At 42.1% G+C, this 71,977-nt stretch overlaps 1 protein-coding gene across 1 annotated transcript; it reads left to right on the top strand.

Annotated features, from left to right (window-relative positions):
• The first annotated feature begins 11,293 nt into the window (after window positions 1-11,293).
• Window positions 11,294-58,134, top strand: LOC115381571 (lysine-specific demethylase 4B-like). Its single transcript, XM_030083049.1, is given in 26 exon segments — window positions 11,294-11,367; window positions 18,331-18,771; window positions 20,527-20,702; window positions 21,089-21,203; window positions 21,338-21,373; window positions 21,375-21,443; window positions 21,445-21,487; window positions 21,490-21,525; window positions 26,984-26,990; window positions 30,820-30,869; window positions 35,784-35,887; window positions 38,197-38,334; window positions 43,545-43,741; window positions 43,970-44,217; window positions 44,459-44,688; window positions 45,196-45,316; window positions 46,144-46,304; window positions 46,790-46,994; window positions 48,552-48,628; window positions 48,859-48,914; window positions 49,139-49,247; window positions 52,112-52,300; window positions 52,552-52,728; window positions 54,920-55,039; window positions 56,410-56,502; window positions 56,635-58,134. Coding segments are annotated over 26 exon segments (3,738 nt in total). The 5' UTR covers window positions 11,294-11,349; the 3' UTR covers window positions 57,157-58,134.
• Window positions 58,135-71,977: the final 13,843 nt, after the last annotated feature.

The raw sequence follows: 71,977 nt of genomic DNA, 5'->3' as shown, positions 1-71,977 counted from the left end.
GGAATTGTAAAATGCCTGGTCCATATTAGTTTGATATGTATTTCTAGAATTGCTTGCACACATTTAGTGCAAAAAATGTGTTAATACGTTTTCTGTCATTCAATAAACAATATGAACTCAACTTTTGTTTTCCTTCTGCAACAAGAGGTACAGTATTCTTATTTCTTCAACTTGAGGTAAATGCTTCCGAAATTTAATTTGGACATTAATTTCAGTACGATGAAGAACAGATTGTACCCTTTGAAGTTGTGGCTAGAATGGCCAATCGACCAGTAAACCTGCGCCGATGCATCTGTGCAGAGATTCCTTTGATGCGTTTCCCTGCAAAGAGTAAATGTTTTCTGTTTCTACAGACGATAAAACACAGCAGCCTTTTCGCAAACCCGGTAGTGTGTACGTGCGTGCCGTGCACGTCGATAAACTGTCTCAGGTCGATGCTTGCAGTGAGCTCTCCGTGTCATTAGATCATTTCGATGTCAATCATCCAGCGAACCAATCATATCGCCGGACTTTTGCACCGACGTCGTGGCCATGACGTCATTAGACCAATCGCAGCGCGAGCTTCGCGAGAGATCTCCAGCAGAAGAAAATCGTTCCAGGGAATTTTTGCGAAACGAAAGCCGATCGACTCAGTAGAATAGAGAGAAGACGGTACCTTTCTGCAGGAGGTAAAATGTCTTCGTTGTTTTTGCTGGATTTATTTGCCATGGGCGCTTTCCCGTTGAACGGATCAGTGTGTCGATCTGTCGTCTCGGTGTTTGTTGTTTTTTTTTCTGAATGCAGATATGGAAGTAGCTAACGAGGCTAACCAAGGTTAGCTGGCAATACATTAACACCGAGGTGTAGATTTTGGTAACTGTACATCGTGGTTTGCGTGCATGGACAACTTTAGGAGGTCGCGGTCATTCGCATGAGTTTGGGATTATACTCGCGCCGAGAGGCTTCAGCCGCGGTGTTTTGTTCGTTGCCATCTGGGACACAATGCGTTAGTTAGCGTTAGTTGTGCGGAGCTGTCGTCGCCTTTGGCTGCCGCAAGTAGTAACAGCCTCTGTCCGAGAAGCGTGCTTCTTACTCACAAAGATGTGAGCCAAGTAGCAGGCTTCGGGTGATTTAAAGACCCAAAAGATGATTTGCATGTTGCGAGGACGGCTGCCTGCCATCGTGTTTGACTGTTTCGGGTTGAGTTAAAAGATCTGTGTAGGCCAGTTTTTGTTGTGGTTGGACAGCTGGGGGGTCATATGGCCCTCCAGCCACTGATCAAATACGGCCCTCTAAATGTTGCAGTACGAAGCCAATAAGCATGTTCTTTTTCGTGGTAGTGAGTTTTTTTCCCAATCATAAAATGATATCAAAGTCCATCTAATTTCTTCGTTTGTATCTGTTTGCTGCATGTCATGAAAGCTTCCACAGTGGCTTATCAGGATGGGATACGGTCAATAGCGTCGTTGGTTGATGTAATCAGATCTTCACCGTGGGTTCCTGAATGGTATCTTTTAGTACTTGATTAAATTACTTTGTACATTGTATTCACGGTGTGCCCTAACATTGTTGCCACCAATGCATACATTATGGTGCAGACCATATAATGCAGAGGTGTATTTGAACTACAAGCTACTTTTAGTTTCTTTCAGCATATTACGGTAGTAATATTTGTTCATATCCAAATTATGGTTAGCCATTGCCAATGTAGATGGGTTTACAGGCAAGTTTTTGCAGTGTAGACTGTTCCCTTTAAATGTGGGTCTCTTGTGCCCGGTGTGTTGATATGTTAAACACAGTATTTAGCATGTTTTCTCAGTTGGAAGAAAGTCAATGAGAAGTTTTTTGTTTTGGTGTTATCTATGAGAGTACACCCAACTGTCATCTGTGCGCAAGTTAGTGAAATTATTTTTGTAAAACACATTTCTTAATGTAACTTGTTTGAATGGAGTTCAGAGTAAAGTCAATCTAGAAGTTAATAAATACTTGAACCTCAGTTGATGTCCAAACCAACTATGGCAGTTGGAAAGACATGTGACTTAAGTGACTTCAGAAGTATCTTCGGAATCAGTAATTGTTGCTTGAGTATACTGGAAACTGCTACTCTACTGGGATTTTAATGTATAACCAGAGTCAGTGAGTGGCTGTTTTCCAGATGAACGTGCCTTGTTGAAGTTAAAGAATGGCCAGACTGGATCAAAATGGCAGAAGCGACTTGATTAGTCATTTATTTAAACAACACAGTGTGGAGAACATAATTTTTGAGAACACGACATGTCAAACCTTAAGGCCTATAATATACAACAACAGATCACCACACTGGCTGCCACTCCTGTCAACTCAGAAAAGGAGTCAGAGACCCTATTAATGCAGGAATGTTTTAAGTAAGAAAGACAAATTTTCATTTTGATTTGGATGTTTGTTTGCATGACAGTGATGTTCTGATTCAGCGACAATTAAGCTTTTTGGAGAAACACTTTAGTGTGTCTCTCCATAAGAGGCAGCTGTGGCTTGGTTGGTGGATTGAGTAGTCTCTCAGTCTGGAGGTTGTGGGTTTGAAACCCTCTTTGTCCACATGTCTAAGTGTCCTTGAGCAAGACACTCAAACCCCAAACTCCTCCAAATGGATGGACCGAGTGCCTTGCATGGCAGCTGCCTCCAATTTGAGTTTTTCTCATTTGGGTGAATGTGATTGACAGTATAAGGTGTTCTGGGGACTGCTCAAACTGTGGAAAAGCACTTTGTAAGTGAAATCTGTTTAGCATGAGCAATGAAACCACAACTTTCCTGAAATGCTGGGTTCTGCACAGTATATCCACTATAACAATGGAGGAATTCAGTGTGCAACTTGTGCTGTTTTCTCTTTTGAATTGAACAGTGCTTCTTTAATAAAATATAAATTTATGACACCATCCAGTTCACATGCAGAAACCCATTTTTTTTTAAAACATATCAGATACAGAATGGGACTATACAATGTGGATATAGTGCTAAATGCTGCTTGAATGTTTATATTGTAATTTTCTGTGTGTGGTGTGGGGGGGGCTAATTGCATTAAAAGAAATGGAGAACAACCAGTTGATATGCAAAATTATAGCATTTTCTCCATTTGCGTATGCCAATCATATAAAACATTAATGCCTCAAAGAAAAACTTCTCTGGAATGAAAATGCAAAAGCCATTTTCTGCTAAAAATGTGAAAATTGTTGCTTGTTGCTGTTTGTGTGTTTTTACACCTTGGTCTCCTTAGTATCCATTGACCATTGTTTATACACACAGCCTACCTGAATACTGTTGTGAACAAGTACATCCATTTATAGATACACTGTATCAATCTTGTGATGACTACTTGCAGCAGGAGAGTGTACCGTGTCACAAAAACTCAAATAATCTCAAACTTGTTTCTTGAAGAAGACCTTGAATTCACTGTGCTCCATTTGTTTCCACAGTCATCAGATCTGAAACCAGTGAAACTTTTAGAATGGCATTGTTTTTGAGATTTCATTTCTGAAAAGTTTTGCATTCAGGCAAGCAGTGTTTTGAAAGCATCTGCCGTACACATAGAAGTGGGAGACATGTTACTCTATGCACAAAAGATCCAGATGATTGTCTACTAAGTGTACACTTTATCTGACAAGTGCTGGTAAATTTAAAAGAATACTCCGAAGATTTTGGACCCACGCCCTATCCCTATCATTTACAAAGTGAGATAAGCTCCTAAATACCTTTTTGTGTCTGCGTCCTGTGGCTGTCTCCCAGCTGTTAGCATCGTAGTTAGCTTAGCTCAACTGCGGGAGGTGAAGAGGAGACAGAGCCGGACTGACGAAAGTGGACAAAATACTCCTTCCAGTAGTCCAAGGGATGGCGTATTAGCACGTGAAGTAAATCCCAATGGTTATAAAACATTTGAAAAGACGTGGCGGTGTTATGGATTAACTGGTTCCCGTGTTAACGAATGATGGCAGAGGTTTGTGTAAACACATGCTGATAACCGCAGTTGTTAAGGTAAGACTCACAAAAGACTTTAAACGTATACACTCAATGTAATTGTCGATAACCGTTTGCCTGAACGGCAACAAGTTTCAGTCATCTATTGGTCACAAGTTAACACGGGCACCAGTTAATTCGAAACATCGGCATGCAGAGCAGAGCACACACCGAGACGTGCTGCTCGTTGCGGCGGTGCTCCGGCCAGGGGAGCAGCCGCTCCTTCAGCAGCGTATCATGGAGATGTTGGGACATTATTTGAGCAGATGTCAGCAGATAGAAACTCTCTGCTCGGCGCTGAGGACTGCTGCTGCAGAGCTAAGACCGGAAAGTTCCTCGTGAGACTTTGTGCGCATGTCACAGGATGCTGTATAATCCGCTTCACACAGGGTCCTTGTAAACAGGGATTCATCGTGGATCGCTTTGTATGCCGTACAAATACACTCGCGTTTAATACGATTTTTGCAATCGGATTGAAAAAACACCATGTAAACTGGGCCATTGTTTCAGAAAAGCTGTTTTCTTGATTACATAAAGAGTGGACCTTTTGAAGACATTGCACTCAAGAAGCAGTTTTTTGTTTTGACTTGAATTTGGTGCGTTGTGAATTTAAGAGAGACGACAATACAATGGAAAGGTTCAAACTTATTTAAACTGTCCATTCAGTATATAGTGAGTGTGTGTATTTGAAGTGTGTTACCACATACACTACCGGTTAAGAGTTTGGACACACCTTCCCATTCAATGTTTGTTCTTCTTTACTTCACTGTTTACATTGTAGATTTGTGCTGAAGGTATCAGAAGCATGAATGAATACGATTGGAATTATGATATAAATGAAAAAGGGTGAAATAACTCAAATGGTGTTTTGTATTCAAGATTCCTCGAATAGCCACCCTTTGTTTTGTGGACAGCACAGATAACCCGTGGCTTTCTCTGAGTGAGCGTCCTGAGCTGGTCACCTGTAGCGGTTTTCACTCCACAGGTCTGCCTTGTCAGGTTTCATTTGTGGAATTTCTTGCCTTCTTAATGGGGTTGGGACCATCAGCTGTGTTGTATAGATGTCAGGCTGGTAGAATTTATATTACGCTAAAAACCAATCTGTATAGTAGATAGAAGAAAAAATAGTCCTTAATCACTTTAAGAACTGACAGTCAGTCAGTCTGGAAAAGAGAAAAAAACTTTCAGTGTGTGCTCAGGTGCAATCACAAAAACCAAAACTGGCTCACTTGAGGACCGCCTTAGCAGAGGAAGACCAGGACTCAGCTCTGCTGCTGAGGATAACTTTATTCGAGTCACCAGCATCAGAATTCACATGTTGACAGCACCTCAGATAAATGCCACGCAGTTATAGCAGCAGACGCATCTCCTCATCAACTTTAAAAAAGGAGACTGAATCAGACCTTTATGGTCAAATAGCTGTGAGGAAACCTCTACTAAAGAAAAGCAACAAGTGGAAGAGATTTGTTTGGGTAAAGAAACACAAGGAATGGCTGTTAGACCAGTGGAAATCTGTACTTTGGTCTGATGACTCCAAATTTGAAATCTATGGTTCTATTTACCGTGTCTTTGTGCAGTGCAGAAAAGTAGAACGGATAGTTTCTACATGCATGGTTCCCACCCTGAAGCATGGAGGAGTGTGTGTGTGTGTGTGTGTGTGCGCATCAGTGTGTGTGTGGGTGTGTGTGTGTGGTGGTGTGTGGGTGGTGTGTGTGGGTGTGTGTGTGTGGTGTGTGTGTGTGTGTGTGTGGTGCGCGCATCAGTGTGTCTGTGTGTGTGGGGCTTTGCTGGTGACACTGTTGGGTTTTTATTCAAAACTGAATGCACACTGAACCAGTTCGGCTACCACAGCATCCCACAGCAACATGACACCCCAGCCAGCTTGCTTTTAGTTAGACCATCAATGAGTTTTGGTTACTTGGGTGTTTTTATGCGGAGTTGGTTTATTCCGACTCAAGCAATTCTGGATTGTATTCATGAGCTTCATGTTTTCATCGGAAAACGGAGAATTAAATTCTCTTTAACGCCTGGCATCGCAAAGTGTTCTGATTGGACAGGGGGTGGACGCGACGTAGTGATGTCTACCTGAAGTAAACAAAGCATGTTCCTGGCGATTTTTCTCCCTTTCTTTCTCGATTACATTAAAATGTCCACATTGTTATGTACTCGTCCATCTGCTCTTTTCATTATATCAGTTCTTCTAAGGCTCCTGTTAAATAAATCGTCTATGTACGTGGGCCGCCATCTTGGAATATTATGTCATCACGATGGACAACCATGCGCGGAATGACCGGAATAAAGTCAGGCCTAATTTAAATAAAATACCACTCCCGAAGGAGAGTAAGCCAGCCAGTTTATTTGAATTTAAACTTATTTCCAAACAAAGTGTTAAGGTGTTTACATGGTCTCTTTAGAGCGGAATTACAAAAACATACCTCCAGGCTGTGTAAGGGCGCTTTATAAGATAAAGAAAAAACAATGAATGAGAAGGTATGTCCAAATGACTGACTGGCAGCAGTGTAGGATCCAGATGATTGTATGATAAATGTGCACTTTTTGGGAAAGTGTTTCTAGCAATATAGGCACACTCTGAAATCCTAGATGGCTTGGTTTTTTTTTTTTTTTTTTGTTATCTTCTAAATCACCAAAGTAAGACTGATGGCAATTCTATAATATAATGAACTCATGATAGAAGTCCGTGGTACTTTTGTAGAATTTGTTGTAATAGCATGTGTGGTCTGTTGGATTCAAACCTGGGAACTGAAGTCCACTTTCCTAATCCAGAAAGCCACCACTGTCAGATGGAGAACCTGTTCATGGACTATATTTTAAATGTTTAAAGTTCCTTTAAAGAACAGTGGTATTGTGAGTTACTGAATTATTACACATTTTCAAATCACACTGCTTGTTGTATAAGTGCAAACAACAAAAACACTTCTTTTTTACAAGCTACCAGTACTGCCATGGTCATCAAAACCTGAATGTTAAACAGTATCAATCAAGTTTCTAGTCAATTGTTGTCATGCAAACAGGGCTGTAAATACCAGGTCTGTGACCCACTGGGTTTGGGGACACTCCAAAATATTGAATATGGTGGATAAGATTAAAAAATACTTTTTCCCACCAGACTTTAATGCCATTAACGGCATCATATGGATGATTCGTACACAAGTTAGCAGTCATAAAAGTGTCTTAGTCGCAAAAGAATGGTGCCTAGAATCTGATCCAAAAGATAAAGAATTAAATGTTTTTTCCCCATCATTAATACATAGATATAATTTTGATCACTGACTTATGGAACAGACGGACTAATATAACACAGTAATGTGCTCCCTGCCAGAAGCGAAAAAAAAAAATCGCATCACAAAATCAAAGTTTAAATTTATGAAAACATAAATAAGAAATAAAGTTGAAAACCCCCAACCCAAGTCTCTCTCCGACATGCTAATGTACACCTCCCTGGCTCTGCTCCTCCCGTACCGTATGCTGCCTCTCAGCACACCATACTTCATGCTGTGGCCACAGACAGCCTTGCTATCTTCTTTAGTGGATCCTCTCACAGCTGCCGGCGACGGCTCCTCGCGGCGGGCGGCTCGCTCTGCCCTCCCGCCCGCTACCCGTTCTGTGGCCTCGCTGCTAGAGGTATGTGAAATCCGTTTTATTTTTTCCCCAATTCCATTTTATTTTTTCCCAAATTCCGTTTTTTCCGTTTTAATATTTCTGAATTTGGTGTTTTGTTTTTTATGCTCATTTTTACCATAAAAAAAGGTGTCTGGTAAGTGGAAATGAATAAATGTCCACAATTTAATAGGATATAACAGTCGATTTAATGTTTAAAGTCCTGCAACAAAGAAATAATTTTCAATTAGTCGCATGCGTCCTTGCGAGTCCAGTCCACAGTATGTTGACAGCATTTACGAAAAAAGCTTTTCCCCTGAGGCATAAAAGTCCGTGTACTGTTCTGCTCTGTATTTAGCGCTTAGCGTGGAGTTTCATAACTTTCTTGAATGTGTGAGAGGGGAGGGAGCAGCTCGCTTGGACATCGTGTTGTTGCGTCGCGTCTCGTCGTGGCTGGAACGCGCGTTCACATTTGTTTTCAATTGTATTTGACGCAAAATTGCGGAAAGCATTTGGCGTTGTGAACGCAGCTTTAGCATGCAGCGCTGTGGAAGTGACGTACACGTTGCAGCAGCTCGGGCGGTCCCCCCGGCATGTTTGCTTTGCACTATAAGGTTCCATTTTCTCCCGAAAACTGAATTTCAGACCAGATTAGGACGAATTCCGCAATATTCCGCGTTTTATTCCAATTCCGTTTTTATTGGCCATTTCCGCGATTCCGTCCGCGATTCCGTTAACACGGATTTCATATGGCTCTACTCGCTGCTCGGTTCGCGGTTCTGCTATAGCGGTGTGTTGTTGCAGGCAGACCTCTTGGCCTGTCTCCCCAACAGTTCCAGTTTCCGTGACCCCTCTTCTCCTGAGCTGCTCTCCTCGGGCAGTGGCCGCGACTGTCAGCCCTGTCGGCCCTGTCGGCCCAGTCTCCCTTCAGCTTTCTTGTCCCGCTGGTTTTTAAGGCGCTGTCCCCACACCTGCTTGCGGCCACTGCACACGTTATCCAGGGTTGGTTTGATAGCACAAGACTTGCAATAAAAACACTAAAAACCACAAACTCAATAAATTAGAATTAAAACTGGAATTTGGCACTCAGAGAGCGCAGACCTCCGCCACAGGTTAAATCAGTCACCAACAACAATAAGAACACCATATATAACAAAACAACATTGTGATCGGAGATGTGATCGGAGCGGTGCGGGGTGCAGTGCGGTGCGGCGTGGCGTGCCCTGTCGGCGGGCCTGCCCAACTATGTGAAAGACTGCCCTATCTCTCATGATCCTTTAAAAAATTCCTGGATCCAGACAGTGATCCGGATCATCACCAAAATTTAATGGATTCTAAGTTAGCCAAGACCCACCTTTCCACAAAGTTTCATTGCAATCCGTCCATAAATTTTTCCATAATGTTGCTAACAAATAAACCAAAAACCAACAAACCGACGTGATTCCATAACCTCCTTGGCGGAGGTAATTAGCTATAAGGGTAAAACACAAAGTTCACGACAACTGACCTCGTCACATACAAAGTCATTTACTGAATGTATTCTCAGTCTGCGACTGCTTGAATTTGAATTTCACTTGATGCAAATTCAAAATATGAATGAAATGTTAATATAACTATGACACCAGATGTGGACCTTCAACCAGGATCTCCCAGGTGTTAGGTGAAATCCTACTCCTTGAGCCATTGGTTACTCTGAAGGAAAATACTGTTTTTAGGTTTGAAGTTGTGCAGCACAGTGACATAAGGAAGCCTGTTCATTGAAATGCAAGTCAAATAATGAGGTCATGATCTTTAAAATTTTTGGCCCATATTTTCTTCCACACACACGGAGTGGCACACCTGGATTGCAGCGTGGAACGGTGTGTGGTGTGTTTCTCTCCATGCTAAACGATCCACTGTGGCTCTGCTGAAGTGTCCATGAGCTGAGGCAGAATAATAATTGTACCAGCTGAACTATATTGGTGGGAAAAGGTTGTATTGCTTTTGGTGTGTTAATGCTAGCAGCCAGTGGCTAGTGGCGAGCAGCTCCTCCAGGAGGATGAGTGAGGGAAAAAAAAAACAACCAACCCGGAGTGATGCTGGACTGAAGGGAGAGCTGACTTTAACCTATAGATTTTTGTTCTTGAGTGGTGTTTGTTTACATGGTACATGGTTTGTGTGTTCTTCACTAAAAGTAGGTCATTAGGCAATCATTTTAAATAGCTGAGGCTGCACTTAAAATACATGTTTTAAATTGTTTCGAAAATTGTCGATCAGTTGGAATTTTTTAATAATTAATATGCTTTTTTTATGTCGTCCAACTCTACTTAATAATTATAATTGTTAAAAAAAACAAACGGTGTTTTTCCCAATTTTACTGTGTGAAAAACATTAAGTGAGAAGACTTACAGCTTGTTCATGCTAACTCAATTCTTGACAGGTTGCTGAAAACACACAAATTCTGCACATCTGACCCTGGAGGAACAATCCTTCAATGTTTACCTGAGTAGATCTGATTTAGCTGTACCAAGTGTATAAACTTTTCTCCTTTCAATACAAATGGCTTCAATGTTCGAAAATAGCGTGACTGTGGTTCAGTGAGGAGAGCGGTCATCCCACAATCGGGATGTTGTGAGTTCGATCCCTGTCTGCATGTTCAAGTGTCCTTGGGCAAGACACTTGACCCTGCATTACCCCAGTGTTGTACGTTGCTTTGGACAAAAGCGTCTGCTAAATAAAATTGTAGAATTGTAGAGAAACAAGTCAGAATGGTGTAATTCCTTAAACTGATATCACTGGAGAGTCAGAACACAACCAAACCTCAAATTCAGCCTAATCGCAGTAACAAAACCAAAAGTCAAATTTAATTGAATCAAAAATGTTCTGTAGTGATGTAGTGACTCATTGTTTTCCCTGTTCTGAAGGTAGTGAGGTGGCGAGGGAACTCCTGAGCTGGGCGTTGGGTGAATAGCTATGGACGATGGTGGGTTGGTGGTAGGGCTGCAACTAACGGTTATTTTCATAATCGATTAATCGGACGATTACTTAAACGATTAATCGACTAATCGGATAATGACAAATTTTTGCAGTTTCCTTTACAATTTTGCTTCAAGTTGCTTTAGGTATTATCTAAACAACAATAAAGACCATAAAAGCGTTTTTCCTTCAGTAATATTTTATTACAACTTTTTTCTTTCTTGAATCACTGTGAAAACTGTAAGTACAATAACAGACGTATTTGCATGTTGTTCAAGATATTTTTTTCTTCATCTGACCAATGATATCACAGCATGACAAATTAAAAAAAAAAGAGAACAGACATGTGCAATATGTAAACAGTGAGCGCTGCACAGAAAGTTTGTGTGCCGTGAAGGTTTTATTGTTCCATCTTGTGCTGACATCCTGGATAAGCTTGTGATTGTGAGTTCATCTGATGCTGTTTAGCCTTCAGTTTAGTGTCGGCCTGCTCATCTGTGGAAGTATTCCACTCTGCTCCTTGAATCTCCTCAAGCTCTGCTGATGGCGTTATCTTTGAAGGCACTGTTTACTCTGAGCTGGAGTGTGTGCCCAGTGCAGCGGACAGAGGCCCACCCATGCTTCTCTTCCAGCAGACGCATAGCTACTATGTTGGCCCCATTATCGTGAACTACAGCTGTAATTTTGGGCAAGATGTTGAATTTGATTATGATCTCCTCCATCCACGTCGCTGTTTTCTGCAGTATGTCTTTCCTCCAGGGACATGGTGGCCAGGTTGAGCGTCTTCATTTCCCAGTCTTTGGTTATGAAATGGCAAGAAACTCCAAGGTATGACTCCCTGGCACAGCTGATCCACACATCAGCAGTCAGCACCATGGAGGTGACCTCTTCTAACATCTCCTTTACCTTAGAAGAGAGGGGTGATTTTAGTAAAAATGTTAAAGGCGGAGACAAAATTAAACAATTCTGTTAAGATTTGCCTCATTGCAGACATTTAAGTTATCAGTATTAACTCATCAGTAAATTAATATATTAATCAGCAAGCATTTTAGTATATAGTTTTAGTACTTTATTCTGTTATGAAATAGATTTGCTCAAATTATTGTGTGTGTCTGTGTGCTAATTATAAACTTACCTTCTGAAAGGTTGCCTGATATTTTTCTTCCATCAGCCAGGTGAAGTGGGTTCTTGATGGCAGGATGTATTCAGAGTTGAACGTCTCCACCATTTCTTTAAACCCGTCGTCGTCAACCATGCTGAGAGGCGTCATGTCTTTCACCATCATGTTGAGGATAGCTTGTGTGTAGATGACGGCTTGTTGTGGACTACATGTCGACTGCTTTTGTACAAAGGCATCCATGGCACCTCTGCTTCTTTTGAGACTGCGTAAATGTGATGAAAGGAAAATGTCAAGATAATTTGTTACATATCTCTAAGCTAGGCATTGTATTTATTACACATACATATCACACACATACACACACATAGTATTTCTGCCCCAGACCGGATCAGCAACATACTAAGTGAATTGTTTACGTTCATGTATTCATGTTTCATAGACCACTTTAGAGCAGGTAAGCCGTTTAAAAGACTGGAACCGACAAGTACAGAACATAAAAAAGAACCCGGTTTTCTACAGAGGGAAATGTGGTAAATAGAAGTTAATTATAACTAAGGATCGACCAATTATTGGCCTGGCCGATAATATCGGCCGATATTGGGCATTTTTCTAATAATCAGCATCGGCCTTTTTTTCCACCAATATCCGATAAAAATTTTTTTTACCGTATTTCCCGCACTATAAGGTGCACCTAAAAGCCTCTAATTGTCTCAAAGCTCAACTGTCTGCCTTATATTTCGGTGCGCCTTTTTTTTCAGAAAATACGGTAATAAAGACCACCCGGTCGTCAGTCTGTTGTCTTGACTACGGCTCCCATAATGCATTGTGATGTGATCACATGAGCAAACAACTTCTGCTTGCTTGTAGCTAAGCTAGCCAGTTCCAAAGAACGGCAAACATGAAGCTTGAGGCAGATTCTCCGCCTCTAACCCGTCAGTCACCAGAACCACAGTTTGTCCTCCAGTCTCCCAACCGGAGAGAGCACGGCGCGCGGCTGCACAGCCGCGAGGAGCGGCCCGACGCCGGCGGACGGCCCGCTCGCCGGGACGCCAGGAGCGGTCGGCCGGCAGCGGTCAACCGGCAGCGGATTACAGTCCAGTCGGCCCCACGCATCTTCCGCCACGCACTCACGCCACACATTGAAAACTGAAAAAAAAATGACCGGTAAATGTGTCTGGTGCTGCTGTGGAACCGGGAGGAATCAAACGCACGCCTGTCACAGACCGACCGCTGATTTTTTTTTTTTCCAGTTTTCAATGTGTGGCGTGAGTGCGTGACAGAAGACGCCGGGCCGAGTCGGTCGGGGCGACCGGGGGTCGACTGGTTACCGTGCCGAGAACAGACTGCCTGCCGAAAAATGACTCCCCCACGGGGGCGCGCATCGATTAGTGATAACATTGATTTTAACATATTTTTTAGCGTTGCAGTAGCCTACAACTTTAGTTCAACCAGGATTCTCCATTGTTTTTTATTATTATTTTTTATTCCTACAGTACAGGACATACAGGGGACAACATACAAGAAAATGAAGGGAAGAGTTGTGTTATCAGCAGCGGCAGAGAGTTGAATGCTACATTTTGATGCCAAAATGTTCATTTTTGCTGCAAATGAATATCGGTTCAACATATCGGTTATCGGTTTCCATAAGTACCAATAATTGGCATCGGCATCGGCCCTAAAAAAGCCATATCGGTCGATCCTTAATTATAACTATTAAAAGCCAAGACTTAGACTACAGGTTACCGCATGCAGGAAAGCTAAAGCTAAAGCTAGCTTACCGAGGCGACTCTTCGTGCATCTCCAGCAGGCCGACGTGCTTTCTCCGCCCGTCTCTTTCATGGAGGTGGTTAGTTGTTGCAGCCCTAGTTGGTGGACCTGGCTCCATAAGACAATCAGCTGAGTGAGTTAGTGAACGTGACAGCAGCATTTCAGAGCAGAAGATGTGCTGTCCACCCTGTCTGGTTGGACTTTTGGCTGACCACCCTGATTAAGTTAGCAGGCATCTGTCACCTTAACCTGAACTGAACGCACACTTGGTGAACTTTGAAAAAGAGGTGATAGCAGGATGTGTTTTCATACCACATGCGCTGTCAGGTATCTCAGGAGAGCTGTCGTCTGGAAACCTGCATCCACCCAGTGTCACCAAATTCGACAGCGGCCGTTTTCCAGTTATCTCGGCCATTAAATTCTGAAAATGAAAGCTGGTTGGAGCTGCTCTGCTTTGACTTGTTTTCAGCTTAGCTTGATAGAAGGTGCTTTTCAGTGCTTTCCATCATTTTTTTAATTTGCTCCCCTAACTTCTCATGGACCTCATGAAGTAGGTCATGATTGTGGACTTCACAACCATCAAGCTTTTCTACTTTTAAAATGCCTGAAAGCATTTCCTGTTTCTTGGACTGATCAGGTGAGCATTGCTGCCGCCGTCTTGTTCTGTGGCTCAGTTGGTAGAGTGGTCATCTCACAGCTGGGAGTTTGGTTGTTTGATACCATCTCCCCCATCCATATGCCGAAGTATCGTTGAGCAAGACACTGAAACCCTACCTGCTCTTAGTGGATGGATTGAGTCTCGTGCATGGCAGGTGCGTCAACTGGTGTGTGAGTGTGGATTGCAGTGTTATACTTTGAGTTCTGGTCAAGCAGTGTAAAAAACACTATATAAGTGTGTGTAGTCAATTTACTTAAATTTTTTTTTTTTTTCTGAACATTAGTTAAAGGCTTATTGAGAATGTGTTATATATGTATGCTGTTCCATCTGAACCGGTTATTGTTATAGGTAGCTGTGGATTTAAAAAGTCAACTGCATCTCCCATTGGGCTGGAAACAGTCTGACTCAAGCTTGTAGCATTTGAGAGATGTTTGGTCTCATCGTCACATTGACTCTGCTTTCAGGCTGCAGCAGGGTCAGCATTACAGAAGCCATCTTTTCAAGCGACTCTTGGACCGGCGCTGTTTCAGTAAAGTCCAGAGTTTAGTTTTGCTGCTTTCGCCATGACACAGCCACACCACATGCCAGCTTTGGCGGGGCACCTGTTTTTTATTTATTTTTTGTGTTTTGTTTTATTGCTGTCACGTGCACATCTGCAGTTTCCACTAGTTAAATATTATCCTTTTTCAACAGACTTTTTTTTTTTTTTAAAATGACCCAATTCTCTATGCTTTGTTTGAAAAGTTGCAGTTTGACTTGGAAAAGCTGGAACATTGTGTATAGTGAATGCAAATGAGAGAGTGCTGAATGCTGCTCGCTCACCTGTTGTTTCTCTTTTTTGGCAGTAAACGGGAAGAATTAGTTGTTACTTTATCCCTAAATGAAATTGCAGTTCTCCTTTGACTGTGTGAAATGCATTACACGTCCTTAACTGTGGAAACTGTTTACATAAGTTATTTAGTTAAGATAGACCTCATTTTGGGATTACAATGAATGAATGAATTAACAAACTTTATCTTTTTTTAAATATAAAGATGTGATATCATTATGCATGAAACAACATTTTAAAAGGAATGGGAGGAAGCACCATTTAAAAAACAAAATAACAAAAAAAATCCCAAACTTTCTTCGTCACTTTACTTCTTCTTCTCACATGTGGAAATTCTTTTAGCACAGCAGCTACATATTGTACAAAGATACTAACAGTAAGATAAAAGAATAGTAGAAAATTAATAAAAATATTAAATAGTATGGAAGTGAATATGGTGTAAAAATGAAATAAAAATGTATTGGCCCAAAATGCTTTTTCATTTTGGGCCAATCATTTTAATTTCAGACTCAAAATTAAAATGAATTACAACAATCCAAACTGCATTTTCATTTCGTGTCCGCCCTGCAAAAAAATGTCCTAAATTTCAATTGACTTTGCAATCTGAGCTGCAGAGGAGAAGTGGTGTCAGTGAACATGTGTCCCAGGATCAGTGCTCTGTACAACCTGTAAGTCAGCAGCTGTAGTTACCTGTGGCTCACTGGTACAGCGTATGTCTTTTTTTTTCACCTATGTTCAAAGCCATTTACTCATCATGTAAGGGTGTGATATTCAGCCTCCTGGTGCCTGCAATTCCATGTCATTTTTTCAGTTTTTATCTGGTTTTTATGATCAGCTGCTATTTTACTGCTGGTCATTTATACGGAAAGAACCAAATGGTAGTTCTAGGGTTGGGCGATATGAACAAAATCTTATATCACGGTATCAGAAATTTCCTATCACGGTAACGGTATATATCACGTATTATTTTTCCCATGTAAATTCAGATAATTGCGTAAAAATATCTAAACTCTCAAATTTGCTCATTTTCCTCTTATTTTTTTTAGACTCCGGTTTATATAAGTTCAATTATTGAAAAAAAAAATCACAACATGAAAGAAAAAAAACCTGAGTTTTTAGCGTCACTCCCAGAGCCGCTCGTCTCTGTGTCCGCCATGGCTAGCACCTCTACTGGATTCGCTGGTGTTGTTCGAGCGCACCCTGTGCTTACCGACCAATGAAACACAGCGAACAAACCCGCAGGACGTCGGGACACGCTGTGAAAATGCACAAACGCACCCAAACAATTGCGCTCCAGCTGTCCTGTTAGCGAGTGCAGACGACTGTCCACTGACTCAGAGAGCTGCAGCAGACATCTGCTCTCTCTCCGGTATAAATGGTATTGCAAATTTTCCACAGGTATTAAACTTTTACACCGTCACACGGTATTATACCGTCATACCGCGCACCCTAGTTGTTACAAAGATAACAAATAATTCAGTATTTTATGACACTTTAATATCAGGAATTGTGTGGAGGAAGCATTACATGAATTTTGAACTTTAAATTAATCAAAAGTAGTAAACTTCTCGGAAATAAAGTTGAATTCTTTTATTAATATGAATTGATACGTTTACATTCAATGCCCCCTCAGTGTCAGAGTTGTTATTGCCAATCTAACTATAGGTTGTAGTGCAAGGTAAAACATTTTTTGTAAACATCTTTAAAAACAACAACAAAAAAGTAATTGCAAAAGATTGATTATTGTAAATATGCATATTATTATGGCGAGTGCTCTCACAGTGCTCATGTGAATCATGTGCAATGCCAGAAGGAAATCACCTGCTGTCTCCCTTCTGCAAATTAAACTTCCCCCTGACTGCTAGCACATATTTTTTTTTATTGCCAGTAAATGCACAGACTCAGCCATCCTTATATCCCAAATGTGATTGGTCAAAGTCTCTACATTATCGCAGCTTCTTGAACAATCTTGTCCCATTCCAACACAGTTCATAGGCGTAAAGGTCAATTTTAGTCAGTAATGAGATGAACACTTCAATCTTGTCCATACAGCACTATAGTTCCTTGAATGGCACTTTTGCATAAAGCAGTTCTAGCAATACTCGGCTCAACTCGACTCAGTTTTGGTTGTTTTCCATCACAATAGAACTCCACCTGGGCATGGGTGGAGTGGTCATAGCAGGGCGACCCGAAACTCCAGTAGCGTCATTTGTTGTGCGACGCCCCCTAAGCTCCTGCTGAATTCTGTCGCTGGCCCCCAGACAAAGAATTGTCTGCATCTCACTGTTGCTGCATGGGGTGATTTCTGTGCATCTCTGATCGTTTTTGTTGTTGGATTGTGCTTGTGGGGTTGACGTTTTCGGCTCAACTCGGCTTATATGAAACCGCGGCCAAGTAGGTACTAGAAAAAACGACTGGTATCAGGAACTAGCACGTAACAAAAAGCCTGAAAAAGGAGGTGAGTCCAACCAAGTGGGTGCTTGTGGGAAAAGCCATAAGTTCATGTGGAGCGTATGAAGTTGTCGATAACTGGAGTCGCTGAGTAGGGAAAAGTGGTTAGAATCATTTGTATGGCTGGTGTGCAGTATTTTTTTGGAAGTTTGTGAAAATGTTTTGTTTCTCTTGTTGTAGCACCAACTCCACACCCTGTCTTGCAAACACTTTTTTCTGTTTAGGCGTCTGTTTCCTCAGATCCTAAGTAGTCCCAATCATTGACGTGCCGTGTTTCTGAATATATCTCTATGACTCACATCACTCTCCTCGCTTGTTTGTTGGTGGGCAATGGGCACATAATTCGTGTGTGTGCGTGTGTGCGTGCGTGTGTGCGCGTGTGCGTGTGTGTGTGTGTGGTGTGTGTGTGTGTGTGGTGTGTGTGTGTGTACACACACAGCCTATGTGTTTTTTTCTGTATTTGGAAGTGGAGCAAATTTTATTAGAAGCTTCACACAGAATGCATGTGATTTAATATGCACTTTAACTCACCCCTTTTCAAGTGTTCACGCTTTTCAAATATGAAAAAAAAGCATTATCATCATACATGAAAAACTCACCGGAGACATGCATGGGATTTTTCTTAATTGAAATAACTTGTGTGATTTCGTACAGCCGATTTGTTGGAAGGTTTTGGAGGGGTTTCAGCATTTCAGACAGCAAGACTTTTAACAAATTTTATTTGGGGTGTAGTGATGACTGGCCTTGCCTACTTATTCCTCATTGCACATGATGTGATTAGAAGTTTAGAAGTAGGTTCAAGTCATTTGATTTAGACATGGTCTTTCAAAAATAACAATGAACTCTTTGAATGAGGTCCCTGTGTACAAGGACACTTTTCAACGTTTGGTTATATTCTTTTCTTCCTTTTTTTATGATCCTTAAGCATTAAATATTGGAATGTGCTTTTTGTGCTCTCCCCTCCAGGTTTACCTGCAGTCATTTTTGGATGAGATGGCGAGTGTTGTGCCTCAGGACACAATGTCGGCTCTTCACCCTACCACAGCCACGCCCCCTGATGTGTTACCAGCTTCTCCTCGAGGCCTCGGCTCCATTGCAGCCCAAGACCAGATTGTCACTAAGGAGCCAGCAATAGCTGAAACACCCGAAGTCGCCGTAACATCGGAACACAATGCTGCTCCGGCTCTTACTCCAGCTCAGCCTACAGACCCGAGTGTGGGTGCAGAGCTCCACTTGGGGTCTGAACTGGTTTCTGGCCCCCTACTGGCGCCGGTGCCTCCAGCCACTGCCATGAACGCCAGCTGTAAGATCATGACTTTCAGACCCACCATGGAGGAGTTTAAAGACTTCGCTAAATACATGGTCTATATGGAAAGTCAAGGAGCTCATCGTGCTGGGTTGGCTAAGGTGAGGACACACACTACACACATGTACAGACACACACAGGCTTCACACGGGACTCACAGGATTCTTTGTTTATCTTTAACCCCAGAAGCTGCTACTCTGGATTGTTGAAAATAATGTGAGGGAGTCTTCCCTCATGTACCTAGTAACAACAGTTAACTGATATGAGCACATATCCTTATGTGCCTAATTGTCTGTGCTTTTGTCCCAAAAGCTTACATGCGTCTGTTGTTGTGTACAAATAAACAGAATACATATAATAATTTTAAGTAACAAGCAGAACAGTAGAGAAAAAAACTATGTACAGCATAGCTTTAAAGTTCTAAAAAAAGAAAAAAACTGATCAAAAACAAAGAATAGAGCACAAGAGCTGTAAATACTGATAATCTAGAGCAGCGTGGTGTCGTGGCCTTTTGCAGTACAACACTGCCATCTACTGGATAAAATAGTGTACATAGTCTGCCAGACAATTGACCACACTGGTTGCAGAGCCATGAAAGTATGCTTGCATAATTAAAGATACATTAAGGTGCTTTATTTGTCATTATACACTGACTGTACAACGAAATTCATCCTCGGCATTTAAAGCTGTGGTAATTACGTTTTTTTTTTCTTGTTTTAGAGTAAATTTAGCTTTACTGTCATACAGTGTGATGTAATAGTAGTCATTTAGTTCAAAAACTGTCATCGGTGAGCTCTCTCAGCCTTATAAATAAGCATTTTACCCTGGCGAAACCCGGAAGACGAAGTCGCCTTGTCTTAGAACGGTCCGGGTTCTGATCCGCCAATCAAATTTCGAGGTGAGGAGGTGCGGCTTAGCACAGGCGAAGCCAGCCCCCAGCTTCCTCTACTAAAGAGTGTACGCGCTCCTCCACGGCCTGACCCGCGACCAGCCCCCGTCCACCACGGCCTCTACTCGCCCTGACACCGCTTGTTGATGGTTGCTCCATAACAGCGCCGTCTTCCTATTCATAACATAGAAGTAAGCTTTGAGGCCTGCGTTCGTATCTCCTCTTTTATTTAAACAATATATCGGTATTACAAACAGTCCATATTAGCTTAAGCAAACAGCATTTAAATAAGCATGTATTTAAAAGACGCGTACCGGGGATGAAGCCATTTTTGCTTACAAAATTAGTGAAAGAATCCAAAATTCACAATCTCGTGCGGAGAGGGAGGAAGAGGACTATGTGAGAAGAACGGGGCGTGGTTTACAGTTCAAATCCAGAGAATTAGGTAGATGAACCCATCTTTTGATGCCACTGAAGCATTCCGTAAGGAGCAGTGGGCAGCTGCCAAGAGCGCCCAGCTAATGGTCAGAATCACCTGACTGGAGGGTTGACCTATCGTGCATGTTATCGGTTGATGGGGGAAACCGGAGATCCCGGAGGAAACCCATCCAGACACGGGGAGGAACATGCAAACTCCACAAATCGTAAATCGATAAGATAATGTTAAATGATGCTTCACAATAAAACAAAGTGGTGCTGGTGCTGAACTGGCCTCCCTGCAGGGAACTCTTTTCACCAATAGAAACGAATAGTCCCATCAACAAAGGCCCGGCCATCAACATATTGCTTGTGTTCTTTTGGGAGTGAAATGTTTACTTTTTTATTTACATTCAATACAGCTTCCCAACCTTGTGCGAATGGTGGAAATAAAAACTTTGAATGCCCTCTGCGTAATAAAAATGTCCAAAGTAAAGCTCAGTGTGATCTTAGTGCATCCAAATGTTTTTTTTTTCTTCTTGTTCTGTAGGTAATCCCTCCAGATGGATGGAAGCCACGCCGGTCCTACGACACTATTGAGGACATGGTGATTCCAGCTCCCATCATGCAGGTGGTGACTGGTCAGTCAGGGTTGTTCACTCAGTACAACATTCAGAAGAAGTCCATGACAGTGAGTGAATACCGCAAGCTGGCAAACAGCAAGAAGTAAGTAGTGATTTTTGTTTTTTTCTTTCTGAATGTAAGCTGTTTCGTTTAAGTCTTTGTGTTTCACAATAATTGATGCACTCCTCTGAGATATTTGTGTTTTTTAAACAAGGACACATGCTTGTTAACAAGAACGTTTGTCTTTTCCCACAACAGCCAATACTTATACTCTAACTAAGCACATTTGAGGATTATAATATTATTGAAGTTGAGAAATAAATACATCTCCGCCAGTGTCACTGCAGTGTGAAATCACTTTTAATTATTTTACCATATTACATTTGAAAATTCACACGTTAAAAAAAAAAGCAACTGAGACGACCATGTTTAATGTATTACAGCAGCGACACAGTTTTCAAACCAACTCTGATTATATCATTTTACAGGTACTGCACGCCGCGCCACAAAGACTTTGATGACCTGGAGAGGAAATACTGGAAGAACCTGACATTTGTATCTCCTATTTATGGCGCTGATGTTAGTGGATCCATATATGATGAGGTGTGTTTCATGAGTGTATTGGAGTTGTTGTTATAATAATGATAATAACATAGTAACAATGACAATAACAATGATAGGACTATTGTGCCGTTTGTACAAATGAGGAATGATTAAAATACATGTTTTCTGTCCAGGATGTTCATGAATGGAACATCGGCCATCTCAACACTGCTGCTGGATATGGTGGAGCAGGAGTGCGGCATCGTGATTGAAGGCTTACAACACCCCTATTTATATTTTGGGCATGTGGAAGACCACCTTCGCCTGGCACACTGAGGACATGGACTCTACAGCATCAACTATCTGCATTTTGGACAGCCAAGTCCTGGTCAGTCAGTTTTTTCTTTCTTGAAGCCTTCGGTGCAGCAGCAGAATGATTGCTGGTGTTTTTCAGCCGTTAACGGCTGCGACTATATGGAGGGTTGATTTCATGATTGGTTGGAGTTTGTGACGCCATTCTCAACAGAGTTCTACAGATTTCTTCACCAGAATTGGCTCAAACACTCAAAGATCACTGGAACACTGGATCACACTCTAAGCAGCCGTTAAATAGATTTCAGATGAAGTAATTTAATTGCTGTATGTGAAGAAATTCTTTACATACAGTAATAAGATAACAGCCATCTGCCTGTTAATGGGCACGTGGTGTCATACATTTTGTCAGCAGCACCACCTGGTGGCCAGATTATGCAAGACACCAAACGTAATCCCTTCACCTCTGGGTGAAATAGACCAGCCTTTATGCATACGGCCATCTCTGATGAGCATTTGTCTCATTTCTTTGAAATATCTACCTCAAAAAACAATTACTCCTGTCATAGGTTAGTTCAGCCCATGCATCATTATACAAGACACATCAGAATGGACTTCAGTAGATGATTCTTATTGAGATACTTATTAAGAATTATTCCAAACTAAACATTGAAGCACTTGTAGCTCACTGCAGAATCACTCAGTGCACACTGACTGTATAGTATTTTTTCAGTCTCAGGTTCATGCAGAAAGTCTCGTCAACCTGCCATTGTTGGACATACAGGACCAACTTCCTTTTTAACGTGACACCAATAAGCTGTCATAATGTAGAAAACAGTAGATGTCCCCAATTGTGACCTACATTTTTAGACAGTGAGAATCAGTACACAGTGTTGAAGTGGAAACTGCTGCGAATTCTCCTAGTCTTCACACTGAATTTTAGCAATGAAGACTGTGGAAGTGATTCACAGCTGTGCAGCCAAGTGATTTGTCATATTTGCATACTAGTATGCTGGCAGTAGTAAGACGATATATTTTTTGAATTCATAGAAGAACTTTGCTCCCTCTCTACCTCCAGTGTTTGCTTTTATATATAAATGCTTGATCAAAAACATTTCTTCTGTCAAACAATACTGGTTGATCTGCAGCTACATGTAGCATATCTAGACCTTAATTTAAGAAAACAAACCAAAGCTCATTATTTTTACTGAGTCTGATATGCAGTAGAAGTAGAGAGCAGACACACAAAAGGTGACTGGGAGTCATTTCTGCATCATTGTTGCATATGCGCCTCAACTTTCTGTCACACACCTTGGAGGTTCAGAGTTCCAGAGAAAAAAACCTACTTTTTTTTTTCTCCTTTTCTGCCCTTTATTTGGATCTGTTTCATTTTTTTGCTTCACCTCCACATTGTTTTCCATTGCTACCACTGCAGGAGGGGAGCACAATCCACACAACTGTCAGAAATACAGTATTACCCTCGGTGTGAGAGCGCGTTAGTTTCTTTTTCTGTTTGCACCTTTCTTCCAACTGTGCTTCTCCTGCACCTTCCTCTGCTTTCTCGTCCAATTCCTGGAGCTTTTTTTGGTAACTGTATGTGTTCTGCTTCCCTTCTCTTTGATTTTGATCTAATTTAAATCATCATCTAGTTTTCACACATATCCTCAACAGTGGGTCTAAGTCACTACCCCTCTGTCTGTGTGGTGTGTGCGTGTGTGCATGCGTGCGCACTGCCGTGCGTGCGTGTGCGAGGAGATGAAAATGATGTTCATTAAGCTGGAGGACAGCTGGTGTTGGCACCGCTGTGCATGTAGTACTTTTCTTTGGTCTGGATACCACCAGCGGAAAACGTGTGGCCATAACTTGACACCGCCTTGTATCGAGTAATCGGCACGTGTAAGTTATGTTCTGAGCGATGCACACCAAAATCTTCACTGTCATATGCACAGTTTAGTATGGAGCTGCATCATTGGCAGGTAAATGTGTGCTTCTGTTTAGTAAAAACTCACAAAGTAGTGACACAGCAGTGACATTATGCTGAAAACAGCAGTAACTTGATGTGTTTTTTTCTGTTAAGGTTCTTTTAATTGACATACTTGCTCTATTATGTGAGCTTTGGCGCCATCTACGTGTTGTACTAAAGACACTCATTTTCCAGCTGTGTGTCTGTTAAATATCGCACTCTTGTTTGCACCCATACAGTAATGTGAATAATTCTCATACAAATTCTCTGTTGAACTTTGGAATTTTCATTACACTTAATGTGTTTTTTTTATGTGGGATCTTACAATCTACCCTGTGAAAACCGTACCTGGCATATTGATTGTTCTTTAATGAAATCAAACACAAACTCACCATGTTAAACTGGTGGTTCAGTCCAACATGCACAACCTTCAATGTCTTGCATTGCTTGTTCCTGAATTTTGTAGTCTTTACATCATTCCTCCCTAATTGGCTCCCAGGAGGTTTAAGAACAGCTTCTTCTTTTTCTCTCTTTTTTTTACCATTTAAACAGCTTTTCTTCTTTCTCCCACTCTTCACTCTGTTGAGTATTCGACCGGGCTTGTTCTTTCTCCTGTGACCTCTGCCTCTCACTTGAGCTATCATCAAGCCCTTTCACCTTCATTTTTCCCCCCGCTGGAACCGAATCATTTCACTTTTGTACTTGTGTGGTGGGGTAATTACAGGCTGTTAAACAAGAGCGTGCCCCTTTAAAACACACACACAAGCTCCCTTTATCTTTCTCTTCCTCTCCTCTCATAGTGCAGCGGTTTGTGAAATTAACTCCATTCCCCCTGCACTCTGCTCCCATCAAAGTCAGCCTCCTGCCACACACACACACACACACCACACACACACCACACACACACACACACACACACACAATGTGTATAACATCTCAGCCTCAGCTGCCAGTCACTTTTCCTTGTCTTTATTCCTTCAGTATTTTCTTCTCTTTCTTTTCAATGCTGAACCCCTCAATCACCCCTCTTCCTCAACACACAACCGTAGATGCGCTGTCAGATAAAAGACGAGCCTCCGAGCATGTGAAGGAAGGTAGGGAAAAGGCTGACGAAATGGAATAGAAAGGGATATGGTGAAGCATAGCCCAGCTGCAAGTTCCTGGAAACAGGACAGATTTATTATGAATCCATCAGCTCGCAGCCCCCCTCTGTAGTCCAGCAGTTTTCAACCACTCTCATTTGACGGCTCCAGAGGACAGACACAGAGAGCTGAAAAATCTGCATATTAGTTACAAAGTAACTGCAATTCAGACGGTGGACTGGTCGGTTTAGGTTTAGATTCAGTGTTGGAGAGCACGTTCTTTCGCACCACTTGAGAAAACCTGCTTAGGTTTTAGAAAAATTGTCTGCTTTGAGTCTGCTTAGTGGTTTCCTCTGGACGCATCCTGACTCTGTCTGTCTGTAATTGTGTCCACTTTCAGAGGTGATACCTTTCATAAGGCACTTAAGTATTGAATAATTTAATGTGAATTTGTTGCCGTGAAGTAGTTTTCTGTTGTTTAATGACAATATCATTGATCATTTTGGCTACTTACTTACTTTACTGCACAGAAACATCACTGACATATCTAGAAGGAAAGAGAGGAACTTCTTTAGTACATTAAACTTGTCTCAGCTGCAAGTTCTTGTCGCCAAACTTTGCAAAAAAAAAAAAAAAAAAAAAAAACTTTGTTAAACATTCCAACATCAGTATAAATGGCTTTTCACCCTGCAAGGGTCCCAAAGCACTTTGCACTGTATTATCTTATTCACCCATTCACACACCAGTGGAGGCGGCTGCCATCCAAGACACTTGCAATTCAGGGTTCAGTGTCTTGCCCAAGGACACTTCGACATGCATACAGAGACGGGATCGAACGAACAAACCGCCCGATTGAGAGACAACTGCTCTCCCCACTGAGCCACAGCCACCCCAATCAGTATGCCCAAAACATGTTAGGATATTTCAGTAAGAACTTTATAAAGTTATAATTCATCATGGTCACAATACAACAGTTAATTAATTACACAGTATTCCTCTGGACTAAAGAAAATATTAGTTTCCATGACATTGCAACGATAGTAAAAAAAAAAAAAAAGAATACACAAAGAAGGAAAATATTACAACCACCTCACCAATTATTTAACATTTCACCTGTGTTGTACTTGGCGTGACTCCAGTCCCTTGTCCTCGCCAGTAGCTTGCATAGCGGCAGACATATCTTCCCCCAGAAGGCTTCTCATCACTCAGTACTGAATAGCATCACAGCAGAGGGCCTGACCAAATTCCGCACTGTCCCACACCTATAAATATATAATTCTAAGTTGTGTATTTGAATAAATATATGGTTTCATGATGTATGTATGTATTTCTGGATAAATCTCACTAATATATGCTGCCGTGTTTCTAATGCTCTCATGACTCCTTAATTCCCGACTCGCAGGAATGACGTCCCACTGTAGATAAATCATATTCTTCCTCGGAGAGGTGTAAGAGTTCAAGCCTTCATTTGCTGTGTGTTGTTTTATTTGTGTTTCTCGCTCTGCTGCCGGAGTTTCATACGTGTTGCTGCCATGGTAACAGCGGCCTTAGGAGGGAGGGAGCGGGAGATCACACGCTGATCGGCTGATTTGTTTAGTGTTTGTTGCTGGGATAGAAGGGATCATCGGAGGGATGTTCTCTGATGGCGGGTGCTTCACAATTTTGTGCACATTTACACAAAAAGCAGCTTGCAAAGAGCGTGAAACACTTTGAAGGGATACTTTAACACTAGCAGATATAAACTCAGTTTCTTCATTCCTGACTCTTGAAGATCATTGTTGATTTCATCTTCAGTTCAATCTGTAGCTCTGACGCAATTAGGCTTTCTTCACAAACACTGTAGCCTGTTGTGGACTCCACTGCACTTATTGTTGTAGTCCGTTGTATCTTTCAGATGTGGCACTGTCTTGATATATCTTTAGACTTGTTGTCTCCGTAATGAGAGCAGTGGGAGTATTTATTCCAGAAGCTGTTAACTGTTTGAGTTGCATTTCCTTAAAACAGCGATGCTGTTGCACATGTACATGTTGTGTGACACTTGCTTTTGTAATTTGAAAGGGTTCAAACTGTTTGCCGACAATAGAAAACTATCAATGCAAGACAGTAACTGTGGTGTAATTGGCACCCACTGATAGGTTAAGATACTATGTCAAAAAGTTAATGAGGCAGAGCGATGCATATGCAGAGACAAAGTCTTGAGTGCTATATCTGGTCACATTGGCACTTACGATAATGCCTTTCGGCAATTACGAGTCAGGTTTGTAATGAAAAACCATAACCCAAGGTCAGATTAGAGCTGAAGTATATGCAAAGTTTTCAGCTATCTCTGAAGGATAATGGAAACCACCAGGACTCAGAAGTTATTACTTTTTTATTGTCCTTGGTCTTATAGCCACAGGACAAATTACAACTCGTATAACGTGATTCATTTTTATCATCTCACTCATTGCCCATTATGTTTGGGTGCAAACTGCAGGAATTAGAAGTGTGGTCACACTCTCTCAGAAAGATTATGGTCTTCATGTCATGACAGAGTTACAGACATTAATTGCATTTATTTCCCTCCCAAAAAATTATTTTCACTAAAATGTAATAACTTGAACACAACTTCATAGTTTTATTGACAGATGTCACATTTCTAACTTTTACTTCCTTACCTCCGCAGTAGTTAAAAAAAAAAAAAACACTTCCTTGATAGTTGTGAAAATAAATATTGATTAAACAGAAGTAGTCTGCATTGATCTGAATGTCTGAGGTGTGGCCTACAGGTGGCAGTGTGGCTCCATCTTCAGTCTCGCCCCTCTGACTGAAATGGAATGTCTTTTTTTTTAAATGCCTCCATTTCTCTATGTCTTGTACTCATTCTTCTCCCGTGTTAAGTGTTGTTGCCTCTCACGTCCCTCCATCTTTGTTCTTACTTTTTCATTGTGTACTCCAGTTTCTCCGCTTGTTTCAAACATCGAGTTGTCGGTCCTTCAGTAGAAGAGGAAAAATGCGTGCTTTGTTTTCACCTGAGGTTGCCTGAGGTCTCTGGAGGTTTATACAGCCCAGAAGAAATAAATGCTGTAATAAAGGGTGTGTAATAACTCCACGAGTGAACAGATTCCAGTTGAATTCATTCCCTCCCACTCAATTCACAAAAAGACCTGCGTTCTACATGTAGCATATGACTTTTAGAGTAATGTGTCATACTCTGACGTACCGAGACTTTATAGAAGTGGGAATGATTCGCTCTCACTTGACGCAACCTTAAAGAAAACACAGCCAGCATATAGTCACTATCATTTAAGCAATTACCCATTGATTTGTGTCAATGTGTGAAGGCGTGGCTTTTTAGACAACACTAGTGTTCGCTTACAAGCTATGCAATCAAATACTTATTCAACTTAGATGTGCTTAATTTTGCACATGCTGTGATAAACCTCAGACACAAGAAAGTAAGCTGAGCAGGAAGTTGTACAACTTAAGTTTTCTTTCCCCTGACCTGCTGTTTGTGCATATTGGTATAATTCATGTTGCACGGGTAAGGGACCAATGTCATTTTCTTTTTTAGTTTTATTTTTATTTTCATCTAGTTTGGATTTTTTTTTTTTCAAACCAGATTACTTTGGATGCACAACTTCTCATGTATATTTCATTACATATAAACGGTGTTTGAGTGGCTGACATGCCAGAGGTTACTCATTTTGGCATAATTTAACAGGTGAATTCACACGCTAAGTGTAAATATTCGAGGCATGGTTAATGGAGCACCTGTTTGCACTAATTTTATTAGCTTTGGCCATGTCAGAGTCCAGTGTTAAAAACTGTCTGCCTATTCCTGCTGTAAGGAGAGAAAACTTCAGCTTCAAAATTTCATTAGTATGTTCAAGCCATTTGTTTATCACATATTTTTTTGCATACCAATTCTCTGTGTCTGTCTGTTTTCTAATATTTGATAAATCATAACTTACATCTCAGGAAAAACCACGGGCCTAGGTGGAGGACATCCCCAGGACCTCTGTCCCCACCCACTCACCCTCCCAACACCCTCCCCACCACCCCAACCGCTCACGACCCCTCCAACTGTAAACACTCCCACACACACACACTCATATGAAGTTCAGAATCACCGACTCCAGCCTTCACTTAAATTTGAACCTTTAACTTGAAAAAGACTTGACATTTCCCCCAAGTCAAAAAAAAACCAAAAAAAAAAAACTTAACAGTCTGCTATTTAAAAGTGTGTCATGGATCAATTAATTTTTCATTTGTTTCCTGTATCAGAATAATGGCAAGGATTCCCTGCAGCTCTGCATCCACCATCTAACAGTCTCCGATCACAGGATAGCGGAGCTTTCTTGAGCTGAGCGTGGTACTTGCAAATTGTTGTATATTTTCATTGCAAAGACTACAAAGCGGCAAACGGAAACATGCAGAACACCTGGACGGTGTAGAACTGATGGAGAGGCAGAACGTTAATCTTTCTTCCACAGTAGTGACACAAAGACCAGTAAGGTGAAGCCCATTAATTTTAGATTCAGTTTACAGGTTGCCCAATTTTGATGGATCGGTAGATTATAATGATAGTGTATGACAGAATCTCTGTATCCACACACATACACGGTCCAAATTTTCCCTGTTTTTTTTTTTTTTTTTTTGTGCTTTTTGTTGCTCTGTGTTATTGCTATTTGGAGCAATCCGTGGTCATTCTGGACCTGGGGCTGGCAACCGCCGGCACTCGTGCCTCCATTGGCACGCTGTAGCATAATCACTGTCAGAGTGACAGAGACTCTCTGTGTGCTTTATTGTTTGAAGTCAGCCGTCCTGGATGGAAGCAGCTCCGCCCGGTCAGTCGCAGGCAGGACATTTATGCACGACATGTCCATATGCGACCTGTCTCTTTGTGTTTGAGTGGCGGCGTGAACTCCTGCCCCGCAGCGCACACTATACCACATTTCCTACAGAGACACCTGTGTGGTGGCAATGCCATTTGCTAAAAAAAAACATTCTAAGGTTAGGTCATGTCAGCCTTCACGGATAGCCGAGTGCTTTGTGTGTCTGAAGAGCGTGAATGTGAATGGCGTCCTGTCTTTGTCAGTAATGATAATGTATTGTGATTCGTCTGTAAGAAAAAAAAAAAAAAGACTCTCTGCTGTTCAAAGTCCAGTGACTGTGGTCTTCATGCATTCAGTGAAATGTCACATTTAGCAGGATCTCTGTAAAGACCCCAAGTCTAATGAAATGTTATCTTTCTGAAAGCATATTTTAGGGCAATGTTGACAGCATTAGCTTATGGCCATGTACCTAATAAAGCGTCCAGTGAGTGTATGCTATAGTATTGAGATTTTATGGACCTTTTTCCCTTTATTTATATGAATACTTTTAATGTATTAAAATAAACCAGCAGCACGGTGAAGCAGTGGTTTGTGCTCTTGCCTCACAGCAAGAAGGTCCTGGGTTCAATTACTGGCCAACTAATTTTTTTTGAGGTATTGTAGTTACTTGTGACTTGGGAAACAGTGATTTTGGTCAAACCTGTGGTTTTGTTTCATTCTGCTCTTCTACCTTAAATTTGTGTTGACATGCGATTTCATTCATTACCAATGGCATGAGAATCTGTGGGAAAAAGGAAGTCCAGTTATGCAAGTGTCGTGTCCATTCAGTTTCTGTTCATGTTCAGTATTGGACTTGGAACATATCCTTTCGATAAAAATTTGAAGCTGCAAGTTGTACCTGCAGAGAAATTGTTTTACTGCTTATGTACATTATAAGGAAAAGCGGAAAGAAAATTTAAAAATCTAAAATGAAAGAAGCTATTGCCACCCCTTTTTTAGGCTTATCTTTTGACGGTGAAAGAATGGAAGAATGCTTAATCTCTAAAGTCTAATATCTAACTTTTGCAGTAGCTTTATTTTCTTGTCGTTTTAATGTTTTCCCATAGTTCTGTCACCCAAAGTTTCTCCTTCATAGTTGAGGCTTCAAGAAAAGTTGTGTTTTCTGTACCAGTCAGTTTTATTGTGATGCAGTGTGTCTGTCCTTCTTTCTTTCTTTCATTGTGCTACATATAAGTGATGTCAGTTTGTTAAAAAGATGAAACTTCATCTAAAACTCCTCCTGTAGTGTGACTGTATTCTTTCACCTCTCATAATATGTGGCAGGCAGGTTGATTGATCTTCATCGGTTGTCACGGTATAAAAGTCAACTCTGACAATCCTGCACTCAATCACAGCATCACGAGTCTTAATCTTTTCTTGTTTCGAATGAGAGCTCTCGGCTTGATTACCATATTGCGTGCTTAAGCGTTTTCTTAGCTGATCACCTGGTTCTCTACTTGCAGGTATGCTGTCCCACCCGAACATGGCAAGAGGCTCGAGCGTCTGGCTCAAGGTAAGCTCAAAGCCGGATGTTCCGCTTTTATATTACAATGCCATATCGGGCGCCGGTCATTCTTGTGTTGAATAACATGCAATAAAGTGGAAAAAGCACATGCTTTAGCTTTTTTTTGAGCAAACACCATGACATTATATACACTTAACCTTTAGACACTGGGCACATTTAAAAGATTCTTACTCGTCAGCTGTTGAATATCAACAGAAATTAAGTCAGCACGTCTCAGCAGTACACCTTTTCATCTCTCCTGGGCACAGCACTGTTTAGAGCTCTACTCAGAGTAAACAACCTATCTGCAGCTTTTAGCCTGACAAACACAATGGACCTCACAGTAAATAGCATACACTGCCTCTGAAAACAATCTTTCATGTGTATTCTTAGTGAGAAATGCTGATATTCCACTTTTCTCAACACATATAAAAACATTGATTTTTTTTCCTCACCTGGCTGGGCTAAATGTAGTTTGGGAAGGAGGAGCAGCTTGAAACACTTTGTGTGTGCAGCCACTTGTGCTAAAAAGATCAGGAGGGTTGTACACGCCAAATCTGGAGGAGAGGCTGTGTGAAGTAAAGCCAGCAGTACGACTGTGTGTTTTGCAGAAAGATTTGGAAGCAAACTTACCAAACCCAGGCAATAAAATCCAAACAATCTGGACTATGTTTTGATGAAAATTGTGCTTTGGAGCAAGCGGTGAATTTTTATGCCTGCTGTGGTGTCTCCAGTGGGCATTGGCCGGACCCAGAGGTTAGAGATGCAGACTTGGAATCTAAGGTCCACAGGTTCGAATCCCACTGCTGGCAGCACACTGCTGTAGAGTTCACAAAATTCATCTGTGTGTGATAAGAATGGTGAATTTTGCTGTCTATTTGTGGTTTCAACTAAACATGGAACACCTCAGTTTATTTTGGAGTGCCTCCCCGAGCAAAAGCATATATGTTTTTTAAATATTTATGCCGAGTTTGAAAGCAGGGTGTAATGCTAACTTTTGAAAACACAAAAAAAATGGGATTAGCAGAGACATTTGCGTTCTCATGAACAACACTAGCATTTGTTTACTGCCACGGGAGGAAAATCACCTGTGACTGGGTTTTTGTTTTAAGCCTAGAACTAATGTCTGAGCTGCATAAATGAGACCAAGTGAAGCAAAGCTCTTCTGCCTTCTGTCGTTTGACACAAGACGCATCCTTTTATCCCACTCCTTGTTCTTCTTCTTCCATTACTCTCAGTTTTGATCAATGGGGATTAACTCAAGTCCTGCATGTTGCAGAAGTAGATGTTAGCATGATTAGGGAGTGTTTCCTAATCCAAACTAGATTAAACAGACACACACTGTCCTACCACAGGCACTTGTTATGCTTTTCCTGTACCAGTGTGCAAGGAATATATTTAACACTCAGAATATAATGAGTAACAGGTAAGTCTTTGGGAAGGAGGATTTCCTTTTTTTTTTTTTTTTTCTTAAATCAATCTCAATATTCATTCAAATCAGGCATATTATCAAAGACTAAATTTCACCTATCCATCTGAGATAGTTTGGGTGCTCTAATACAGTGTACTGTGGTCCCAAGACAGACAAACCTGTCAATAATTCCTCTTAAAACAAACACACAGTTTTAAGCCAACCACTAAGTTTTAAAGAAAGCATGCATCCAGTGAGCAACATGAGCAAAAATACATTTTCTTGTTTTTTTTTTTTTTATTTTATTTTTATGCAGTAAGTTATGTTACACCAAGTTTCTGGTTTATTCTGTTTAAAAAGCTGAATTAGATAATTCCTTGATCATGTATATATTTTAATTCTACTTTTATGAATTATCGTTGTTCTTCACATTATCATTCCTTTGACCTGTCACGGCGATGCACATATTCCAGAATGTCTGCTCAAAGCAAGCGGTAGACTTGAGCCAAGACGACTTATTTAATGAAAGCCTTCGAAGAAATGCATGAAATGAAAGCAGTGCATGGATGGAAGAATGACAATCTTGACCTGTTTACAGCTGTAGCATCAAAGTTAAAGAAGCAGTTTGTTTTCTGCCGGTAGATGTAAACACGTCACATCCGGCCCCGTCCAATCAGAACCCTTCCCAGTCCCCTGATCTTAAGCAGGATTAAATACAGGTGATTAAACATGTTTTCCACATAAGCCTCAATTTGGAGTGACTATGTCTATGTAAACATGAAGGAGTATACTTTAATTCTAAAGGATTGAATTCTGAATAATTTCGAATTGATTAAATATTGTATAGCTGTGGCCACTGCTCATTGATGGTGCTCTGAATTTTCATTTTGAAACGTGTATTCTGCCACTAAAGGTAGTTTATAGTTTGGTTTTCACCATCCAAGTGTTTGGATATTTGATTCAGTCCTACATAGCATAAGAGTACAGTTATATTTCACTGCTTGTCTCTGACACCAGCGTAGGAAGAATTCTGATCAAACTCAAATGTTAAAGTAAATTGACTTTGTGGAAATGACCCTTTTTTACCTTAACTCAAAGCAGTGAACTGGAGGAGGAAGCCACTAAGCGGCAACCGTGCTAAGTAGAGGACTAAAAGTCCAGCTTGGAACTGTCTTGGTGCGCAGCCAAGAAATGACTCCTGTTTATGGGCAACCAGAGGAAGATCCACTGGTAGAACCCAGCGGCACGATATGAAATCTTCCCCTTCCCTTGGAGATCACTGAGCAGGGGAAGGAACTGCTCATCCTACACCCACCCTACACCCATCTTCCTGGAGGAAACACACACACACACACACACACACACACACACCAACTCCACACAGAAAAGCCCGACCAGCATTTCAACCTACGTCATTCTCGTGTGAGGCCACAGTGCTAACCACTGCTCCACCCTCCAAAATCAGTCCAAGTCAAATGACAGGCTTCCACACAATCAACCAGGTGTGCCTGAAGGACACTGCAGCATCTGTTTAAGAAAAAAATTTATGTTTTTAAAACAATTTTAGGACTACATTACTGGCGATGACATAGAGGTAACATAGACGAGTAGTTTTCATTCGTAGAAGTTCAGTGCTGATTACATGAGGTGTCAGTCATTTTGTTCTTTGACATTGTTGAAAATGAAACGTAATAATCTTTGCAGCGTATCGTTATACATTATATTTTGTAGTATTATACATAAATTGTATGTAGACTTTTTATGTCAGTGTTCTGCTTTGAGTTTGTCAGAATTCAGCCGTACTTTCTTTTTATCTTAGCAGCTGGCAGTAGGAGGAAAACACAGCCAGCGTTATTTAACAGGCACCCACTGACCTATCAAAGCCATCGTCAGCACAGGCAGCCAACTGTTTATGAGGTCCTAAAAAGACAGTTATGAGTGTAGCAGGAATGCCAAATGAGACCGGGACAATAGTCTTGTTACTTGAAAACTCCTCTCCAAATGTTTCAAACAGTGATAGCCACTGCTGTTATCACTCCTCATCTCTGAATTATTTCATTTGTAGCCTCAGACGTTTTTTTTGGGCAGGTGTGGGCAGCATGGGGAGGATGCAGGGCTAGAGAATGGAACTTAATTTCCAAACTCGAAAGGACAGAATGAAGCCTTTAAGTTAATATTACCCCGTGGAGAGCTCTGAGAGCCAGCTGCATTTTAATGGGGATTAATACCCAGACTCTGCCGGCACATTATTCACCTTTATCAGCTCCAACAAGCAGGCAGGCAATGAGTGGACTCCCTCTCTCCCTCTTTTGCTTTGTAGGGTGGAACAGAGACTGAAACAATGCAGTGAAAATGAAGGATGAAATGGGTGCCGATTATACTGTCAGTCACATTAAAGTTTAACTGGGTGGAGGCTTGGATGGACCCCCCTTTGAGGCACCGGTGGGTACAGACAGTAAAGAGCGAGGGAGCGACGGATGGAGGAGAAATTCTTTCTTTTGATTATTCGGAGGCCGCCTGAGTCTCTCTGTCTCCAAGAGCAAAAGCGAGCCTTTGTTTCAGAGAGAGAGTTAGGCCTTTGAAAGCACAAAATGTCAGAGGTATATTATGACCTTAAAGCAGTCTGTATTTTGAAGGAGGTGGGTTTGTTTTGTAACACAAAGTAACAGTGGAAAGTTACTGCAGTTAGGCAAGTGTGCTTTGGTTTTTCATAAAAAAAAAAAAAAAATGACAGTATCCATCTCACATTGGAATAGCACATGGTTCTTGGGGTTTTTATGAAATTTTCATTGCAGATTTTTTTTGTTCTGACCTTGGGAAGAGGAAACCTCACCAATCAAAGTGCTGTGGTTTTAGACCTCCCAATATTATTTTAAATAAATTCAATTTCAGGACACAGATGAGAAATTGGTTAAAACAGTAATTGTGTATTTATTTCCAGACTTGCTGTGTAGTTGTATACTTTGAAAAAGCCTAGCAGGTCCTTAAGCCAAGATTACACTGTTGCTTATACTGGATGAAATTGTAACTGGTGGAAGAGACATTTTCTGGTTTCAGGAAGTGATTACTTGGTAATGAACAAAAGCTGCACCTGTAGCATAAATGGTCCTCGGATTATTGACAGGTATGAAGGAACCGTGCTGTGAGGAGCAGGAAAATGATTATATATGTGTCTTTCAGGAACAAGTATCGCACTGTTGCTAGCTTGTGAACTTACCAAACCACCGCTGTTGTGTGATTGAACAATGAGCGCCGTTGTTTCACTTAAACGCCCAAAAGGCAAAAGACTTTCATACCTCACAATGCTATTGACGAAGGTTTGCATTCTTCGTCAGGTGTATGTTTTCTTAAGTTTATGTTTTATGGAACACAGGCATATTGTAATGTTCTGTTTTATTTGCTGCTGATTTGAACACTCGCGGCGTCGTTTCAGATGTTTCTCTTATTGACTTCCCATTCTGTTTGCCATTAAATTGACTCACACGCTACATGCGCCCTGTCCCCTTCTGCAGGCTTCTTCCCCGGCAGCTCACAAGGGTGCGACGCTTTCCTTCGCCACAAGATGACACTAATATCTCCATCCATCCTGAAGAAATACGGAATTCCTTTTGACAGGGTGAGTGGCAGCTGAAAATTCAAACGGGTTATAAAGAATTCAATTAAAATTTAACAGAGTGAATTAGATCCTCGTACAAGGAAGCAAAATGGGCAGAATCAGCACAAAAACCTCAAAGGTGAAGATATCTATTCTTCTGCTACTTCTTTGGTGATACTGCTGTGTACATGAGTTGGAGCCATAAGTCATCTGATCACTTTAATTATGTTTAAGTTGACTGATTACAAGGTCGCCTAATGGATTATGCACTGGACACTGACGGCTCAATAAGAGAAACCTGAATTAAGCTTGAAGCCAGTAGGGATACTTTACATTTATGTCCTCTGCTCTGTGAAATGATTTTACAGAGTCGGATAATCTCTCATATCTGTCATTGAAAATTAATTGTCATTCTTTCTGTGTCTATTCTCTTCACAAGACGAGTCCTCAAAGTGCAAGAACCTGTATAAGTTTGACGGAGGAAAAGGAAAAACTAGCACAGAGCAGAATTCCAAAGTTCTCCACAGTCAGCACCCCCCCCCCTCCCACCCCGCTTACCGCGTCACTCTCCCCTCAGGACGTCATTATCACAGTGAACATACTACTTGTTACACACCTACAGTATGTTTCCTGATTCATGTGTAAAAATAAAACCCGTCTTGTGTTCTTGCCAGAGCAAAAAGGGACGTTTGATATCTGCACCACTGCCTTTGGTAGAGGAAGTTTATCTTCCACTTTCAGCCTCTACCCCCGTCTCCCCCCTCACGCCTGTCACCTCGACTGGCTTGATGTGTCTCTTGATTGCCGGGATCCAGGCATCACAAAGAAGTCGAGATCCACAGTCAGACGTACAGGGCTTAAGTTTTGGGGCAACACATTAAAAAAAGAATGTGCTTAAGTCGTCCTCACATTTCTGAACATTCTCAGAATAACACTGAGCTCATGGGAAGACACTCAGCACTCAGAGCAGCAGTCATGTTAGGTTGAATTAACTCTGCTTGCGAGTCAGAAAAGTTTAACGGAAACTTGTTTCCAAGGAGTCGAGTTCCTTGTTGATCTTTAAAGGAGCATCACGTAGAGGTGCTTAATTGCACCCCACACCAATGCGGACAGCATGCAAATAAAGACTTAGGGAATTACCGGGATGATTCCTCGCCGCAGTGTTTATACATTTTGGTTTGACCCCCCTGCACTAGTCCAACGACAGAGCTTCCTCCTCTTTACTATAATAATAATGAAAAAAAACAAACAAACAATGCAAATCCTGGTGCTCTGGTTTCTGTGTCGAAAAACATACTGATCAGAAATTTTCCTCAGTGGCATTTTCAGTTATTGGACTGAGATTATTTTTGCAGTTCAAATCTGTCATTTTCTGTCTGTTTAATCCTGCTAACAAGCCGACATGTGACTCATGCTAATGTCTGTGAATCAATGACACCAGATCTGTGAGCGAGTAAACAATCAATACTGTCTTCTTAAAGTGACTCTGTTAAGAAAATGATAGTTCAACAAATTAAACAGCAGTTGTTTGTGAAACTGTCCCTCTTAATGTAAGTTTTACAGCCCATTCCCCCATTTATTCTGAAAAACAACTAGAAGGCTGTGTTTTACACACCTAATTACTGTGGCATATGCAACATTTGTTTTTAGTTATGTCAATTGTTTAATGTTCAAAGTGAGACCAAACATGCTGAAAATATAGTGAACACGAAGAATACATCATGAGGGTTAATACTATGCTGTAAGATATATATTTATGTTCACATGCATCCACCTCCTTTTTATGGGCAATGAAAAAATGCAAAATTGGAAGAAAAAAAAGTATACGATGATTTACATCCGAAATAGCAAATTATGAAATGTTTTTAAATATATTAGTTTTAGAGTCATTTCAGGGAATGGATATTTGGGTTGCTCATACATTCACTGCAGAGCCTTACCAAATCAACATTTCAGTTTCCTGTTGGACAAAAAGTAAACTGTTAACTTTTTAAGCCCTCACGCAACAGTCAGCCCAGCGATACAAACTTTTAAGTCCACATGAATGAAAACCTTTTCTGGGAACTAAACATGAGGTAGAAGCTGCTCTCACAAAGAGTTTTGCATGATGCCAGCAGCTGTTTACTCACCAGAGGAAAAGATGAGTGTTTGTTCATTATCAGACTCTTCGCCTTCTCTCACCAGCAGCTGCTTCCAGCAGCAGTGAAACTTCACACAGCTGATCAATTCGCCCTCAAACATAATATCACATTTTCTTATTGTCAGGGGTTCTCAGATGATGTGTGATCAAAATTGTAACTCTTTTTTTTTTCCTCCTTTCTATTTTCCAGATAACACAGAAAGAAGGAGAGTTTATGATTACATATCCCTATGGCTACCATGCTGGCTTCAACCACGGCTTCAACTGTGCAGAGTCCACAAACTTTGCCACCTTGCGGTGGGTGGATTATGGCAAGATGGCCACTCAGGTAAGACAAGCTACTTTAGTGTGTGTTCAGCCCTGAGGCAGGGTCTAAGAAACAATGAGAACTGAAGAACACTGATAGAGTAGCCCCAGAAGTGTAATTGGAGGTCAGACTGAAGTGTTGAAAAGTTTCCTTTTGATGCAACCTGGACACCAACAAACTAGATTACAGTTTGAACATAGTGTTGGCTCCTGAATAGCAAAATCCTGTTAATGTATTAACTTGGTAATACTGGCATGAAGCTGCTTGCAACAAAGCGCGCGCGCGCGCACACACACACACACACACACACACACACACACACACAAAGAAAGAAAGAAAAAAAATGGTGATGTTTTTATCATTGCTCAGACACTCTGCAGGCAAAGGTCGACACTTCAGATGAAGAGATTTGATCTGAAGTGTGATTCAGGAGCAACTAGGCAGGCTTCCTGCTCTGGCTGTTTGCTTCTCTGAAGGCATGAAGTAATAGATCATATCGAAATATAAAAGCAGCGTCTGGTTCTCTGCTGCACACCATCTGTTACCGACACTAACTGTACCCTCGCATCCTTGCACTGACGCAAACTGCCTCCTTTGCCTGTGGGCTGTTGAGCATGAAATTGACAGGGCACGGGTTGGTTGTGGAAGGAGTCCCAACTACAATGTCCCCTGGAAGGAACCCCTCCCTTGTCTTCTTTCTACAGTCCGCTTGATTTTCCCCAGCTCAGTCCTTCTTGCTCTTTCATTTATGTGTGGGTGCATCACTTTCTCTACTTGACTGCATGTCAGATTTATGAGGTGCCAGTTTTCAGGGTGTGCATCCCCCCCCCCCCCCCCCCCCCCCCCCACACTTCCTGCTTTACCCATGTGGCCCTTGTAATTTAAGGAACCCCCCTTTTTTTCAAAAACCGCCAGTGCTCAGGGGTCATCTCTTCTGCAGTCGTCTCAAATTGATAAGGAAGAGTGATCCATTCTGCACCGCTAATGTGAGCGGACAGCTCGTCAGTGTAGCGCTGGGGCACTTCAGCCCACAGAGCCAGAGGAATGTGAAGTGCAGCAGCACGAGCCACTGATCGACACTCTTTCTGCCAGCTCAGCTTTCGTCTTCTGTGTTTTTATTGTTGGCATTTACACATTCCACTCCGTTTTTCCACTCTCCTTTTGCGTGGTGTGGTTGTATAGCTGTTACAGAGACTTTTTATTTCGAGTCCTGTACAGATCACCTCTTCATTATAGATTATTCTGATGAAAGAGAAAATACCCATTGGATTTTCTGTCGTCCTTTTTGCAGGGATCAGATCTTTGCTTTTAGTCCACAGATTGACTGACGCATCAGTGTCTGTAGTTTGATTTATGTAAAGAGTCATGCGCACGCATTGGTTTTATATCCCTCGCCTACACAATTGCATGCTTTGCAGTAATAAAGACTGTCATCTTCTCTTGGTCTTTCTCTTGTCTTTGGCTCAAGCAGTCATCCGTTAACTGGTTTGTCTGTCTGTCCTCCCTCTCTCCACCCTCCCCCCATACAGCTCTGTTCTGTCAGCACTGAACAGGGCAGTGAACGATGAGGCCAAGAATCGAATTTGTCACCATTTTGGGGCTGCCAGCAAATGACAGAGAGTAGGGAGAGGGAGGGAGCAAGATTGTTTGTGCTTAACGTCTTAGTCTTCTTAGATACAAGCTCCCGGGTTGCTGACCCATCTGTCTGACTTACTAAGCGAACTCGCACCTGCGATCAGAGGAGACCTGTTGTCAGCAGTCTTTCAGTGAAACGCTCCACCCTGAGTTAACCTTTTATTTAAAGCATCCTGCACGCGCACTGAGTGTTTAATCTTCATTTGCATTATTTCTCTGGCTTTTTTTTCCAAAGTGCCTCAAGCAAATTTGTTTACTCTGTGTAATTGGACAAAATGTACAACCCAACTTTAAGAAGGAACCACCCAGAGTCATCCAGTGATTAGAAGAACTGGTCTCTATTATTCTTTTAATTAAAAAACCATACAACTGACCCCAACAATCTGGTATAAAATTATTATATGAAAAGATAAAACAGTTTGTGCAACTTCTCGCTTGTTTTTTTTTTTTTTTTTTTTTCAACAAACAACAGCATGCTGAGTGCACTGCAGAACTGAAACTGGAAAAAACATCCTTCACATTATAACAGATATATTTGCCACGCCATTATGTTGCTGAATGTTAACAGTTTATGTCTGCTGGGTCTGTCGTATTCTCACTGAAAGCCTCTTTCTGTTCATTTGGTGCTCAGTCACACTTTGCTGCTGCTCCCTCAGGCTTCCCGGGTGATTTTTCTGTCTGGGAGAAGAGCAGAAATCATCCCCCTTGGTCCAAAACTAAATCACATCGCTTTTTCATCTCAAGAGTGAATTGCAGATGACTTGTTGCATTTTTTTCCTCTTCTTTTTATTTCTTTTGCTAGAGATTTGTCTTCAAACTTACACGTCCAGCCACATTGCGATAAGGCATCTTGAGTTTTTTTTTTCAGGCTTTGTTTAAGTGAGCCCAATGTTCATGACTTAACAAAAATATGTCCTTTCAGTTGTACAGTTGCCTTGTTGCATTATTTAACAGACAAGTTCGATTGTTGTCATAGCTAACGATAACCAGAGCCTAAGGCAAGCTGTGTTCACAGGGAAAAAAAAAAAAAAATCTGTATTCACTGAAAAATATATTTTTTTTTTATCTAACGCCACTAAAACGCACGGCACATATGTGGCACTAGAACATAATTCCCATATTCAGGCTGTTGACAAAAGTTGCACACTTAAAGTAATCATATTAGACATTCGCAGTTCTCTGTCAGTCCCAGAGAGAACAAGGTAGTTCAGTGAGATTTTTGATAATACATTATAAACTTATTTTTATCAATAATGCCTGTGTGGAAGAGGTGACCTGCCATGTGACAGTGACAGCCACACCGCAGATGCTCACGAGATGTAAAGCAGCTCCAAGGCCGTCTCTGCCACACTGATCTTTTGTAGAGTACACATTCAAAATTGCTGTTCCTTTAATTGAAATTAATTGAGAACCACCTCTGACGAAGCTTTCTATAAATGTTGAACAATGAAGCAACACTCCAACAATAATAACCTTTCTGTATGTCTCTGCGTTGGTTAAAGATAAGCCAAGTTTGAATGTGACTGACACATGCGAAATAAAATGAGCAAGTCGTACAGTTCATGGTAATTTATCCTTTTAGTATTTTTTTTCACTTTTATTGAAAGCAAAGTCTTACTATGAAAATGAGTCATTGAATCTTAAGTTTCTGAAGGCCAACTGTTTCTTTAGTTTTGCTGCGCACACTGTACTCTCATGGCATTTTCAGCTATTAGAGAGGAGCCCTGCAGTAACTAACAGCATTTATTTTTCAAAAGAGAACTGCAGACTTCTGGCCACTCAGTGAGATTAGTGGGCAGTGTTTAATCACAGTTGGAATATTGCTGACATTCACAACGGAAAACTTGGTGCAACATAAACCTGACAGATGCAGCAGTACACTGCTGTAGACAGTGTTTGTTATAAACACTGTCAGCTTCACAGTTGCCTTGCGACGCTGACTAATTAACATTTCTACACTGCTTACTGTTTGCTTTTAAATCTCCCCTTTCTGTTTAGCATTCTAAACAGCTGTTGTCAAATGAGGGCGCGTATGAGGAGATGTAGAAAGGACAAAAACGAGTAGGAGGGTGAGAGAATTAGAACAATTTAGTTATTCAAACTTAGTGAACGTTTTCTAACTCTGTGGGTCTCAGTGAAGACACATTTGTGGAAAAGATGGAAGAACGATTAGACGATTCCTTTGTTAGTACAGTTCGACAATGCACATCTGAAAAAGGCCTCATTATTTCTGATATTATTCTTCATTAGTGGGATCATCTAATCTTACTCTGTAGTTTTGCTCCCATCAGTACTCTGATCACAGTAAGCATGAAGAATATTTGATTATCCGTTGTTTCCTGCTGCTGGTCAGGAAAGCCAGCCTCAGACTGTGTTCTGTCGTTAATACTCGCCACATTCACTGATTCTATAGATCTATAAAGTCCCCGGACTGCAGGTTTTCTGTGGTTTCAATTATTTAGCTTCATTAGGAGCCTAAGTGTAGTGCAGGCCTCACTGGCTGCTTGCCTCCAGGCGAGTTTTTGTTTCTTCAGATCTCGTGCATCTTCAAAAGTGTTTCATCTGATTAACTTTTTATATGATAATAACGTGTAACTTACTGTGGCCACTTGAGGATTGCAACCCTGTGCATAGCATCTCCCTTTTTTTAAGACTACCATCTTAAGCAGGTAGATTCAGTATAAAAACAAGATTAATTGCGTTTTCTTTCGTTTGTGCTTTCTTTTCATAAAACAATAGCAAAGGTTTCAGCAGTCTCCCATACTCGCCCCCTCTTCCACTGCTCCCACCCACCTTCTTTCTGCTCCGACACCCTCCACCCAACACCATATTTTAATGTTTCCGTCTGTCAAGTGGTGTCTAGATGAGATGTAGGCTAGATATTGTTTTGCTGTGGAGGTGGAAGCTGTTGTGTTTTCCAGTAATTGAACACAGGACTCTCAGCACAGCTCTGAAAATAAAAGGCCCAGAATGTAATACAGCAAGCAAGGCACTTTTTTTTTCCCATCTCTAACCTCCCCCAGTTTTGTTAGTTTCATCTCTCTCATTTGTCCCCTTCATTCGCAAACTTTTGTACACGCCATTTTTCACTCACTTGTGCACGGCTTTGCTTGAATCCCCACTCCGCAGAAAGATTGATTGGTTTGTAATAAGATGGAGTTTTTTTTTTCAAATTTTAATTACATTTTAGCCGTGAAATAGACCTGAAAACATGCATCGACCTTTTTATTATGAATATTACATACGTTTCATCAGTACAGTTTTCATTTAAGGAGCAGTTCTTTAAGTGTGACACTGCTTTCCTCTTCAGGTCTTTGCTGACTCTCGTATGTGCAGTTCCTCATCAGTTTGCCACAGAAGGCCTTTTTCCCACCGCCATTTGTGATATGTAGCTTGAAAAGATGACATATCTGATATTTTGTGGCTATGTGGAGACGCCAGTGTAGCTCTGAAAAGCTTGAATGCACAACATTGATTTCTCTGGTTTTTCATTCCTATTCATTTCAGGTTCAGCACTGGCTTCCATTTTCACCTGCACAGATTCCTGACTCTAATTCGGAGTTCTTCTCTCTTGTTCTTTGTGTTCCTCTGTTCAGTGCACCTGTCGTAAGGACATGGTGAAAATCTCCATGGATGTGTTTGTGCGCTGCCTGCAGCCCGACCGTTATGAAATGTGGAAGCAGGGCAAAGACATCACAGTTCTGGACCACTTGAGGGCCACGGAGCTCAGCAGCCCCGAGCTGGAGAGCTGGAGGCAGCACCGTGTCAACCACCGAGCAAAGATCCTTCGGAGGTAATAAGTCTGGACCGAATACGTTCGTTTTTTTGGCAGATTTATTTAGGTAAATCAGTTAATTGAGTATATTTCACTTCATATATTCTCTGTTTAATTTTGTGTCATTGGTTAAAACAAATTTATGATCTGCGTTTGTGACATAGCGAGTTGGAAGTATAAATTCAGTGCAATGGAAAGTGAAACCATATGAAGGGCTTACTCAGCCACTTCTCCGTGCCGCTGCAGGGCCATGCAGAAGATGAAGCAGGTCCGTCGTTTGAAGTTGGAGGAAGTCAAGGTGCTGGCTGAGGAGGGCATTGAGCTGAATGCTGCCGAGTACCAGCGTCAAGTGGAGGAGCGCGAGGCTGAGCGGAGACAGGAGAGGGAGGAACGCCTTGCCCAGAAGGCAATGATAACCCTCGAGGCTTTGGAGCGCGAGGAGCAGGAGGCAGCTGAAGCCGCTGCTAAAGCAGCACAGAATCCATTTATGGAAGGTGAGGAGGACGTGCACAGCAATATTCGAATGAACCTCAGTAGATCGGAACTGTATGAGAGTAATCAGAGCTGATGCTCTTCTCCAGCATAAACATAACCTTTATGAAAACATTTAAAAAAATAAAAAAACCCACTGGTAGTAACTCACCAGACTTCATTTGCACTTTCATTTCATCTGTGTTCAATAATCAATGACTGACCTCCCCTCCCTCCCATTTTTTTTTATTTCAATGCAAACAGAAGAAACTGATATGAAACAGCAGATCCTGCCAGATGACCTGAAGGAGAAGAGGCAGAAAAAACCGAAGAAGATTTCTAACCTCCACTCAGCCATCACTGGATTTGAGGAAGCGTTTGAGCAGTTTGCCACATCGAGCGTCAAAAATTCCAAAAAGGCAACAGCTGACCCCTCATTGTCTGGACACAGCAACGGCCCAGCAGACATCATGAAGGATGTGGGCACCACTCAGGTGAGTCTGGTCCCCGTGCTCAACTTGTAATTCTATAGTAGCACACCACAACTGAGCAGTGAGGAAACGTTCACAGTTTAATTACCAGGTGAAGTAAACATGTCGCAGATCTGAAAATACAGTGGAGCCTGTAAAAAATAAATAAAGAAAGAAAGAAGCTAGTGAATTACAAGCAAATTCATGAAAGTTTGCGTGAAGTCAGTAATCTTTGCAGATTTTATTTAAAAAATATGATGAAAAATGGGTGTCAGGATTGACTATTACTGCATACTCAACAAATTATCACACATAAAGAAAAGCTTTATCTAGCTTTGCTACTGGTGCTAATGAAAATCATTTTTCTTCTCTGAACTTATTTAAGAGTTAAACATCAGCCAAGTACAACGTGAAACAACAGTTTCATGTAGTATCCATTTTTTAGCACATTAAGGATTTTGTATTTACAAGTGAATGCTGCAATGTTAAAACACATAAAGAAGCAAAACTTTCCATAAAATGTTTCTTCAGACTTGCTTCCCCAAGATGAAAATGCCTACAGAGGTCAAGAAGAGTCGTCGCCACCCGCTCAGCAAGCCGCCGACACGCTCTCCGCTGTCCATCGTCAAACAGGACCCCTCCAGTGACAAAGGTATGGAGCTTTTTAAAAAGCAAAATAAAAACTGACAAGTTGAACATTTTAACATATTAGCACAGATTATTTTTGTAAAATCTTTGTTATTCGTCTCACTAATTGTTCTCTCCATCATGGCACTTAAAATTAAGAGGGCACCGTTTTTGTTTTGCTTATCGATCTGGGGAAAGAAAAACAAGCAGGACTGAAGCTCCCTGTGGGGTAATGAAATCAAGACAGCAAGGCCTCTTTTCCTGCCGCCCCCCCCCCCCCCCCCCCCCCCTCTGTGTTTTTCTTTTCATTTTCTGACTGACGTGTATTGATCTGGGGATCATGACTTCCAATTACCTTCTTTCAAAGTCACTTTAGGTTTGCAGCAGGGGACCGGACTTGGGGCCCGTCCTTCAGATCGGCGGGTGGGGGACAAAAAGGGAGGGAAGGCCAACAGTGGGAACAAGCGGGAGTAGAACGCGAAGCTTGGGGGAAGAGCTCCCCGCTTTGTGTCCAGGCGTGGATCAGTAGCCTCTGGGGCTTCACTTCAAAATTGATTTCCAACTCAGAGCAGCAAATTATTGACGTCGTGGCTGTTTGTGTTCATCAGCCAATTATATCAAGAGCGCTGGTGTTATTGTCAAGACACTGAATGTGCTATTCTTGGCAAGTATTCCCTTATTAAAAAGATTTCAGAGCTTCACTAAAAATGCTTCATGTGCATTTCAGTGGAAAGTGAAAATCATTACTGGCAACAAATCTTCCCGCATCTCTTTAGTGTGTGTCATTTTCTTCAGTGTGGGTGTCTTCTTTTGCAGAGACAAACTAATGAATTTAATTTTTCTCATCCAAAGAGCTGTCCTCCCCCATGCCGCTGGATAGCGACATGAAGAAGCAAGAGCACCTGTGGCAGAATCACTCGCCCAACTTCCGGGCTGAGGTGGCCTTCAATGCTGCCGTGGCCGCACTTCAGCCACACTGCGCCGTCTGCTCTCTCTTCTGTCCCTACAAAAAGGTACAGCAACTTGCTGCTTCGGTGTTTTTTTCGCAGTTTTAATCTGAGATGCAATAGTTGCGGTTCGGTTCAATGGGCGTAAACAGGTCATATGTAAACAGTTCCCATTGATTTCTACTTGAGTCTGTCCAACAAGGTTCACATCATGTGTGATGGAAACAGTTGAACATATACATCAAGTTGAAATGCTTCAAGGCATGTTCTACTCATGTCTTCAATTTTCAGTCAGTGATTTCACTGAACGTGCAGATTTGAGCCAATATCTGAAACCAGCATCTGTGTTGGTGCAGCGCAGACGAGCTACAAAGTAGCATTGTAGTTATTCCTGTTGCACTTCAGTGAACTCCTTCACGTGAGGTATGAGTTGTAGGACAGATGGCATTTATTTGGCAGATATCAAGAGATTATTATGAAGTCCAACCTGGAGATATGTTTTTTTTTTTCTTTTCCTGAAATATTTTCCCCTCCTCTTTCATTCACTGCAGCCACAAAAAGACGTGACCAGTGGAAACGATTCGCCGCGCTCCTCCATTCCTCATCACGGCAGCATGACTCGTCCATTGGTTCCAGAAATGTGCTTCAGCGTGGGAGCCGGAAACACGGAGCCGCCGCCCACCAACTGTCACATCGGGGAGGACGGCACCAGTCTACTGATCCGCTGTTCTTCCTGCAACATGCAAGTCCATGCCAGTGAGTGTGATTAATATTGACAAATATCACATTTACATCTTCAGTTGAAGCTGATGCCAAGAAATGACGGTGAAGACACTTGTTACAACAGCGTGCACAGGAGTGGCTCATGGGATATTTATTGAATAAAAAGCGAGGTTTGGATATTTACAATATTAAGGCATTTTTAATTATTTTTTTAAATAAAAAAAACAGGTTTTATTGTATGGATTCCACATTAAGCATATTGCTGTCAAAGCTGCACACAAACGACTGTGCTTGACATTACACCATGTTTTCTATTCACAGCATTATGGGCTACTAGACCCATGAGGGTAGTGTTGTGAAAATCGGATGCACAGAGGATGAGGCTCTGCTACACAGCAGTGCTACACACTGTCTGCTCAATTCCCCATTTGCCACACTCCACGGGGCTCTCCTTGACTCAGGTTAAACTAGCTAAGAGGCTGTTGAAGCAACACACAGCTCTTCCTAAATACAGCAAAGGGTAAACAAACCACAGCTCCTATTTATTCTGCTATCTTCGCCCACTCATCTTATTCCCTGTTCAGGGTGCAAGAGCGCTAGAGCTGACCCCAGCTAACTACCGCTGAGGGCAGGATACACCCTGAACAGGCCTCCAGTCCTTCACAGGACAAACATACAGAAAACACACACTCACACCTGGGGTCAGTTTAAGGTCTCAAGTTATCCTCACATACATGTTTTGGGATTCTGGGAGGAAGCAGGAGTGCCCAGAGGAAACCCGCACATGCACAGGGACAACATGCGAACTCCACATAGAAATGCCAGGCCAGTATTTGAACCCAGGCCTCCTTCACCTGCTTTCTCCTTTTAGGACTATTTCACAAAAAAGTAGAATGTCCATGGTATGTAACCTTTGGCAAAGCAAAGCATGGTGGACAGGAAGCTTGTCATTGTGGTGATATGTGATTGATGAATATCTGAAATTGCTTAGTTCTAGTTTTTCCTGTCAAATATAACATTAAATTCTTAGGTGGAATATAATCAATATTTTGGCATCAATTGTGTAGAAACTCATCCATCAGTTGAGTAGGAACAAACGAATGAACGGATGTCTTTGGCTCATTTTGCAACAACACACACACACACACACACACACACACACACACACACACACACACACGCTCTCCTGGATTCTTATTACCCCTTAAGCTGGTGTGCACCTTCATGGCCGGTTCATTAGTCATCCAGGATGCACTGGACTCAGCTGCGAGGAAACGGCAACGTTAAATGATAAGTGGGCACGAAGCAGAAAGTGCTCTTGTTGAAAACAAGAGTTGTGTGCGCCAACCTTCTGCTTCTCATTGTTGTGGCGTTCATTTCAGATGTTACTCAGGCCCGCAAAAGCGATTTAAAGATTGGGAAAGTTATGAATCAAGAATGAGCAACATGAAAGAAAATGAACAGAATGCAGCGATGAGGTTGCCGTGCAGACCACTCCTCCTTATGAGTGCTACATGCCTCGCTGAGGAAACTAAAGTGCCAAGTGTTGCGGGGAAGACGTGGAGTCATGAGTGTTTTCCTCCCTTGCAGGTTGTTACGGTGTGAAGCCAGATTCTGTCAGTGGTCCCTGGACGTGTTCCAGATGTGAAGCAGGAGCCTGGACAGTGGTGAGTGATAGCCACACCTGATGCCAAAAGCACTGCCTACTGTCTATCTGTGAGCGCTTGAGCCAGCTGCGGACGCTCGCAGCATTTAGACTGTCAGCGCCGCTGAAGAGCTGAGCTGCGCCCGCTGCAGTTTCAACATGCACACGTTTAAGAAAAGAATAAAGCCAAAACAAAACCTGTCACTGTGTCCTTTGGCTGAAGGCTTCTCTCGTTTTGTCTCTGCTCCTCAGGAGTGTTGTCTTTGTAACTTGAGAGGAGGAGCTTTGAAAAAGACAGTAGACAACCGGTAAGTGTTGAATTCTTGGTTTGACGTGACATTTACAGTTTTTCCACAAATTCTGCAGTAACTCGTCAAGAGGTTGATAAGAATGTGTGTCTTGAAGAAAGAGTGGATGAATCCATTTAAAAAAAAAATAATGTATTTGACGTACAGTTTTCTCCTGACACTGTCCAAGTTTTGTCGTCTCTGCTGAAGCACTGACAGCATTTCTTCGATATCACTATCACCAGATGGGTCCATGTCATCTGTGCCATCGCCGTGGCTGAAGCTCGCTTTGTCAACTCCATTGAAAGGGAGCCAGTGGATGTCAGCGCCGTCCCAGAGACCCGCAAAAATCTGGTACGTTTGAACAGACAGATTAGAAAAAGAAGTTCAACATGATGTAGTAGGGTGTCTCAGGTCAAAATGTGGATCCATTAAAGATTGTTTTTACAGTTTTCATCATTATCCCTTCTCTGGAGAGAATTGTCAGTTTTTCTGTATTCGTTGCCCACAGCAACTGTTTAATTGCTTTTGTTTCCTTAGCATTAAAATGTTTTTCCTTTTTCTCATGAGCTCATTTTCCTTCCTGAAACATTGACTTACGTTGAGGCAACTCGCTGTCCTCATCTCTCTCTCTCTCTCTCTCTCTCTCTCTCTCTCTCTCTCTCTCTCTCTCTCTGTCTCTCTCTCTCTCTCTCTCTCTCTCTCTCTCTCTGTCTCTCTCTCTCTCTCTCTCTCTGTTACCTCCCTTCTTCTCCGGTGGATGTACTGATGTGTTTTTGCAGACACTGGAGGACATGGGGTAAAACAGCTGTGCTGGAAGCAATGGTTGAATAGTCAGCTGTCATTTCTCACTGTGTCAAACGAACTGCATAGATCCTGTGGGCAGGAGGCAATTTCCCCATTGCTACCGGGTCTTTGAACATAACTCGTCCCCTTCCTTCTGCTGCTCTTGTCTCCCTCTCTGTTCCCCTGCTTCATTCGCAGGCGGTAGAAGCAGTTGGTGCTACATTATCACAAATCTACCAATAATGTGTCCCCCCCCCCCCCCCCCCCCCCCCTTCCCCCCCCCTCTCTTCTCCACTTTGAATAATCTATCAAAGGCAGGCCGGGTGACATTTGCATCTGAGTGCTGTCAAAGCAGGTTTCGCCCATATCTTAAGAGGCAGTGAGGAGAAGCTCTGCGGTCTAATGATTGGAAGGACCGGCCTGTTCAAATGGGAACACGCAAATTCATATTGCAACTCGTTCAGTGGTCGTGGTTGGAACATTTCATTTGTAGGGACGGAGAGATTTTACATGTTACCTCTGTCTTAGTTACTGCAGAATTCCTGGGTTACAGTATCGAAGCTCGAACCCTCAAAGGATGTACCTTTCTCAAAGGGAGCGTTGCCTCTTGTACCTATGGATCTCGCCATTTCTCTTCTTTCGTGGAAACAACCTCGAGCCCGGAAACGCAGGCTGCTTAAATAAATCGTCACACGGTCTTTAAAACAGTTTTTCACCTACTTCTGCAGGTCTACTCTGCCACGTCTTGCAAGAACTCCGGCTTTTTGTTTGAAATAGTACTTCTTTTAATTGCTCATCAGCTGCCCAGTTACTTCTCCGTTTGATTACCTGAGGGTGTTTCGCTTCTGGTGATTTTGTGTGCAAGCAAAATAGAAAAGAGTGGCTTGAATTATTGTTGTCGTCGAGTGTCAAGCCAGGCTAGTTTAACTGTGGAAGAGCTTTCTAGACAAGATTCCGGAAGTAGAAAGTTTATAAACATTTAAATATGGCAGATACAAATCATTTTATACTGTGCTGAAAAGTTCCATTTTCTTTCTGTTTTAGAGTTAAAAACATTGCAGTGCTCCTCAAGCCAATTGATTTGTCGGTGGAAAATAATCTGAGACGTGTCAAGAAATGTCTTTTAACAGTACCCAGATCTAACGAGCAGCATAATAACCCTGTAATTTCACACCAGCCTCACCCTCTCTAGTTTTTGCTGCATTTAGATAATGAAAAGTAAACCCTTACAAGTTGATGTCCCCTGTACAAAAATAGTCTTGTGGTGGTGTGCTGTATATAGTAAGCTGTGTGCGTTGTTACAAATTGTACTGGAACGAAGGTGAAATTGAAATAAATTATAAACAGTAAATCAAACAGAAGAAAACAGCCTCCCTGGCATCACTGGTGTCAACCTGTCTCCAGGGCCAGCTGAACAACACCGCTTCGGCTGCTGATATAACGGCAGTACAAAAAAATAAACCAATTAATTTTCGTATTTTTTGTTGTAATTGATCATTTACTGAGATCAGATGCTCTCATAGAGGATTTTAGAGCAGAGATTAGGGCTGCATTGTGTGAGATGATCAGGTAATTGCATTAAAGTGAACGGTTGTAATGAAGGCTGATAATGGTTGTCAGAGCTTACAGGATAATGGTTAGTATTTGTTTGAACAACGTTGTCATGTGTTGAATAGGCACAGTTTTACACTCGGTTAGGCTTTTCATAGCCCCCTCCCCCCCTTAATATTTTTGCCTGAATGAAAAAGCAGCAAATGAAGAAGCGTGAGGTTTGAAGCCAGGCAGGCGGCGGTATTTACGCAGAGCTGTGGATTAATATGGAGAGTAATGACTGCGGGGCCCGTGTGTGCCGGGTCAGGTTTGATCGGTCTTCACGTGGTCGTGTCAGAGTAGAGGTCGGGCGAGTGATGCAAAAGGAGGCAGGGTGAGCAGACAGAATAAAAAAGAAACATTTTGAATGTCAAAGTGACAGTTTGGTCTCCTGTTATTAGCACATTCAAAGTTGCGGGGGGAAATGGAAATGTCACCACAGCACAGACACAGATGATTGCACGAGCATGTTATTTGCAAAGCTGAAAACATCCATTCTATTTTTAATGAGTAGGAGCCCCGTTAGAGTACCAAACAGAATCAAAGATCAGAGAGAGGCGAAAATTGTAACATCGCCGACTCCTCCACCATCTCTATTTCATGAAATGCCCTACAATTACTGCAATTTCTTGGTGTTTCAGACTGGAAGAGTGAAATTGTTTTTGAGATAAACCGTAGCTTTAATTGTTTTAACCTTCTTGGAGTCACACGAGTGCGGGTTTCAGAGGTCAGGTATTACAAATCTTTACCGATACTGTGAAACAAAACTTTTCCAGCTCAGATTCTCCGATGACTCTGTTACTAACTTTTCTCTGTATCTTCTTTTTTTTTTCTTTTCACAGAAATGCGTGTTCTGCCACAGCAAGAGCGCCAATCAGAACCGTGGCGCCTGCATCCAGTGCTCCCACGAGAATTGCGCCACCTCCTTCCATGTCACCTGTGCCCAAATCGCCGGAGTGATCATGATGCCTGCCGACTGGCCGTATGTGGTGTCTGTCACCTGCCACAAGCATAAAAGGGGGCCTCCAAAAGTAAGTGAAAAATGGAGAAAAAGGCCTGGCAGGTTGTTGTTATTATGAGAATATTTGACTCACTGATTGATCCCAGCCTTACTCTTTCTGTTTTCCCCGAGCTGCCGGTTCCCATATCTACCACCTGTTGTCTAGTTTTTGCTTTTTTGAATTTCAAACATTGAATTTCCATTTTTTAAGTGGATCTTGACCACATTAATGCTGAATGAACTCAGGTCTCCAACTCAACCCAACACTTTCTCTCTCCACAGCCTCGCCCGCCACCCAAGGTTCCTCAGGGTCCAAGTCTGGGGCAAAAGGTGATTGGTCGCAACAACGACGGCTGGTACTACCACTGCACCGTCATCGGCATGGCAACGCAGACGTACTACGAGGTCAACTTTGATGAAGGCTCTTACTGTGACAACTTGTTCCCTGAAAACATATTGGTAAGTGCTCTCACTGCTCCGTACTTTTTATTTATTACTTAGAGTCTGTATTCCCGGACCAAAAATATATTAGAAAAAGAAAAACACTTTTATGCTTTCTGATTTGAACTTTTCATTTGAAATGATATTCAGTAGATTTGGATGACTTGGTCGCTGGTAGCAAATATAACGAATCATCATTAGAAATTAGCTTAAAACCAACAAGGACACACTAGTATTAGCTTGACACTCAGTGAAATCTATTAAAGGGGAACGGTCGTTTTTACAATCTGGACCTTATTTCATATTCGTCACAACAACATTTACGCACCCGTTTGACTTTCGTGTGATTTGCAGTTGGTTCGGAGATAATTAGATGCTCCCATATCCATATAACGGCAGCGGGCGGGGCACCGACATGCAGCCGTTACAGACGCTCTTTTCTCTTATGTTTGTTGTGGTGTGGTAGATACATGTAAATTTATTAAGTCAGCATCACTTAGCGCTATTGGGAAGTCTGTAACCGGCTAGATTGAGCTCCTCTCCGGGAACTCTGAAGCGATGATGTCATCACACTGCGCCGTGGCGCACTGGCTTTGTTTACATGGAAGTAGCGTCTCTGCTCTGCAGTCAGACCACGGCATCTCGATCGGCTTTTTTAGGCAGTCAGAGTTTATTTTCAGCTGGTTGTAACTTTGGTACAATGGTCTGAGTGTGCATATATCCTGGTTGTGAAAGTAAAATGACAAGCTGGACGTCATTGAGCTCACAGGCTCCCACTTCGTGACCGGGATTTATTGAAGCTATGGCTAATAGCGCTCAACACGGACCCCAGCATCACAGTTCAAACTTTACCACATTTGGATTATCGGGTGTGCAATGCCCACTTCACATCGGAGGATTTCTTCCCAGTTCAGGAAAGAAATGAAGGCCAGAAGATCCAGAGAATGAATCTCAAAAAGAATGCCATTCCAGCGGCTGCAGGAGGAGGACAGGTCGAGGTAACGTGATGCTAATAATATTCATTTTTTCCTTTACTAATGTCTAGAGTTGGCTAGAATGTTATAAACTTGTTCCTACTCCTTTTGAGCAACAGTGTACAGAATATTTTACTGTTTATGTACAACTCTTGCCATTGACAGATATACTTGTATCATCCTTTGTTGTTGCTCAAATGAACTAAACAGTAAACATCCCAGCCTCTAGACATTAGTAAAGAAAAAAATGAATAGCGTTAGCGTCTTCTTACCTCGACCTGCTCTCCTCCTGCAGCCGCTGGAATGTCATTCTTTTTGAGATTCATTCTCTGGATCTTCTGGCCTTCATTTCTTTCCTGAACTGGGAAGAAGTCCTCAGATGTGAAGTGGGCACTGCACACCCGATAATCCAAATGTGGTAAAGATTGAACTTTGATGCTGGGGTCCGTGTTGAGCGCTATTAGCCATAGCTTCAATAAATCCCGGTCACGAAGTGGGAGCCTGTGAGCTCAATGACGTCCAGATTGTCATTTTACTTTCACAACCAGGATATATGCACACTGGAACCATTGTACCAAAGTTACAGCCAGCTGAAAATAAACTCTGACAGACTAAAAAAGCCGATCGAGATGCCTTGGTCTGACTGCAGAGCAGAGACGCTACTTCCATGTAAACAAACACAGTGCGCCACGCGCAGTGTGATGACATCATTGCTTCAGAGTTCCCGGAGAGTAGCTCAATCTAGCCGCTTTACAGACTTCCCAATAGCGCTAAGTGATGCTGACTTAATAAATGTACATGTATCTACCACACCACAACAAACATAAGAGAAAAGAGCGTCTGTAACGGCTGCATGTCGGTGCCCCGCCCGCTGCCGTTATATGGATATGGGAGTATCTAATTATCTCCGAACCAACTGCAAATCACACGAAAGTCAAACGGGTGCGTAAATGTTGTTGTGACGAATGTGAAATAAGGTCCAGATTGTAAAAACGACCGTTCCCCTTTAACGCTGTAGTGCCAAGCATGAATTGATCATATGCTATCGAAAAAAACACGCTTTGAATTACACAGAAGGTAAAGATCTATAGGTTAATCTGCAATGGACACATGAAGCGTCACAAAAACACCGACAACAGCACTGTGGTTAAATCCACCCCGTTGGGTTAATTTCTTCACATCAACTATTTAAATTCAGATCCCGGTTTCATTTTCTCCCTGTATTCCTCCGTCAGAGTCACGACTGCCTGCGCAGTGGTCCTCCTGAGGTTGGGGAGCTCATTGTGGTCAGCACCCCGGAGGGGGAGATCCGAAACGCTTCCTTTGTCAGACTGCACACCCACAAGTTCTACCAGGTGAGTGAAACACAGCAGGTCCTGTACAGTCAAACGGTCAGAGGTCAGATCAACAGGTCTTTCATTGAGAAAACACCAGTTGTGGTCTGAAGATTGGACTGGCCTAAGTCCCTGTAGGGTGAAGTTGTAGCAATTCCTACCTGCTACAACTGATCGGTAGATTGATGTTAAGGGGAGAAAAAAGGTGAAACATTAACTTTTGAGTCTCGGCTTTGAAAAACTTCTCAAGTCCGTCATTTGTCAGAATAGCTTAACAAAGATGTGAAGTGGCAAACGGCTGCTGGCCAACGAGTGACGGCGTTTATGACATCTGATGCAGAACGACTAGAAGTGATGAAAACGGTGACCTTCTGGTTGGAGGGTGGTCTGTGATGGTTTCGTCACCCTCAGGACCGCCCAGATTCACCCTCATCAGCATGCGGAAGGTCCAGCTGCTCGCGTTGTGGCACCAGTGTGTTCTGGAGAATTTTAATTCAAATGTGTAGAACTGCATCTGAAAAATTCACCCAAATCACAACCTAGTATCAGAAAACCCTGGATCGTAGCTGTTACTTTAAAGCAAGCGCAAACCAGAAACCGTATTCTTAATTTAAATTATTTGCCAAACACTCAAAAACTTACATTTAGCTGATTAAGCTACCCTGAAGTGGCTGTTTTAAATTTTAACCGGTTTCTCTCGGTGGGGATGCTTTCATCACGTGATTGAGACATGTCGACATTTACAACCACGGATTTCCTCGTCAGCCCGAAGATGACATCAGTCTCGTTCTGTTTCTTACAAGGTTCGTAGATTATCAACCAGTTTAAGCCTGTAATTCTGTCTTTAAGTCTGTTTTTCCCATGAAGTGCTCTTCACACAGTGAATCAGAGTCGTCTGACTGTCTGCGTAACCTGCTGCCTAAAATATGGAGAGGCCTCTCAAAGATGAAGGCTCCGCTGTGATGAGCTGAAAAACAAACCTCCAGCTGGTCACAGAGTCGGAACCTCGAACCCGACCTCAGCCGCTTTTTTCCCTCTGTATTCTTTAAAATCTACATTTGCATTTAAAGTGCTTAAATGAAGCTCCTCTCCAGTCAGTGAGCAGCTTTGGGGTTCAGTGTCCCGGTCAAGGACGTTTTCACAGGAGCACAAGTTGTTGATGGAACCATTTGTTATGCCTGAGATCCAACCTGCGACTGCCCGAGTACAACTTTGAATTTTAACTCGCCGTGGCTCTTTTACTCGCTACTCGACGACTTCTCCTCTTCTGCCATGAGAAAAACGCTTTTCCACTTTAGTGTCACCTCCAATACTTGACTGTACACCGATTCTTCTATTGCACCTTTGCATGAACAGATGAGTTCAGATGCTGTTTGATTATGTTTGTGCAGGTCGAGTTTCAGGACCAGAGTCAGCTCATACTCAAACACACTGAGATCTATCAGCTGGACCACGAGTTACCCAAAAGGGTCCGAAACCGATTGGTGAGTATTTCACTGAAATCAAGCTTGAGACGCTCATCTCAGGAATTATTTTAGCAATAAATGATCAGCACATGCTTGTAGTGGTCAGGTTCCTCTTCTCGCCGTCTGAAGTCTGCATCTGTCTGCTTTCAGTCGACCCCCGTACAGCAGGAGAGCGTCCCGTCGGTAGACGAAGCCCAGGCGGCCAAACGGCGCCGTCTCCCCTCTGCCACGCCGGCCGAAACCCCCATGGAGACCACCAGTGCCCCCGCCGGCCCCGCAATGACAGTCCCGATGGCAACGCCAGCCCCAGATAGCAGTATTAACACGACGCTGCCCTCCCAGCCTCTGAGCCAGCTGGCCGTGGCGCCGCAGGATGCCGTCCCCGCGGCCAGCGCCATTCAGGTGGACACTGAGAGCCCGATGGACACCGGTGTTGCCCTCTCCGACGCGCTAACGGAGTCCAGCCTGGTCTCGGACCCCACGCTGACACTGCAGTCAACCCCCTTTCAGTCAACCTTGAACTCTGACCCCCTCCTGTCCGCGCCGTCGCCTCCACCTCCACCTCAGCACATGTCCGACGGCTACATGCCCAGCAGCGGCTTCGTGTCCTACATGGAAACGCTCCTGCACTCACATTTTCCTCAGGACGACGGCCCCGGATCCCTGTATTAGAGAGGAGGAACCTGCTGCGTTGTCACTCGGCCGCTGGAAGCCGAGCCTGTTGGAAGTAAGCTAACGGAGCGGATCCTACTGAGTGCTGTATTAATGGACATCGGTATTCCTTCCTCCGGCTCTGGCAGGCCGGGAGCAGGAAACAACTCAACATCATGAGTACTCTTATAATGCATGTTACCTTCCTATTTTTAAGTTAACGTATTTGCAGTGGTGCTTTAGCCTGTGCAGAAGCAGAAGCTAAATAGAGCATTTCTTCATGTTCAGCATTAATGTTATTATTTTAATAATCTGTCTTTACTGACAGTTTTTTTTTTTTATTATTGTAAGGATTTCTTGCCAGCTACTGTTTTTTTTTCCCATCCTAATATGAATATACATCTCTGGGTGGGTCCGCGTACCTTCTGGCGTTTTGATTTGGAAAAAATGAAAATGGGAAACAATTCATTCCTCGTTTTTATATTGGTAAAAAAAAAAAAATCAACATCGGCTGCATGCCCAGCTACATTCAACACGAGCAGGGGAACACGGAAGGCGGTCTTTGACAGCTTGCTTCCGTTTTAAGCAGCTTGTCATCAGAGGGGCCGGACACCACAAGGCGCCGCGGTCTGCGCTGCCATTTTAAAACGAAGAACATCTTCGGACTCTTTTTTTTTTTTTTTTTTTTTTTTTTAACCAATCAACATGGAAAATGTAAATCGGCTTGTTTCCCTTTTTTTGTTTTACCGAATCAAAATGAAATGAGATGGCTGGAAGGTACGCAGACCTGGCCGGCATTGACCTTTGACCTCATACCTCGTCGCGATTTAGTAATTGATGGCACACTCCTAAAAATAGCATGTCGGCCTCCCAGCGCTGAGGCCCCCCGTTGACTTCATCTCGCTCTCTTTCTCTCTCTCTCTCTCTCTCTTTGTCTCTCTCTCTCTCTCTCTCATTTTTAAGGAACAACCAGCAACAAGATATATATTTTTAAATCCAGAAACTGTTTGTGGTTCAAAAGTGTCACACGATCCATCCATAGGATTTTAAAGTGAGATGTTTTGCTTTCAGATTTTAACAGCAAAAATGGGGTAAAGGGGTTAAAAAAAAGCTAAGAAAAAAAAAGTATTGTAGAGGGAACTCAGTATTTAAATGTCTTAGTCAAATATTGAATATGAAACATGTTGAATGCAAGCACTCGTAGACGTGTCTGAAGGATTCATTGAACTTTTTGTGAAGATGTGTCATAGTAGCTGACAGAAGAATATTTTATTCTTCATTCAAATAAAGTTGTCTCAGGGTTCCTACATATTAGAACTAAAGTTGAAGTCTCCAACAAATTCTGACACAGTCGAGGACATCCCAGAAACGTACCTGCACTGGGTCCTCGGGTATCTTTTGCTTATCCAACGTTTGTTGCCTCATTTTCTATTAAAAACTGTTCAAAATTTTGACGCTGGTATGAGAAATGGCAGCCTTGAAACTATTTGGGAAAAGCAAAATATGTGGGAACCCTAAACTCACAATATAATATAAATCTACCATTACTGGTTTTATGATGTATGTAAATCAATATTGTATAATGTTTGTTCTTTTCTAATATTGTACTGTATCCTTTCTATGTTTGTTTTTCGGAAAGGAATTCACCAACCTTGTCAATCTAAAACAATTTTATTATTATTGGCTACATTTTGCAGGAATCTCTCTATTTGTACTGAGAGCTGTAAACCACATGTTCACCCTGAATATGAGTGTGTGCTATAGAGGTGCTATAGGAATATATCAAACTACTGAAATAATTTTTGTCACCATCACCTTGTACATAAGACAGGCCTCGTATTGTGAATCCAATTTGTAAATGTCACGTTTATTTTATTTTTTGCCCCCCCCCCCCCTCCTTTTTTTTTGGGTCACAAGATAAAAAGTTGGAACAGAGTTACTGTTCTTTGTCCAAGTGAATGGGGATTAAAGTGGATTGCTAGTTGCCAGCTCATCAGTGTTTTTGTGTTTTCAGTTGCCCATTGAGTGGAAAATGCAGCTTTGAACCTCAAAACTGACTTCAAAACAAGAGCGAGAAAGTCTTGGTAACTTTCAGTGCATCCTGATTAAATGCTTCATTATTAATTGCAAGTCCATCACTGTATCGTTTGCATTTAAGTGGCTCTAGGAAGATAGTTAATTCTATTGAAACTAGAATTAATTGTATATAATACAACAATTCTGGAAATTTGTTGCAGTTTGAGTGTTTTACAGTCGTTTCAATGAAAACAGCTTCTGAAATGGAAGTTCAGTCGACCTAATTCATCCAAATTAAACTATACTAGTGATTATTTTAGAGGAAACAAGAGTAAAGGTTAGCACAGGACAATAGTAAAAGTACAAGCTCCTCTCATAAAATGTAATTTAGGATCTTTGCCAAAGAGGATTTCAGAAAGTGGAGGAGAGGTGACCAGCCCAGCAGTGAGCTGAACGACTTCTGCCTCGCCAGCACTGAACATTTCAGGAACACATCTAAAACTGAAAATGGGACAAAGAGCCGTTTGCTGCCAAAAAATGTAACAACAAAATCTGACAAGATGCCTTGGGAAAAGTAAAAGAAAGGGCCTTTCGCCGTCGAGGTGCGTCTCTTCACCCCTCCTGCACTCAGGTAGGCAAAGTGCAGAGATGCATTCAGAGGATAAATAAGTCATTAAGAGGAAAATGACAAGGAATAGCTTTTAAAATTGTGATATAATTAATGGTTTTTCAGATTTTAACAAGAAAATAGTTTGTTTTTTTGCCATATTCCAGTTCAAACACACACAATCCAACAAAATCCGGTCTGACATTCAGCCAAATGTGAAAAATAGAGCTGTATAAATACAGCAAGTGGTGTTGTTTCAATAATACGACAGTGAAAGATGAAAAATTCTGCAGTTCTGTAACACAATGTTGATGTTTTAGACATATTTTCCCTTAGTTTATTTGCAGTCTTTTCAGTATTCAGAGAATTTTAATTTTGTTATGAGTGAAACCATGAACAAAGAAACACGCAGAGTGCAGTCAGTGAGTGAACGAAGGAAGTCGTACTTTTGCAGTGAGAAACTTCACTCTTTTTCCAACCTTCATGTGATTTCACCTTCAGGCATCCAAGACAAGTTTGAGATGTGAAATGACCTCTTTAAAGAAATAATCATCTGTCTCCACCTCATATTAATATACCACAAACTGCCAGCGATTGGCAGAGCAAACACCAGCACTGCTGTTTATTCCTCACTGTTGTGGCTCATTGGCAGCAATCCTGGATCCTCACATTAACCGAGCAGCAGGGAAGTGTGTTTTTATGCTTCCTTGCTGGGATCGTCGCACAAGTTATTTTCAGATGGCATATGTAATTAGCAGGAACCGCCATCCAGATCTACTGAAACTCCCTCAGAATAAAATTTCCCCAATTTATATTTTTGGAAATGGAATATATTACTCTGCAAGGATGCTTGACTCATGGGAATGCGGATGAGGTGCATTAACTGTGTGCTTTCTTGTATATTAGATGTGGGCTCCTCTCATTTGTCTGCCGGCTATTTCCCACCCGGAGGATATGAGTGCAGAGAGACAATGATTCATATGTTCTCAAGTGTTTTATTTCTCCCTAATAGGTTATGTGAATGTCAAACAAAAGTCTGGTAAGGCTCTAAGGCGTGGATTATCTCAACGCAGCCCTCCACCAGCTCCAAATCCGTTTCATTGTAAACTCAAAAATGTTTTTTTAACCAGTGTTAAAGGGGGGAAAAATCTAAATAAATAAACAGCAACTCAAGTGGGGATAAATCCCTGTGCACAGAATGATCCTGTCAAGGTGTCCTTTAATAGGGTGTGTTGTGGGGTATCGCTGCTGTATCTGTGAGAGGTGTGCACAGCCATGTCTGTGGAGCTGACAGGCCTGCAGACAGTCCGGGATGTTATCACCATAATACCTGCTGCTCAAAAATAACAATCCACTCTGATAATGTGGATCGGGCCCTCAGACCACTACGGGTACATTTCTGGTTTGTCTTGTAGATGTTAACTGCTTTTTTTTTTTTGTTTTTTTTAACTATCATTTAGCAATTACTGCTCACCAAACATTGCATTGCATGATGATGACACACATAAATCAGCAACAGCCAGTAGAATCTGTACTTTATTAGACATCTAAAGCAAATGAGCGTCTCTCGTCAGCTTCTGAATGATTTCCATTACTCATTCTGATTAATACACAAGGAAAACATGCAAACTCAGGACAGACTTGGCCTGAACTTGAAAAAAGGATCCCTGCACTGTGAGGTGAGAGTGCAGACTCCTGAATCACTGTGAATCTATCGTCTCTTCTTCATTTTTGTCTCTCTCTTTTTTTTTTTTACACGACTTGAAACATGAAGGAAACAACATCATCCTTCCTGAAAGACGTCATTATCAAATCCATCACAGAGCGGCTCCAGGACATCATCACGACGACCCCTTCAAATAGCATTAGCTCCAATCCGGGCATGTGCTGCTGCAGCCGCTGCACAAACAGGATTCACTCTGTCTTTCCAGGGTTAAGAGCTGAAACACCGACTGAAGTTCAATGAATAGAAGATCGAAGAGAAGACAGAAGGTCTGTGAAAGAGGGAGAAAAAAATAGAATCCTGCATCATATCAACACATGGGCAAATTGTTCATGTGGGCATTGCTTCTCTCTCTCTCTCGCTCTCTCACACACACTCTCACACACACACACACACTGCTGCTCCGTGCTATGCATATACCAAGCCTGCATTGCCCTCACTGGATCAGGGCGGCCATTAACATTCTGAAGTGCCTGCCGTGTCTTTGCAGAGGAACTGGGGATGTGCCAGCTTGGCAATTACTTTAACAACTCCAGAGTTTGATTTCTTTATTCAGTTGAACCCAGCCAGGGGTAAAACTAAGGAGAAACAAGGTGAAGACGACTGTGAAGGACAAAAGTTTACGCTGACCCGCTTTAAGAAACAGAGAAACAGAACTTATGGTGTGTTTTAGGGCTGCGGGGCAACGTGGGGAAACACACCGGACAGCGCGAAGAAAAGCCCCGCGAGATTTCAGGGTTCAGGATTTTGGCCATTTATTCTAGATGCTCCTGGCGCCTTACAGGTGTGTGTGTGTGTGTGTGTGTGTGTGTGTGTGTGTGTGTGTGTGTGTGTGTGTTGTGCGCTGCCTTTCGCTCATCTTCAGCCTCCAGCTCCGGCAGGCGGGCGGACAGTTGCGGTAAAAGGATGTTTTGAGGCCACGGAGTTCAAAGCCCACATCTGCAGGTACCGTGAGGCCGTCTGGCGCTCGCCACCGAGACGTCCTTCAAGACGGCATTAAAACCTCCAGCCTGCCTGATGACTGTCAGACAGCTGTAAGGCTCACATGGAAATTAAAGTCAGTGAATGCAGCAGGATCTAATTGCAGATGGAAGTGGTAATTATGTTGACAAGCTGGTTGGTATGACAAGCTCCATTATAGCCTTAAGCTTTTATTACATCTCTGCCTAGTAAATCACATCACTAAAGCATTATTACCATAATGACTGAGTGGATCTCAATTCGTCAGCGCTGTCCCACGTCAGAAAGGGATTACTTGTGTTTCCTGATCTTTACCAACTCCTCGAGAGCTAAAAGGCTGGCAGCGATGTACGCATGTACACTCTGTCTATTTAACATCCATCAAGGCGGCATCCTCCAGCGGCCACTTTGAATATGGACTGCTTGGCAAGATGATAAAATGATTGACCCCCACTCAAAGGGTTGATTTCTCCCCTGATTTCGAATAAATAACCCCATTGTTGCACTTTAATTGAGATGGGAGCTTTGCATACTGGTTCATTTATCAAGTAATGTCAAAAGTACAAACACACTTAATTTGATTTTCCATCAACAGACCAGTTTGGTCGTTACTTTTTGTTATTACAAAGCCGTCATTCAACCAGGAACAGATAATAGAGACAGAAATCTCTTTTTCAAGGGACGCCTGTCCTTCACAGCAGCCAGTAACAAAAAATAAAAAAAAACAAAACAAAAAAACAAATGAACATAAAAACCAGATCACATTATCAGACAAAAGGTTCAATGCTGCTAATTATTTAAGAGACAAAGAATATTATCTTAAACGGGTCTGTAAATTATCCATTGATGTGGTGCTAGACACAGGAAAGATTTGTTTCCCTGCTCAGAGCAAACTGAAAACAACCAATTTCAAAAAGTTTTTAGATTTTTAGACTGAAAGTAGCAACACCAAACAATAAATTACTGTTTCCGTTATGTTATACATTTCAAGACATAATCACTGAATTAATCCAGTGAATTAATTTGCCTTTGTGTGTCAGCAGTGTTGGTTCGGAGCAGGATGGGACGACAGCTCAGACTCTGTCAGTGGAAACAGGTCCTTAACAGATAATCCAAAATGAGTTCAGATTACATTTGAAGCTAAAGCAGAGGCGTCGGATTGTGACACTGATCGGACTGTAATGGCGTCATGTTTCCAGTATCACTGAGAGACACGTTTACACGGCTGCTACTGAAGTCTGCTTTTTTAACTACTGTGCACAACTATGTGAAGCACGTTTCTCACCCAGCAGCACGCAGGACTGGAAGAGCCTGACTGGAGCTCTGAGACCAGCTTTAGGACCAGGTCTCTGAGCAGCAGTTTAGACCCGCGCCACATGATCACATCTGGCCTGCTGTACCACAGAACGTCTCCCGGTTTCACCTGAAAATGACCGCTGTGGAAGTTTTTGTATTTGTACATGTTTGCAGATTATATCACAAGTGGAATTTCATGTTGCCAGATTCCACTGAATGAAGTTTTTGAAAACAGTCTTCTCAAAAATGTTTCAGTTCTTTTCAGTTGTTGGTGTACATATTTTGTTTGTGTTTGCTTGTTTTTTTTTTTTTTTTTTTAATTTATAAGGAAAATTAGTGTGCAGTGATTTAGTCCAGTCCATTTGAGGACTATTAGATTAAGCTGTGAATCAGGTGTTCCCTCATTATTGAAGTAATTAAACGGTTTATGAAGCACAAACATCGGTGACGGTTGACTGCTGGCGTTAATGTGGGCGACCGCAGCAAAAAGGCCACGGGCAGCCTGCAGTTCGTCTACATATTTCTGCAGTAAGTAGCTACTCTATATGTACCAGTGACACCTGCAGCACTGAGTCTGAGTCAGTCTCTTCACTATGAAGTGCTTTAACTACTAAATTGTTTGTAATTAATGTCTTAAATAACTGTTAATGGATGTTGGGTTTTTCTGTGTGAAAGTGCCTTGAAATGACTGTGTTGTACCTGGTACTATATAAATAAAGCTGAATTGAATTGAAAATAAGAAGAAAAGGTCTTGTTCAATGAGTCCATCACAGGTCCAACAAAAACAGAAAGTCACAAACAAGCATGTCTTTCCATACCAGCAATTTTAGAGTCACCAAAAAGCTTCAAACACATTTTTTTTGGGCTGTGAAATAGGTAGAAAATACGGGCTCTGCATAGAAAGGCACCCAATTCCAAAATCAAACTCGGAATATGCCCACTTTTAGGTGACAGTGCAGCCCTGGAATAAATTTTCTGCATGATAAATGTTTGAGCTCACCCCGCGAAGGAAACCAAAAGTTTTCACACTCAGGAAACTTTACAAGTAAACCTAATGTGACTTTCGGCCTTGATTTTTATTTTACTTTTTTTCTTTCAGGATAGCCTTTCAGTGCCTGTGGTGGTGGTGGTGGAGGTGGTGGTGGTGGTGGAGGTGGTGGTGGTGGTGTGGCATGTTGCTGATCAAACACACTGCGGCATTTTTCAACTGGAGAGGAATCTACCTTTATTTAGACTGCTGTTTTCTACAATCAATAGGAAAGGAGATAGATAGAGAGATAGACAGAGAGGGGTGGGGGTGGGGGGGTGTTGCAAGCAAAACACACACACACACACACACACACACACACACACACACACACACCAACATTGTTGGTAAGTGCCCGGGCCTTTTTAATGAAGTGAATCTTTATCCAGTCACACACGACAAATAAATGGCCGCCCCCTTGAAGCTCTTAATCGGCCCATTAGTCTTTGAGCCCCCCAAACATTGCCTATCTCTCTCTCTCTCTCTCTCTCTCTCTCTCTCTCTCTCTCTCTCCCTCCCTCTCTCCCTCCCTCCTTCTCTCTCTCTTCCCCCCTCTCACTCTCCCTTTAGACCAGACCAGATACATCCATCACCTTGTATTTGCATGCCGACCACACGCGCTGACAGAGCTGAGTGCACAGCTGGAGATGCTACATCATATTTATTCCCTCACTTGAGCAATAAACACTGTTCTTCACATCTTCATGCTGTTTTCTTTCTCCCTCTTCATCATCTAATACTTACATTTGCCCGTCCTGCCACAACAAACCTAAAAAAACGTATCAGTTGGAGGAGCTCTTTAACATCTTGCGTCTCTTTCATTGCTTCTGTCTTCTTGTAACTTTTATCTCGGATCTCTTCATCCTACTCGATCATTTATGGCGATACTGTGTTTCATCTGCCGTCAGGTTGCAGTGACTTTTATTTGGTGATGCATGAACTCAGCTATGAGCTGCAGTGCGGAGGAGAGCATCTAAATGGGTGAAATGAAAGATGAATATGCTAAGTAATGACAGGGTTTGCTCCTCTAAGTCAGCCTAATTAATCACCAGACGGCACGGCTAAAAAGAGCTGCACAAACAGAGTTAGACTTTCGGAGCTGACATGCTTATCTGTATGTGACCTGCATTTATTTTCTCTCCATTTTCCTTCCATTTCTCAGCTGCACCCTCTGCTAATTCAAACGCTTAAAATCTCATTTCAGACACAATTAGCCTTTAGCCCATCCAAGTGTTGTTGCCTGTGGTGTTTTTTTCCTCCCTTTCATCCTTTGTGAACATTTTCTCTTTCGCTCTGATAAAGATCATTATTGAGGTTTTGATCATTTACAGGAGAAAACATATTAAAGGGCTTTTAAGCAACCCCATTAGGAGACTGTTAAAGCCCCTGCTTGTTGCCACGCCAGGGTTATCAGTGCAACTGGGAGCCTTTAATTCATTCCTTTGCCAGAAGTTTTTTAATTACATTTGAAGGGGGTAGAGACTTTCACGACCGCCCAGCCCTGCTGCTGTTATTTACTTTTTTGTGAAAACTCTCAACTGCAGCGCTTGCAGAAACGAGGACTCTCATCATTTTTACTTTGCAAGCAAGTCACAACATAATTCTACTGCGTCTGCTCTGCAGCTGCCTCTAAATGGGTTTATTTTTCAAATGCATATTTTGGGTAATTTTTGTTTTTCTAAGTGCACAAATTATGTGTGTAGGCTCTCCTCTGATTGGTCTCTGCGTTTTTTCAGAGAAAAAGCATTCAGCCACCCGATTTAATTTGTTATCAACTTTTCGGCGTCACAGGACTCCAAAGCGGCGGCGGCGGCGGCGGCGCGCCGCTGTTGTTACAAGCCTTCCTTTTCAATGCAAGCATCACTTATTGACACAAAACGGTTATGTTGTTAAGTAATTGCAAATCCTCATGCGAGTCGTGTTTGAGGCTGCAGTCGGCTGAATGCAAACAGAAAGTAGACTCCACCGACTCCCTCTCACTCCGTCAGCTATCTCAAGGCACTTTGCACAGTCACATTTATCCATCCACGTGCACACTCACACTCCAACGTGGACGGCTGCCATGACATTCGACCTTCGCCGGCAGTGACGCGGGGGGCGGTTTCTTGCTCGAGGACACTTCAACAAGGCGAGAGGGAAGTCCGGCCGTCAGCGTCTGGACTGGAAGATGATCTGCTCAGCCATCTGAGCCTCGGCGATTCCAGATGGCGTCCTGCGGAGAACAGCCGAACGGCACCGAGAGAGACTGCTGTGGTTTGTGTCTTTCTTCTGCTTTCCAGCTATTCTCTGCCTGTGTCACGTTCCTGAATCCTCACGATGGTGCAAAGCAGCTGATGTGAAAGAAGCTGATGACTTTTTTTCATCTGTGACAATGTTATTGGGAAAGACAGCATCCATTGATGCTAATGGTTTTTACCTCTCTTATTGTTTGTCATCAGTTTTTCCCCTTTTCTCTCCTTGGCTTCTGGTGAGCGATCCTCCTGTTGGACATTGAGAGACAGTGAGAAAATAAACAAATGACTGCAGCTCTGATTTGATCCAGAAATTGCCGTTAAATGCCCTCCAGCAGCCGGAGCTCCAAGCCCTTGAGTAAGACCTTTCATCTTCTTTACAGTCATTCATTTGCTCTTCCTGAAAAGAAAAAAGGCACTTCAAAAGCATCTGTAATTGAGGGCCTGAAAAAACATTTGTGAATCCTTGAAATCCTGAGAGCTTTAAAGCAACACTCCATGCAAATATGAAATAATCACATTAGGCAAATTGCAACTTGATCTATTTTCCATTACTGTAGGATGTTCACATTGAATTCATTCTCGGTTTTTCAGTTCACAATTCAAGTCAGCAGAGTTTCCTTATTCAGACATTTCATGATTGAATAATCATTTCTTTAAAAAAAAAAAAAAAAAAAAAGGAAAACAAACAAAAAAACAAAACACAGAAAGTATCCATTACCGTTCAACACTGCCTGTTGAAACCTGATGTTATTCTGACAGAAAATTTCTCCTGATTAATTGGATGTACCTGATATAAAATGTCTTGAATATGACTTTGATGATGGATGGAATTTTCTCTTGCAGCACAGACTTGAAGAAATGTTTCAACCCTCAGCTTGAATGCAAATCTTCAGATCTTCTCATGAACTCAGTTCTGCATCATGTGGCTCAACATCTCCGCCTCCACCTCCACCTCCACCAGCATCGAATGCTATTTCCTGTTGTGACGGGAACTGTTGAGCAAGGTGGGAGCATCTTTATACATGCAGCGAGGAGGCTGGGAGCCGTGTGATTGCTAAGCTGAGGGTAATTATCCAGCGAGAGCTCAGCTGCCTCAGGTCGAGGCGTTGGGAAGCCATCACGGAAATCCAGAGAGAAAAGAAACGGCTGTTTGAAAGAGGAATACTTTGAAAACACCCGCATTGCACTGGATCTGATTGTCTCTGTGCTGGTGAAATATTTCAGGCAAAAGTAATGTCGGGTGCAGATGTAGTCAGCATTTTAAAATAGATTTATGTTGAAGTATTTCCCCCAGTGCGGCCCCTCGTGTAGACACACTTTTAATGACTTTCAAATATTCATGAAGAGGATCCACTCACAGAGACACAGTATATTAGTATTTAATGTTAATGTAAACAGGGCTGATCTTAAAGATGGGCTCGTATGTGTGTGTGTGTGTGTGTGTGTGTGTGTGTGTGTGTGTGTGAGATGTTATGATAGAGGATTGGGACATAATTGGCTGGACCACTAAAACGTATCCATCAGACCTGGACAACATAAGGCCCGGGGGCCACATGTGGCCCTTAACCTCCACTTGACTGGCCCTCAGGGTGTCCATGGCAAATCTCGAATCAAATGAAAATCTCTGTTATTATTGGCTTCATTACACTTACAATGGTGACGTTTTTCACACTATTAGCCATTATGACATTATTGGTCTGGCCTAGCATCTTGGCTAACAGAACTGGAAACTATTTCCCACAAAACTGGTGTTCAAATCAAGCTCTTTTTCTTTTTACTTGTGCCGCAAGCTGCGAATTTAGAAAAAAAATAATCGCGATTCAGACATAGACTTGAACAGACTCAGAGTAAACATGAAGTAGAGCAACAGGAACTCATAAAAACAAAACAAACAAACCCCTTTTTTAAGCAATAATCCTTATTGAGGAAAACTGAAATGAACTTATTCCTCGATAGCAGTGCTAGTTGCTCATGTGGAAATTTGAGAGAACAACTTTTCCGCCCCTGTTCTTTAGAGTTGCTCCTCTACCATAGATCCAACACAGAGAGATGGACAGCCACACCCTCCGGAGGGGCCCAACCCCTGTCTGCTGATGGAGAACATCCAGCTCCATAGAGGGAACCTCAGAGGTCAAACTGGGGATAATTTCACTGTGAGCCAGGAGTGGGTCCTCGATTTCAATGTGCAATGCCAACTTTGTAGTGTCAAAAAATGGCATTGTTAAAAGAGGTCTACATTAGAGTTGTGCTTTCATTTAAAAAAACACATTTTCTTGCACAAAAGAGAAAGTTCAACCGCAGAAAGTCTGAAAACTGTGCTGCAGCAGACGTTTAGTTACGGAAGAAAAACAAAATGCTTTTTTCCAGAGTCCTCACATCAAATGTTGTCCTGATGAAAAAGAAATTCATCAGACACACAAGGAAAAAATGAAAACCATTAAAGCGAACACTCAAACATTTGCAGATACAAGCAGTGTGTCTCAGCGCAGGGGTTCTCAGACCTTTCTTACTCAAGATACAAATCATGAATCAGGAGCCTTCCTGGGACCTCAACTCAGCCTTTCTTTGCTCTTCTGGAAAAAGCTTCATTTGAATACAACATCCCATCACCACCAAAAATGTGCTCTCTAGCGCCACCTTTGCACTTTAAATGACCGCCACAGCTCATAGGAATGTCGCACAGAGATCAAACCAACATTCTGCTGCTCGTCTCATCAAGGTCAGACAAACCAGAAATCATAGCATTCATGGCAGGAAGTGGGGTGAAGAAGGAGTCAGTCGGTGAAGCTTCCTGCAGAGCAGAACAGGAGGACTCAGACTGCGGGTTAAACTACGTATCTGTAAAGATTAAAAAAATGCAAACACACAAGACAAGGTAAATGATACTTCTCTGAGAGTTGGTGAAATGATGCAACCATATTAATAACATACATTCACACAGAATTAGCAGAAATTGTTGCTAAACAGGAAAATGTCTGCAGACCAAAATGGCCGTGAAATTATTTCCAAATTCTCAGACGTAGATTTAACTCCAAGATGTGCTTTACCAGGAAGGGGGAACAGATGTCCCTTCAGGAAGGACTGAGTTACCTGAAGGTTGGCCGCCCGAAAAAAAAAAAAAAAACCTCCTCGTGTGCCTCTGCAACACCTCTGTACAAGCGAGGAGCCGTCCCCTTCCATATGAAGCAACCAAGACATCGAATTTACTAAGGAAAGTCTGGGGAATAAAAACAAGAAAACACTGGAAAAGAATAGAAAATTTGGGAAGGATGTTCATCTTAACACGGTTGAACATATTTAAAGTTATTAAACAGTCTCATAAACAACAAGTAATTCAATAAGGAGCCAGTTTTTTTTTTAAATGCTGTTTCAGCCTGTTGCTGATTGTGGCTCACTGACCAAAAGCGTTTCAAAGGGCCACTGTGTGTTAAAAAAGAAATCCACAGAACAACTCAATGTCTCTCTGAAAAACCCAAAGCTGGCCGTGTTATTAGAAATCACCACTCCAGCACGCACCAACACGGCTGGACATTAAACTTTCTTACTCTTCCTGTTGGGATTGAAAATGTTGATGGAGGTTGTTTAATTTCAAACTGCGCACCGCACCACATAAAATGCATTAAAGCCGGTCTTCTCCATTTCCTTGGGGTCTTGTCAAGCCAGGCGTAATGAATCCGTCCTTGTATATGCGCGCTTAGCAGTCACACGCGCTGCCACTGGGAGCGAGACGCCTGCTGCTCGCTCATCTCTCTCTTCCTCTGCGCCGCACTGCGGTCAGACACCACATGGAGATAAACTGGCCGGCCAGCGGCCTGCGTGCCGTTCATGAGCAGGGGAAGGAGAACGAGGAGGCGAGCAGGGAGGGAGCGAGAGACAGAGACGCACCGGAGAGAGACAAATTTATATAGCACACTTAATTCACAAATTTGCTAGACAATTTACTGGACTTCTGGCGAGCCCATTAAAATTGATCTGCGGCCCAAAGTGGGATCGGCAGCGTAAAGATAAGAGGCGCTCCAAAAACAAGTCCGAGCAGCCAAAGGCCGGATCTCTGTCTTCCAGGCAGTCTCCTCAAATTAGACAATCTAACTCAATCTTCTTTTGTTCAACTAATTATATCATGTAACACCCCCAAAACACTCTCAGAAAAACTCTGAGCTGCCATAGCGTCTTCCCAATCAAAGCTGTGTTCATGTGGCTTTGGGTTGAAATCTTGTTTTAGCTTCCTTCTTTCACTCATAAACACCTGCTGGAGTCCTTTTTGGGCAAATGTTCTCACTAACAGTAAGACAACATCACCTCAGTCTCACTGCTGCTGCCTGATGTGATAAAGAAAACCTGCATGCAGAACCGCAGAGGAGATATAAGTTCCTGCACAACCTCTGACAGTTGGAGTTTCTTCCTGTTTGTGTGTGTGTGTGTGTGTGAGAGTATGTGTGTGTGTGCGTATGCGTGTCAAAGAGTCAAAGAGAGTTGATTTCTTTCTTATAGTTAAAAATAACGAAAGACGCAGTGTGAAGAGTGTAATGTTGTTAATTACACAGCCCTCACTCGCCACACCTGCTCCACCATAACATTGGAATAAAGCTGAATTAAATAAACAACGCCGACGTGGCGCATTGTGTGTGTTGTCAAGGCTCCGAGGGTCAGCTTGAACATCCAGGGGATTATTACAGGAGAGCAGATTTGTTCCTGTTGGCAGAGCAACAAGCGTTCTATTCATTAATTGTGAGTTAAGATGGAATCAGACAGATGAGACCAGCCAGAAAAGAGTGTCTGAGCATCAGCATGTATCCTGCAAAACAATCATGTCATTTATTAAAATCCATTTTTTAGACTTTATACATTGTTCAACAAACAAAAAAAATCCCCTCCCTGATCTTCTGTTATTATTTTCTCCTTTTTTCTGGATAACTTTTTAATGACTTAATTAAAACATGTTGATTCATTGCCCAGAGTATTAAATTGCTATAATAATT

This window comes from Salarias fasciatus, chromosome 23, assembly GCF_902148845.1.
Source record: "Salarias fasciatus chromosome 23, fSalaFa1.1, whole genome shotgun sequence".
Lineage (NCBI taxonomy): Eukaryota > Metazoa > Chordata > Actinopteri > Blenniiformes > Blenniidae > Salarias > Salarias fasciatus.
The sequence above is the reverse complement of the archived record's forward strand: the minus strand, read 5'-3'. Positions and strand labels throughout refer to the sequence as shown.